Source organism: Apium graveolens, chromosome 8 (genome assembly GCF_009905375.1).
Source record: "Apium graveolens cultivar Ventura chromosome 8, ASM990537v1, whole genome shotgun sequence".
In the NCBI taxonomy this organism is placed as follows: Eukaryota; Viridiplantae; Streptophyta; class Magnoliopsida; order Apiales; family Apiaceae; genus Apium; species Apium graveolens.
Genome location: NC_133654.1, coordinates 221112168 through 221184256, shown reverse-complemented (window position 1 = coordinate 221184256; position 72089 = coordinate 221112168). Strand labels below are relative to the sequence as shown.

The 72089-nt window shown below is 34.7% G+C and overlaps 2 protein-coding genes and 1 non-coding gene across 4 annotated transcripts; all 3 read left to right on the top strand.

Moving 5' to 3' along the window:
• The first annotated feature begins 40908 nt into the window (after positions 1 to 40908).
• Positions 40909 to 42499, top strand: LOC141680360 (uncharacterized). The gene is made up of 4 exons (XM_074486610.1): positions 40909 to 41071; positions 41166 to 41283; positions 41482 to 41838; positions 41923 to 42499. The coding sequence occupies exons 1-4, from the start codon at positions 40909 to 40911 to the stop codon at positions 42497 to 42499; spliced, it is 1215 nt and encodes a 404-aa protein (XP_074342711.1).
• Positions 42500 to 64831: 22332 nt separating this feature from the next.
• Positions 64832 to 69227, top strand: LOC141677365 (linoleate 9S-lipoxygenase 5-like). 2 transcript variants are annotated; one of them, XM_074483261.1, is made up of 9 exons: positions 64832 to 65193; positions 65549 to 65838; positions 66231 to 66471; positions 66645 to 66995; positions 67079 to 67143; positions 67247 to 67354; positions 67457 to 67761; positions 67932 to 68195; positions 68281 to 69227. In XM_074483261.1, the coding sequence occupies exons 1-9, from the start codon at positions 64935 to 64937 to the stop codon at positions 69047 to 69049; spliced, it is 2652 nt and encodes an 883-aa protein (XP_074339362.1). In that variant the 5' UTR covers positions 64832 to 64934; the 3' UTR covers positions 69050 to 69227. The 2 variants fall into 2 exon arrangements, with proteins under 2 accessions (XP_074339362.1, XP_074339361.1); XM_074483260.1 differs by having other exon boundaries at positions 64833 to 65193; positions 67079 to 67164.
• Positions 69228 to 71057: 1830 nt separating this feature from the next.
• LOC141682305 (small nucleolar RNA R71) lies at positions 71058 to 71161 on the top strand. Its single transcript, XR_012559706.1, has one exon. It is a non-coding gene; the product is annotated as a small nucleolar RNA R71 (small nucleolar RNA).
• Positions 71162 to 72089: the final 928 nt, after the last annotated feature.

Below are 72089 nucleotides of genomic sequence, written 5' to 3'. Positions count from 1 at the left end.
TCGATTCTTTCATAAATCAAATATTATATATGATATACTAACCCCAGGACCCTCAAGACAAAGGGGTACCTATAAATTTAACTAATCATGTATATAGGTTTGTCTTGCCGCGAAACAAGACATATGGTACCTTGATAGTGGATGTTCAAGACATATGACCGGTAATAAGTCACTCTTGAACAACATTAAAAAGGTTACCGCGGGGAGCGTAACATTTGGTGATAGTAGTAAAGGAAACATTGTCGGCATCGGAGATATCGGAAATGGGAAAACTAAAATTTCCGACGTTCAATTGGTCACTGGGTTAAAGTGCAATCTTCTCTCCATTAGTAAATTATGCGACAATGATTAAAAGGTAATTTTCTACACTACTCATTGTTCTATATTAGATAAATCTGGATAGTTAGTTCTCACTTGCCCTAGAAATAAAAATGTTTATACATGTGACATGAGCAAGCAATTGAACGTGTACCTAATAACTATAAATGATGATCCATGGCTATGGCATTGAATATTAGGACATGCCAACATGAAGTTGATAAAGAATATATCAACTAAAGACCATGTCCGAGGTATACCAAAACTAAACTATCATAAAGATCATACTTGTGAAGCTTGCGAAGTTGGTAAACAAATTCGAGCTTCTCACAAAGCAAAGTTTATGGTATCTACCTCGAGACCTCTCGAGCTACTACATATGGATCTTATTGGTCTGGTTCCAATACAAAGTCTCGGAGGTTGCTCATATACGTTGGTAGTTGTGGATGATTATTCACGATTTACATGGACTGAATTTCTCAAAGCCAAAAGTGATGCTTTTGAATCCTTCTCATCTTTATGTAAAAGGATTCAAAATCAACAAAATAAAATCATAGTCTATATAAGAAATGATCATGGTAAAGAATTTGAGAATTCGAGTTTCACCAACTTTTGTGATGAACATGGCATCACACATAATTTTTCCGCTCCATACACTCATCAATCCAACGGAGTAGTTGAACGGAAAAATAGAATACTCCAAGAAATGGCTAGCACAATGCTAAATGAATATCGTCGACCTAAATATTTTTGGGCTGAGGCTATGTCAACCGCTTGCCATATTCTTAATCGGGTTTTGCTACGACCTATAAAATAAAAGACTATTTATGAGCTATATTTTGGCAAAACTCTGAAACTAAGCTACTTTCGAGTATTCAGAAGCAAGTGCTTCATATTAAATTCAAAAGAGTACCTTATGAAGTTTGATCCTAAATCAAACGAAGGTATATTTCTTGGATACTCGAACAATAGTAAAGCTTATCGAGTGTTTAACCTCAAATCGCTTGTGGTGGAAGAATCTATGAATGTCGCTTTTGATGAAAGTAAACCACCGGCGAAATATAAAGATCTTGTTGACCAAGAAAATATTGAACAAGATGATATTGAAAAGGTTATTCGACACATCTCGGGACTTCCGTACATAAAAATCCATTAGAATTGGACGAAATGGAAGATGAACTTCCTAAAGCAATTCCCACTATAAAAAGTCATCCACTGGATAATGTACTTAGAGACTTAAAGAAGGGAGTTCAAACGCGGTCACAAGTTCAAAACGTTGTGAATTATCTTAGCTTTCTATCTCAAATAGTACCTAAGACCGTGAAAGAGGCTTTATTAGACGAGGATTGGATTTCTGCTATGCAAGATGAATTGCTCCAATTTACTCATAGTTAGTGCGGGAACTTGTCCCTAAGCCTCATGATACTTCCACAATTGGTACAAAATGGGTATTTTGAAATAAATTAGACAAAAATAGAACGGTAGTTCGAAATAAAGTAAGATTAGTTGCACAAGGATATACCCAAATGGAAGGCATAGACTTTGATGAAACATATGCACCGATAGCAAGAATTGAATCAATTCGAATGCTATTGGCTTATGCTTGTCATAAAAATTTCAAAGTCTATCAAATGGATGTGAAATCTGCATTCTTAAACGAGATTTTCGAAGAGGAAGTATATGTGAAACAACCTCCCGGGTTTGAAGATGCAAAACATCCCGACTATGTCTATAAATTATATAAAGCTCTATATGGCTTAAAACAAGCCTCAAGAGCATGGTATGAAAGGTTGAGCAAGTTCCTACTAGACAATAAATTTAAGATGGGAACAGCCGATAAAACCTTATTTATGAGGCAAGAAAAAGAGGATATATTGCTCGTACAAATATATGTAGATGATATCATATTTGGCTCAATAAATGATTCACTATGTAAAGAATTCTCTGAAAATATGAGTAAATAATTCGAGATGAGTATGATGGGAGAATTAAACTTCTTTTTTGGGATTGCAAATAAGGCAATCTGATGAAGGCATCCATATCTCTTAATCCAAGTATTGTAAAGAGATGTTGAAAAAATTTGAAATGGATAATGTCAAACCCACCTCTACTCCCATGTCTATATCCGATAAATTAACGGAAGATCCAAAAGGAATTCCCATAGACACAAAGAAATATCGAGGAATGATCGGTAGCTTGCTCTATATAACTGCAAGTCATCTCGATATTCAATATAGTGTTTGTAAGTGTGCTAGGTTGCAAGTAGCACCGAAAGAATCTCATTTATCCGTGGTAAAAAGGATATTGAGATATCTTAAAGGACCCACTGATGTTGGTCTTAGGTATCCAAAAGGAATACCATTTGACTTAGTATATTTTTCTGATTCGAACTATGCTGGGCATTTAGTCGAAAGAAAAAGTACTAGTGGCACTTGTCAATTTCTCGGTAGATGTTTAGTTTCTTGGTTTTCAAAGAAACAAAATTCCGTATCCATCTCAACAACTGGGGATGAATATATAGCAGTTGTAAAGTGTTGTGCTCAAATACTGGGGGATGAAACAAACACTAGCTGACAATAATATAAAATTTGACGTGATCTCAATCTTATGTGATAATACGAGTGCTATTGATCTTAGCAAAAATCCCTTATTAAAATTCAAGATCTAAACATATAGATGTGAGACATCATTTTTTACATGATCATGTCAATAAAGGGGATATAAAAATGACTCATGTTGATACTGAGATCAATCTCGCTGACATATTCACAAAACCCTTAAATTCCGAAAGATTCACTAAACTCCGTTTGGATTTGGGAATGTTGGAATTTGTGAATAATGGTTTATATAAAGATCAGTTGAAGATTATAAAGAAATCTCAACGATAAGGATATTCTCCCGATCAAGTTATTAAGTTTATCCGAAACTCAGATTTGTCAATAAAGAAATTTATTGATCGGGTTAAGATAACTTAAATAGCCCAAATTAACCGATATATAAACTTAATCGAGTGAATATTTATTATTCCACAAGATTTATAAATATTTAGAAGTCTTTTTCATATAAACTGATTGTTATTTTCAGTTATTTATATATATATATATATATTGTTCTTAAATATACATATATTTAGTCTCTTATATTTTCCTACAGATATATATATATAAATATATGTTATTTTAGTATATATATATTTTGTGATATATATAAATAATTTTTTGAAAATAATTATATATATATATATTTCAGCAAAATTATATAAGGATAAATATATAATAATCCAGCTATATTAATAAATATAGTTTTTCAAATATATTTTCTGGATTATTTTTAACCGGCCCAATCAAAATTTATCCGGCCCAAAGTTTCTATCTAAGCCTATATATTTTAAATATAAATCTATTTATCAAAAATTAAACCCAGTCTATTTTTTTGTTTGGCCCAATTTGATTTCTCAAGCCCAAAATCTGTTTACAACTTCTAATCTCAACCGTCCGTTCCTAACCGTAATTAATCTTGATCGTTTATTCAACAAAATATATAAACCATACACTGTTTTGTACAGTGCACACACTCGATTCATTTGTAACCCTAATCTCTAAACTCTCCCGCATCTCTTCTTCTCTCCGCCTCTTTCGAAGAACCCTAGATCAATTTCTCTTGTTTTGAATCATTGATTCATCAAAAACCTAACTCTATTTCAAGTTGTGTGACAGGAGAAGACTGGTTATTGCGATATCTTCTCGGAGAAGAAGATACAACGACTGCATGCGACGGAAAAAGGGTGAATCGGAAGTTGACTCAGTTCACGAATGAGTCAACCAGGTAAGTCCTATTAGTCAGGCCAGACTATAGGCTCAGGTCAGGTTTTCTTGTTTATTTCAGTCTCATTTGATTGAATCTATGGTTAAGGGCATTCGACTGAAATTGAATCGAACATAATTTGATTAAATCGTATCTTATTCTTGATATGGATGTAATAAATGGTCTGTGATGTGTTTTTGATGCAGTTGTGATTTGATATTATTTTGTGTTTGATCGAATTAAAAGTATAAAGTTCGGGTTATTGCAAAAGCATATGGTTGATGTAGATTTTATGACTGTGATTTGTGATTATTTGCTGGATACAAAGTTCAGTAGATGCAATGTTTGTTGATTTATCTGGATTGTATCTCTGTGGTTACTTATAATAATAATTCGTGTATAATAATTACTTGGTTAATTTAGAACAAATACTCTCAGTACTTAAAGCTTAATTGGATTATGAATATGATCATTAATTATATGATATGAGCTTGATAAGTTAATCTGTTAAAAATCTAAATTACTAAAGTTTAAGTTGAAATTTGATAGTACTCTTGTAATCAACAGAACATGCTTGGTTGAATTTAAAATATGTGAGATTGTTTGTTTGAATTGAGATCTCTGTGAAATTGTCTATTTAAAATGAGGTCTCTGACAATTTGCTTGGTTAATTATGGAGTTTTGGTATAAGTTTTACTGATAACAGCTGATTGTTGATATACTAAATAACCTTAGTCCAAGGGAGTCAGTGTCCTGATTGATTTGATTTTAAGTCCCTTGATGATTCTGTGTACTTCATGAATCCCTAATTTTAAATGATGAAATTACCTAGGTGTGTTAAAGAATGCTGTTGGATTGATATTTTAACACAGCTATATGTATTTATGCTCTGATTACCTGATTAATCTTTGCAGAACAATAATTATATGTGTTTTTGATTTGTGTGTTATTAAAAGTATATTACTTGATTTATTGATACAGCTAATGTGCATCAATTTTCTATACTGTGACCTGTCTTGGTTGATTTATCACATGTCTGTCTTAACAGTCACTACTAGTACCTTCTTTTAAAAACAAATGGATCTTCTTATTCTCATTCTCTGTCAAGCACAATATGCATAATCAAGATTACATTTGAATCTGGTCTGTCAATTCTTAAGTGATAAAATTTGTGTGAACTGAACTCTGTATATGCTACCACTTGATTTTCTTGTTTGAACTGAACTATTTACATGTTAACTGTAATTGTCTTTGATAATATCTTGATTGTTTAGCATTAGTCTGTTCAAAATCTACCTAATTGATCTAAGATTACAGAGATATTAATAAAGTAATAAGTCTGTATAAGTGTGTGCCCTAATTTGTGTTAATAAAAACTCTTTTTATATTCAAAGTTTATTAACATATGTGCAAGTTGTCCTGATTATTGTCTTAAGACTGAATACATTGTATCTGGATAAGAAGTGTCTTGTTAATTCCAATCTCTACTTGTCTATTTGAAAGGCGTACCAAGTCTGTGCATCATGCCTATATAATCTGTGAACTTGAGTGCAACATTGTTTACTATTCTATGCATTTCTTTTGCTTATGCAGTCATAAGAACTTAGATAAGGTATAATCAAGACTGGTTTGTGTAATCTCAGATTAACAAAAATAAAATAATACACTCACACACCGGCCCTCACAGTAAGACATAGTAGGGGAGCCTTAAGCATCTCTGTATCTGGATCACTGTTGTGATCAATGGCCACCTAGATTTCTAGTAACTAATTGCTTAATGTGTGTTCTCCTTTATTCAGTTCATTAACTGCTATCTGATATAATTGTGATATGAATTAATTGGTGCTTATCATTGGGTATTATATGCTAAGTGTTTAATGCATCTTACATTCTCATTGTTGCATTCTGCACCTTATTGCATTAAACAGCCCTTGCCTTGAGAAATAAATGTAACAGATTTTATAAAATTTGCATTAAAAACTCAGTTTTTCTTTCAAACTCACTTCAAACAAAGCACATCCTTAAATGCACCTGCACTGAAAGTACAATCTCCGTGTAATAGAGTAAGCTATGATATCAACTTTATGTCACACAATTTTCAAAAATATGTACTTATGTACTATACTGTTTTCTAAAGTAGAAACGAAGACAAAGAATTTAAACATTCTTTATTCTCTGCTGTACTAATCCATGCATTTGTGTATATGTGCTGCATTACATCACTCATTCATATGCATCATCCTAGTATCTATTCATAAAGGACTTGGACTTTTATGTAACACAGCCATGCATGCATTAAATGATTTTACTGTTCATGAATAGTAAACAATTTCTAAAATCTTAATTTTTAAATTTTTTTTCTCTGAATCTGTGTTAAATGGTTATATATATGCATATCTCATATGCTGCATTCACACACACACACACTAAATAGTTGCATAAACTTCACTTCACTTGCAACATGAACCCAAATGCCAATCCTTTTTACCCTAAGCCCAGACCACTGATTGAGAACCCATATCTTCTTGAAGATATGAAGAAAAATCAGTTTCACCATCACAAAACATCATCCTTCAAAACTGTTCAAACCTCACAACCTAAACATTACCATAACAGACACTTCCCTCCAAGACAATTCAGAAAGGGATACAAGAAACATACCATCCCTTTCTATCAAAGCAGAAAATATCAAAACCCTAAATCCCTTAATCCTAGACCTCCTAAACGTTTGCAAGCCAAAGTGTACACCAGAAAGACCAACCTAAGATAAAATCAAAACAACTCAATGAACACCCCAAAGCCCCCTCCACCAAAACTGTCAAACCCTTCAAACTCCAAAAAGTTTCTTGAACTTGTCAAAAATGTCCAACCTGGCACTTGTGTTGATGTGAAGGGTGAAGTAGATATCATAATTAGAAGGGCTAGGTGGGATGGTCTCATATATAACTTAGGTAAGCACTACTGCACACACATCATGTGAGAGTTCTATTAGAACATGAATATCATAAAAGGGGTAAATGGCATACTGCATTTCACTACATTAGTCAACAAAAAGGTCATTTATGTTGATAACAAAAGCATTAATAGGGCACTGTATTTACCTTTGCATTTGTGTGAGTTACCTTGTGAGGATATCTCCTCTCTGTTTGTTTTTAACAAATCTGAATCTGAACTAATGCTTGGCACTTTTTGTAAATCTGACATTCCTGATGGTCTGTGTGATGTTAATTGTGGTATTCATTTCAAACATTTCACTGGCACATTTCAGTATCTTTCTATAATCATTAGGGCAAATTTTATGCCAAAACCAAATCAAAGTAAGTACTTTGATTTCTTTGATATGAAAATCATGTATCTTCTATGCACTAACAAGATCCACTTTAGTATATCTTATGTTATTCTTCTAAACATGATCAATGCACATCTTGTAGATTATATGCCTTATGGTATGCTAATCTCATCTTTCTTTGCACTTTGCAATATTAACATGCCTGAAGCATTTTATAATCTTGTTGATTCTCAAATCACTAATGAACACATAAGGTTACAAGTGCCCCTGATGCACTGTGAGCCTTAAGAGGCAACTTCCACAGTTATTCCTCAATTCATAAGAGAGGAAGATGTGTTTCTATCTAAGTTTGAGTCTGTCAAAATCATGTTTCATGAGTTAAAACTTGAACTTAAGAGGGTTAAGGAAGAAAATAATGAGATTAAAGAAAAAGTAGGAGAATTAGAGAGTCTCACTGCCTCGTGCAAATATAGGATTGCATATTTAGAGCGTTTGGCTGCATCTACTCTAGGAACTCCTTACATGAATGATCATGACATTGTCTCTTCCTTTTAAGTCCATATGCATGATAACACTGATATGATTCATGACTTAGAAGAAGTTAATGTGGGTGCTAGAGGTCAACTAATTGATAACTTGCCTGATTTGGTTCATATCTGTGATGCTGATGGAAATGTGATTGGTTAAGTTTGCTTGATTCTACTGTTTGATGAAGTCTGATATATTATGTTGTACTGGTACTTGCTGTTATGTACCTCTTTTGCTGTTTTCTGATGTATTTGTACTTTGTAAGGATTCTGTGTTATTTGTTGGTATGTAATATTTAAACTCTGTTGATCTTTGAATTTCAGAAGTGTATGCACTTCTTTGGTTTGTAATGACTTAAAACAAGTTCAGGATTTTGTTCTAAATAATCAGTGAACCACACTGATTATTGAGAACACTTTTGGTAATATATCATGGCTTGTTTTGTTGTAATTGGGTACATCTGTCTTTATCTATCTTATGCAGGAAAAATGTTTACACTATCCTGTTTCTCTATTCTAATTGTGATAATACTGCTAATATAAGAGTCAATAATGTTTTGTCTGATTCAGCCTTGTTGTACTCTGCTTCGTCCAGTATTTTGTGGTACTTAGTAACTTCTGATTTATACTTCATAGAAATATTTACAAAATCAGAAATCAAACTATATGTTTTATGCAGAATTTTCACAGTTAATGAACTTACATTAAATTGATATAAAAACAAAAATTTCTGCTGTATGTACTATGACCAGATATTTTACAAATGTATATATAATCTGTCCTTAACATTCTCTGTGTATTATAAAGACTGAAAGATTACCAAAGGAAAGAGATTTAATCTCTAAGTAATTAAATGTTATATGTACAAAATATTTTTCAAAAATTTATGCATACACCAAGGGGAAGCACACACTGTTAATTTTATATTTGTTTGGAAAATACCAAAAAGGGGAAGATTGAAAGGATATCTTCGATATATTATTTATTTTGGTATTTGTATGATTAAATATAAAATTAAGTACACGTAGATCCTCTCTATTAGGACATGAATTTAATTGATCCAAATTAAAGTGAAAAAGTCAAACTAGCAAAATCATGTCTTTTAAACAGATAAAAGAGATATTCCATTTTTGCAAAATATCAAAACTATATCTTTATGGAATATATCTCTAAGGAAATATGATCAAATAAGAAATATCCAGATATGATATTTCTTAGATCTATGCTGCAACAGGAATATGACAACAAGGTCGAAAAAGGAATATTGCAGAAATATTCTTTAGAGGTCTCGTGCTATATCAAAAATATTTAACTTTTCGCTCCAAAATATATCTCTACATATATCAAAAGAGTTTTTATTCAAAAAAATTTAATATTCATGATTGAAATATTAATATCCAATACTGCAACTCATTTATGTATACTTATAGTAATTTTTTCCCGATTCGTAAAATCAGCATTTCTCAGAGAAAATTATTCAAAAATACTAAAACACATTTCCTATCATCCAAATATATTTATATTAGGAAATATATTTTAAGTATTTATTCAAGTTAAAACTTTGGTCAAAAGATCCATCTCCTTTATTTTAAGACCAATGATATTTTCACTCGGAAGAAAGGCTGATAGGAACAGTTTTATTTTTAGATAAAATACTTCCACATGCTAGAATGACTTGAAATTTGGTATGGATCATTTAAATGATATTTTCTAAGTATGGTAAAAATTTCGTAGCATTTAGAGAATTTTTGTCCAGACACAAAAATCGAGACAGTTGGTCCCATAGTTGATCACGTTTGACCTATTTACCATTGACTAAAGTTGACCAAAACTTGCTGGACATCATTTTATATTCTTTAAGTAATTATCATATTTTTTTATGGTATTTATTTAGGAGTTTTTAAGGTGGTCATAATTAATGGTGTTTAATCCTTAATTAAAGTGATTAAACAATGATTAAAAGAAAATGAATATATATATACAAATATCTCAGCTGATATTTTGAACCCATAAAGTTTTTTGTCTCTTATGGCAAGTTGCAAAGAAACACACTTTGCTTTCCATGTCATCAATCCATGTGACATACACCATCCACTATCCATTTTCCTCAAATCTCCATCATTTAATACACCCAACTCCTCCTATAAATAAACCCCCACCCCAACCCATTTTCTTCAAGCTAAAGATCCACAAAGTTGCTGGGATTTTTTCAAGAAGTGCTTCTCTTCATCTCTTTCAAATTCTATACACACACTTCTTATCAAAAACCTTCTCTCTCTTCTATATACTTACATATATACAAGGTTTTTGAAACCCAAGCTTAGCTTCACCCAACCAAGCTTTATTACACCAAGTGAGCTCATCCACTACCACTTCCCGGCCTCCCGAAGGGCTGCCCATGTGGCACCCTCCAAACTCGGGTCAGAAGTTTGGGGTCCACACACATACCTTATTTATAACCTGCTTATAACAATAATAAAGATAATAATAATATGCAGTGACTCTACTAATCAACTACCACGGACCGCAATAGGTTAAAGTATGCACACAAGCCACACACACACTTATATTATAAACGTTCAAATCCCAACTATTCAAACTTACAACTGAATAATAAACATCATTACAAACTTTACAGACTTAAACTATCTCAAAAGCTGTCAGCTAGTGTTAGGTCCCAATAAGTTTGTAGAAGGGGGGGGGTTGAATACAAACTATACCGTTTAATCGAATTTAGTGCGGAATAAAAATTGAAACAAAATTCAAGTTAAATAAAAATATTATTAAACTTGAAAGGTGTTACAACAACGGTATCGATTACAAGAGATTAATCTCTAATTAATTATCACAAATTTAGAATAAATTCAACATGAACTTTTTCTATTTTTGAAATAAAAATAATCAAATGCTAGAAGCAATTTGAGATTAAGTTCTAGGGATTTTGATCCGCTAGATAGTTACACAAGAACAAGAGAATGATTTCTAGTGGTTTGGATTTAACTTTAATTACTAGAAATTGTTGATCTTGAATTTGTAGCAGTGAGAGATGAAATATTTAGTCGGCTGCTGTTGTTTTTTTTCTTGAGTTGTTGACTTGTAATATATGTATAATGTCTTCTGCTGCTTCTATCTTTTAAATAAATTAATCAACAGAATCCACTTGAACTAGCAAGACAATCGGTGAGACAATGTGTTGAACTAGCAAGACAATCGGTATGACAATCTGTTATACTAGCATGACAATCGATATGACTATCTGTTGAACTAGCAAGACTATCAAACAGAACTGGCAAGACTATCTCCTCCCTGCTAGAACTTTCGGTGAGACAATTGAAAAAGGCCTGACATGACAATCGGTATGATAATCCAGATTGTCATGCCAGTTCAATCTTAATTATCTTATTGAATCAAAATTGATTTAAATTCAATTATAATTCAGAAAATTCTTAATATTAATTCAGATTTAATTAATCAATTAATTCAATTAATCAATAAATTAATCTTTGCAGATTTAATTTATTTTCTTAATTAAATTATATGAATTAATTAATTAATAGAGAATTAATATTACTCTTGAACAACAACCATTCTTCTGAAAATCATCTAAAAATTATGAATCAATTCCGCCACTTCAATGTTGACACTCGATGTACTGTCTGGTTCATGAGTGACTAACTTCTGTGACGTTTCTTCATGTCTTGACTTTAATAACTTAATTTTCTTCAGATTAAATCCCTGTAACTATTTGATACCCTGACGAGATCTCTGTCACTTGATTAAATCCACAATCTTGATTTATATCACTGAGGCTTGATCAATTTCTTGAACTTCTTCCAGTGAAGTAATTCCTCAAGTCTATAGATGAACATTGTTTCTGAATCCTTTGATAGATGTTACTTTGAGAGATCTCTTTGACGATAGAACCACTATTTACTTGTTACATTCTTATTTGAGTTGAGTTAAATCCTCGAATAAATAAATAGGCTATGACATATGCCTTTCAGCTAGCTTAACTCGATCAACCTGGACCCCTAGCTCTCGTACTGGATTGGGGATCCTCGCTACCAACAGGTTCCTTCTTAACTGGAAAAGAACATAAACAACATCGCACAAATCAGCTAACTAGCTCAGCAAGTCACATTGACAATACTGAGAATACAATGATCAAGTAAAATGAGTTACGGTATCATGGGAACAATGAATAAGGATATAGAATTGGATATTATATTTTTATTTTAAAAACCAAGGTTAGGCTGTTGATCGGTCACGCACTAACCCCGAGTAAGGCACACAGCTCTGCTCTAATTACTGGATCCAAGGCACACATTGGCCTAAGTTGACCACGGATCAGGTCTGACCACGAATCTGGTCCACAATTTTATAAAACAATCCAATTCTATCACAATAACAGAATAAATAATGTAAATCAATAAATAGAATCATAATCAACATGGGCTATTTCAATCAAGAGATGGGTTTCAATCTTCACAAGGAAACAAAATAGCAATTCCAAAGAATGGCTATCAGCTGGTGAAAGAATCGGATAACAAAAGAATCAAAGTTTCAAAGATACAAGGATTTGGTTTTTCAATGCATAAGGTACAATGGTTTGAGTATGTAAGCAAATCTTGGTTCTGTGTATAGTATTTAGTTTGTATGTATTTGTGGAGTAGTATCATATATCGGTGGTTCGTATTCGGGTATTAAAAAATTAATGGTTCAGAAAGAATAAGGTTTACGGTTCAAAGATCAATAACTAGAATCAAGGTTTAGGGTTCAGTGCTTCAAAGCACTTGCAATGTAAAATAGAACTATCAACTATTCACAACATATCTCGAGAAAGTTCAGAACACTTGCCTGGTATTAGTCTGCTATACTTCACTAACTTTCAATCACAATCTCTTACTCCTCGACTACTTGCTTTCCTTTCCTACGCCTGGCCTCTTCTGTTCATATAACATAAGTATCTATCAATACTCAACTCATATGATTCTATTCGGTATACACTTCTATCTACCCATCGTATTACCCAAATCCGATTAACGGGTTGAAAGTTATGCTAAAAACAAATAAACACCGAACATTTAGACCAATATTCTAACAAACAAGTCACGTATAACACATAACACATCAAACAACTAATGAAATTCCATTTATGGAGAGGTCTCGGGTCATAAACACTTTTTCAGGTATTTAATATGATTTTCAAAATATTTTTCGGAGTCAAAACGGGTCATTAGATCAATTTCGGGTAATAAACAGAGTCTGATCACTCAAATCTGACTCTAAAATAATTTTATAATAATTATCGAGCCTTGAAAATAATTTAAAATAACATTTTAAAGCTCGAAACTATTTTCAGGATTTTTAAATCATTTTAAAATAATTAAATCAAATTAAATAATCAATTAAAGTTAATTAATAAATAATTAAACTAATTAATCAATTAATATTTAAACTAATTGATCAATTAATCAATTATTAATTAAAATTAATTAATTAAGTAATTTAGATTTATTTTTAAATTAAAAATAAATTTTGGAATTAAAATAAATAATTTTTGGAATTTTAAAAATAATTAAAACTATTTTTGAAATCATTTTATAAAAAGAAATTCTATTTTTGAAAGTATTTAAAACATAATTCCTAATTTCGAAAGTTTTGTAATTGGAAATCTTGTTTTTAAAAACTTTTTAAAGAACAGGGGTTAAAATGTAAGTTCTTGAAAACTAGGGGAACTAGGCAGCAATTTTGCCGTCTCCCCCCTTCATCCTCACCGGCGGACAGCCGGGAAGCCATTAACGGCGACCCTCCGCCGCGCAAGCTCGCCGGAAACATGCCTCAAAGCTCAGAACGATTCGAAAACTCGGGAAAATATGCGGGTGATTGCCAGGAACTCATTCATGTAAACAAATCAAGCAAACAAACTCTTATTTAGCCGGATTTGTAACGTCGAGTAACGTCGATTAGCAAACTATATATGAATCGATTGCAAATTTCGTAAGGAACACAACCCACCCTTCTAGAACGTCTATAAATCCCTAAATAAGAAACCCCCAAATTCAGTCAAGAACATTCAAACGAGTATAAACCCCAATTATACAGTTCGAGAATCAAACCCTAATTTGAACATGTTATTAAACTCCAAATCAAGCATATAATATACCAAAATGATCAGGAAGAAAAGATCTACAACATGCAATCATCAAATCATACAAACAATTGCTCGAACTCAAAACCCTAATTATAATTCTTAAAAATTCGAATATAAATCATTTATAGGAAATTAAAATTTGATTCTGGGTTAAAACTGATGGCTGAATCGGATAAGATATTTCTCAGGCTTCGATTCGAGTATATGCACGCCTCAATCCGATATCGATAACGCCTCCGGATTTATGTTTGATTACGAAGAACAGTTTATAAATATAGTATTTTCTCTGTTTTATATTGATTTTACTGATTGCAAATGATTTTCCGTACGAAATAAATTACGGTAAGGGCTATTTATATTTACGGAAAATTAATACCCCGTTGGATCATTCCGGATATAAAATAGTACATTTATTTATAAAAACAGATCCAAACGGTACCGGTTTTCGAGATAATTATCCAAATTTGTACAATTTATACTGCGGTCTTGGTCTCAGCACCTGGTTACACATATTACGAGGTGATAATTATAATAGTTTAATAAAAAGATCCCGTTTATCGAAAATACGAGTTTTATTGATTTACCGAAACGAATTTTGTATCGAAAATATTACGCCGGGACCCGCACAGGACAAACCGTAAGCCGGATCGAAAAAGTCAAAACATGAAAAATGCTCGGAATATTGTAATTAGGCTAGAAAGGAGTTCTCGAAAGAGTTTCGGGTTATAAAAACGTAAAAACGGGTGAATTCGGCTGGTTCCCGATTATATAAAATTGTTTATAAATACTCGGAAAAAGAATTTATTAAATCCATAAATTTCCTATAAAACCATAAATCATCATAAAAATAAATAGGAAGATATGAAAATTATCTATATTTTATTTTGGACATATAAAAATTAAAATACTCAATTTATATTATTTTTAAACATCCAAACACATATACCACTTAATAATTAATTCAGAGAATAAATACTGAATATGCATAATATTTATTTATTAGCAAAAATAATTATACGATATATCCCAGATATTACATCCTTCCCCCTTAAAAGGATTCTGCCCTCAGAATCTCCTAAGAAAACAAATGAGGGTACATTTCTTTCATATCACTTTCTAACTCCCAGGTTGATTCTTCTACCTTTGGGTTTCTCCACAGTACTCTTACCAACTTTACCACTTTATTTCTTAACACTTTCTCTCTTTCTTCTTGAATCTCTATCAGACTCTCTATACGACAAATCTGCTTGAAGTTCTATTGGATCGTATTCGATTACATGCCTGGAGTCTGGATTATACTTCTTAAGCATCGATACGTGAAAAATATTATGAATGTGCTCCATGTACGGGGGTAACGCCAACTCGTAAGCTACTTTGCCAACACGCTTTAGAATCTCAAAAGGTCCGACATATCTAGGGCTCAGTTTTCCTTTCTTCCCAAATCTTATCAATCCCTTCCACGGAGACACTTTCAGCAATACTAGATTTCCTTCTTCGAATTCCATATCTTTCCTTGATTGATCTGCATACTTCCTTTGACGGTCTTGTGCTACTATTAATCTCTTCTGGATAACTTCAACAATTTTTTCATCTGTTGCACCAATTTAGGTCCAAGTATTTTGCGTTCTCCTACTTCATCCCAATATACGAGAGATCGACATTTACGTCCATAAAGAGCTTCATAGGGTGGTATCCCAATACTGGCATGATAACTGTTGCACCAATCAAGGGTAAATGCTCATCCCAACTACCTTTGAAATCAATAGCATAAACACGTAACATGTCTTCGATTGTGTGGATTGTTCTTTTACTCTGGCCTTCCATCTGTGGATGGTAAGCCGTACACATATTCAGTCTCATTCCCAAACATTCTTGAAAACTCTTCCAAAATCTCGAATTAAATCTCGGATCTCGATCGGATACGATAGACACAGGAACTCCATGACGAACTATGATTTCTTTCAGGTACATATTGACGAACTTGTCTATGAAAATCTTTCATTTATAGGCAGGAAATGAGCTGACTTGGTAAGCCGGTCCACTATAACCCAAATGGCATCATGATTGGCTTTTGTCCTTGGTAATCCGACTATGAAATCCATGGCAATGTGCTCCCACTTCCATTATGGAATCTCTAATGGCTCCAATAATCCACTTGGTCTCTGATGCTCTGCTTTAACTCTTTGAGATGTATAACATCTGCTAACCCATTCTGCAATCTCCCTCTTCATATCTGGCCACCAATAATTTTCCTTTAAATCTCTGTACATCTTGGTACTCCCGGGATGGATTGAATACCTTGAATTATGAGCTTCCTGTAAAATTTCATTCTTCAACACCGTTACTGGTGGAATCCAAATTCTAGAAGAAAACCTAAGAATACCTTGATCGTCCTTTAGCGTGCACAATTCCTCACCTACCAAATGATTAATGTCCTGATCCATTATCTCCTCTTGACACTTCCTTATCTTCTCTAACAACTCCGGCTGGAAAGTCAAACTATACACTTTCGCTTCATCAGGCTTGCAAACTCTGATTTCCAATTCCAGTTTCTGAAATTCCTTGTATATTTCTTCGGGTACTGATAACACATTCAACTTTTCTTTTTGACTTAACGCGTTCGCCTCAACATTTGCTTTACCGGGATGATAGTTAATCGTGCAGCCGTAATCCTTAATCAACTCTAACCATCTTCTCTATCTCATATTAAGCTCCTTTTGTGTGAATATATACTTCAAGCTTTTGTGATCCGTATAAATCTCACATTTTTCTCCATATAGATAATGTCTCCAAATCTTCAAAGCGAATACTATGGCTGCTAGCTCCAAATCATGAGTAGGATACTTTTCTTCATGTGGTTTCAATTGCCTTGACGCATATGCAATAACCTTATCGTCCTGTATCAGAACACATCCTAGTCCTTTATGAGAAGTATCGCTATAGATTACAAAATTCCCTTGGTCATCTGGAAGTGACAAAACAGATGTTATACTTAATCTTCGCTTCAATTCCTGAAAACTTTCTTCACATTTATCATTCCATATAAACTTTTCATTCTTCCGTGTAAGCTTTGTCAATGGTGTTGCAATCCTTGAGAAATTTTGACCAAATCGGCGATAATATCCCGCTAATTTCGAATGAGACTTCATATCCGAAACGCAGGAACGATCTGGCCGACGAAGGGGGGAAAACGAAAGGCGTTTTCTGGTCCCCCCGCCCTTTTCTTTCCCCGGACCGATGACTCGCTTGTTCACCAAGAAACTTCTTACCTCTGTCGGTGTTCTCGGCCTTTCCCAATTTGTAATTGCTTCAATCTTCGTTGGGTCCACTTTGATCCCTTCATTACTAACTATGTGTCCTAAGAACTGAACTTTCTTTAGCCAAAACTCACACTTCGAGAATTTAGCATATAACTTTTTCTTCCTCAAAATCTCCAAAGTTGTCCTCAAATGTTCTGAATGATCCTCTTCTGTCTTTGAATAAATCAAAATATCATCTATAAACACAATAACAAACTTGTCCAAGTATTACTTGAAAATTATGTTCATCAGGTCCATGAATGTTATTGGCGCATTGGTTAATCCAAAAGACATCACTAAAAATTCATAATGTCCGTACCTTGTTCTGAAAGCTGTCTTTGGTATATCCTCTAGCTTAATTTTTAGTTGGTGATATCCCAATCTCAAATCAATCTTGGAGAAGTACTTGGCTCCTTTCAACTGGTCAAACAAATCGTCAATTGGAGGTAACAGATACTTGTTCTTGATTGTAAGCTTGTTGAGCTCCCGATAATTGATGCACGGTCTCATGCTTCCATCCTTCTTCTTGATAAATAGTACCAGTGCACCCCACGAGGATACACCGGGTCTAATTACTCCTTTCTCTAACAATTCTTGTAATTGTTTTGCTATTTCCTTCATCTCGACGGACGTCATTCTATACGGGGCCTTGGATATTGGTTCCGTTCCAGGTGCTAAGTCGATCGCAAACTCAATTTCTCTATCTGGAGGAAGTCCTTATAACTCATCGGGAAACACGTCTGGAAATTCATTGACTATCGGAATATCTTCAAGTTTTGCTGGCTCTTGACTTATATCAATTACATATGCAATGAAATGCTCGCATCCTTATCGTAGCAACCTTTTGGCTTGAATCATCGTTAAGAACTTCTTTGCTTGCTTCTGGCCCTTAAACGTTACTATCCTTTCATCTGGCATATTTACCATTATCTTTTTATTTCGACAATCTATCTGGGCATCGTGCTTAGATAACCAATCTATTCCTAAGATAACGTCAAACTCTCCTTGCTTAAATGGTATCAAATCCACACAAAACTTATTACCAGAAATCTCAATTTCACAATTCCCACAAACTTGATTAACAAATATACATTCTTGATTTGCTAATTCCACAGTCATTATTTCATTTAAATACTCAAATGGACAATTTAACTTACTAACAAAATTTTGAGAAATAAACGATCGAGTTGCTCCCGAATTTATTAACACTTTGGCACGTAAAGAATTCACATTAAGCGTACCTTCCACGACATCAGTATCCTGGATAGCGTCCTTCACAGACATATCAAAAACTCTAGCCCTTGGAGTCTCATTCACTGTTGGATTAGATCCCATAATTCTCAATGCATTACTGACTGGGGCTGGTGTCTTGCAATCCCTGGCTATGTCCTGGCTTTCCACATTTAAAGCATGTAAATACAATAGCTGGAACCTTAATTGCTGGATTTCGGGTAGGCTGATCCTTGCTCACTTGCTCTCTTGCTGGATGGTTGTGGCACTCTTTCGAATAGTGCCCTTTCTGATTACACTTGAAACAAACCACGTTTAACTTATTATAAATTCCTCCAAGCTTTTTCCCACATACCTGACAATCTGGAAAAGTTAGCCTCAACTGATTCGGCTGTTTCACATTGACTGGACGGTTGCCTTGACCTCCATCGCCTGCATTCTTTTTCTTGAAATTAAAATTTCTCCCTGGCTGAAACTTCCCCCTCTTGAAATTTGGAAACTTCCCTGGTTGTGACTGTCCTTCATTCCCTTCAAACTTCCTCTTCTTACTTTCCTTTTCTTTCTATTACATCTCGCTCTCAGTTTCTGCAATCATGGCCTTCTGTACAACTCCTGCATAGGTATCCAATTCAAATATGGCTACCTTCCCTCTAATCCATGGCTTCAAACCTTGCTAGAATCTCTTGCCCTTTTTCCTGTCAGTGTCCACATATGATGGCACAAATCTTGATAATTCCTCAAACTTACTCTCATAATCAGCTACCGACATACTTCCTTGCTTTAGCTCCAAAAACTTGAACTCCATCTGGTCCTGAACAAACTGAGGAAAATATTTTTTAGAAATAATTCTTTGAACCTTTCCCAAGTAATAACATTTGTACCTTCCAATGTCTTCACAGTTTCCCACCAATAGGTGGCCTCATTCTTCAAATAATAACTTACAAACTCAACCTTCTGTTCTTCCTTTACCTTAACTAAAGCAAATGAATTCTCTATTTCCTTTAACCAAACATTCGCTTCAATTAGATCTAAGGAAACCTTGAATTCTGGTGGGTTTACCGCCTGAAAAGTTTTAAAAGTTACCTGGGGATTGGTCTGTCTTTGTTGTTGTTGAGTTAGGTGAACTGTTTGTTGATCCAAGATCTGAAGAATCTGGGCTACTGCTGGGTCTATGGGTCCTGGGTTTGCATTCTGGTTGGTGTTATCTTGGTTGTTGTTGTTGGTTTCTTCATTCTGGGTGTTGGTGCGGGTATTTCTTCTGAGAGGCATTTTCCGTAAAGAATTAAACAACTCATTTAGCTTTTAAATCAAATTCTTTGTATAAAAGAAAAGTTTTATAAAACTGAAATATCTCTTTTTGAAAATAGTTGTGTTGGGTCCCAATGTGTTTGTAGAAGGGGGGGTTGAATACAAACGATATCAAATAATCGAATAAATGCGGAATAAAAAATGTGAAACAAAATTCAAGTTAAATAAAAATATTATTAAACTTGAAAGGTGTTACAACAACTGTATCGATTACAAGGTATTAATCTCAAATCAATTATCACAAATCTAGAATAAATTCGACATGAACTTTTTCTATTTTTGTAATAATTAGAATCAAATGCTAAACGCGATTTGAGATTAAGTTCTAGGGATTTTGATCCGCTAGATTGTTACACAAGAACAAGATAAATAATTCTAGTGGTTTGGATTTAACATTAACAAACTAGAATTTTGATTTTGATGTAAGCAGATGAAAAATGAAATATTTGCTGCGGCTGCTGTGTTCTTGACTTGTGTGTTGGATGGATAATTGATCTGCTGCTTGTCTGCTTCTTTTTAAACATCATAATAGAATTGAACTGGAAAGACAATCCTGAGCTCAGCAAGACAATCGGTAGGACTATCCTTAGAGCTAGCAAGACAATCAGAATGAACTAGCAAGACTTTCGGTATGACAATCAATTGTCATACCGATTGTCATAGTAGTTCAAGCAGATTGTTTTTGCTGAATTAATAAGTGATTTTAATCTAATAATAATTCTGGTAAGACAATCAACTGAATTAGCATGACTTTCGGTATGACTATTGATTGTCATACCGATTGTCATACTAATACAATCAGTTGTCTTTTTGGAATTAAAACAGATTTTAACCAATTAAAAATTCTGAAAATTCTAAATATTAATTCAGAATTAATTAATCAATTAATTTAATTAATCAATAAATTAATCTTTGCAGATATAATTTATTTTCTTAATTAAATTATATGACTTAATTAATTAATAGAGAATTAATACTAATCCTGAGCAGCAACCAATCTTCTGAATATCTTCCGAAAATCATTGAAATTATGAAACAATTCCACCACTTCAATGTTGACACTCGATGTACTGTCTGGTTCATGAGTGACTAACTTCCGTGACGTTTCTTCATGTCTTGACTTTGACACTTTGATTTTCTTCAGATTAAATCCTTGTAATTAATGATACTCTGACGAGATCTCTGTCACTTGATTAAATCCACGATCTTGATTTATATCACTGAGGCATGATCAACTTCTTGAACTTCTTCCAGTGAATTAACTCCTCAAGTCTGTAGATGAACCTTGTTTCTGAATCCTTTGACAGATATTACTTTGCGAGATCTCTCTGACGGTCGATCCACTATTTACTTATTACATTCTTATTTGAGTTGAGTTGAATCCTCGAATATACAAATAGGCTATGACATATGACTTACAATCTCCCCCTATTTGTTTGTTAGACAATAACACACAAATACCTAGAGGATAACTCAACTAACAAATAAGAAAAAGATATAAACATACATGCAAAGTAAATAGCATAAAAGTTCTGGATGAGATTTAACATTTTCCAGATTCCAAGTAGATGTTCCTCTAGACTGAACATATCTTCAAGTAGTTCCATCTTCATTTGTACAACCACATTTCCTGTTGAGAAGCCCATATCTCTTGCTTCTCCCCCTATGAGAATCAACTGATTAAAGAAGATCACCTTCGTTTTACCACCTCTCCCGTACAATAGGATCCGCAGATAAAACCAATGGTACTCCCCTAACAGCTTCTTCCCTTACTAGAAAATCACCTTGTGTTTACCACCTCTCCCGTACAATAGGATCCGTAGTTAAAAACAACAATGGTGTGGTGTAGTGTACATATAGGATCTTTTTCTTCCTCCCTGCTATTTCTCCCCCTTAGTTGAGGAATCCTCCAAACTATTACTTAAGCTTTTATCTCCCCCTTAAAGAAGGAATGTATGCCGTCATCTGAAGGAGTTCTCATATTTCACTTGGTTGGAAAAGAAATAACAAGTAGTTTCTTTTTTTTACCTCACTGTGAGTGTGTGATTCTGTTTAGTGTACCTCACATGTGTTTCACTCTTCTCTCCACTCGTGTTTACACTCATTCTCACAAGTGTATCACTCTTCTCTCATAGCTCCATAATCCAGCTGTACCTGCAAGGAAAATCACCTTAGCCATCCTTAAGGAGGTCACAGGTGGTGCAATGGGAGTTCACAAATCCCCATCCTTGTTAAACTCGTCAGATGAATCTGAGTCATAATCTACAAGTTGCTAGTTTCCCTTTTAGGGTTCCAGATTTGAATTCTGGGAAGGTAAACAATGATCCAACGACTTTAGCATAAAGATCAAAGTTCCCTTCTAATGTCTGTGAAGACATTTCCTTGTGACTTATCAGGTAATATCTGAATCATTGTCAACAAGTTGCCGATCTGCACCTATGTCAGATCCACTATCCGCAGATGCATCCAGGGGATTTAAGCCTGGGGAGGTAGACACTGACCACTGACATATGGCTTTTGGATCAGTATCCTCTCCTAACACCTGTAAAGGCAATTGGTCCACTAACGAACCTTGAACAATCGAATCTGACCTTAAAATGGTTGAAACTCTTGTTTCCGTCAACTCATCCTTTGTGTGTGTAACCTCTTCTTGTGCATCAAGAATTGTTTATATTTGAAGTGGTGACACTACATCGGATACCTTGGCCGACAGGCAAAATTCAATAGACGCACCCTGTTGAGAGAATGAATCTAGTAACTGTTTATGTGCCTTTTCAGCCATTACATCTTTTTGAGAAGATGTATGGGGGCTAGCAGTTGTCTCGGTTTAAATACTACTCATCTATGTAGGAGACAGAGCTACTGGGTTGACTACAGAACCTTCCTTATGTGGTGCACTAGGCACTATCTCCCTCACGCTCATTCATACTAAATTTAGTGGTAAGAGAGTGTTGGTTGGTTCTGTTTTTGTGTTTGTCTTTACAGTCTGGGATAGATGTTGTGGGTTTTCAACCTCATGACTGTCAATGAAAGAAAGCCATTGGAGACTGAACCTGTAACACAGAATATATGGTAATAGAGAGAAAATGATTTACAATAGTGATTTCAAAAGATTTGACATGACATAAGAAATCACTAATGTAGAAAGAAGTTTAATTTTTGTTTTTCAAAATGAATGAGTTTTTGATAAAACATTGATCACTTAGGGTAAAGTCTAAGTAATTCTCATTCATGTCAAAAGCTTACAAATATCTGCAACATAATGTTAACAACATATCATTGACCGATACTTGTCAAGTACTTTAGATACTAATTGTTATGTTGCATAACCAATATATCACTGCACATATAAAACAATATGATTGTGCCTAATGATAAGATAGTTATTAATATGACGACTCTACTTATTCATATAAAATTATAACTTCTGTTAGAGTGCCATACCATGTCCTTGACGATTGCTTGAGCAGTATACTAGTTCATACCAACCTGAAGTGAGATTGTGAAGAAGAAATTGCATAGTCCAATAGATCTGCAGCTGCAAAGTCCATGAACTGTGGTGCATTGACTTCCTCTTTTGACTTACCAACCAGGAGTACACTTGTACACATCTTACTAGAGTACAATTCCAAGTGTAATGTGCAGCAAGTGTCTGATATGTCGTAATATTCTCAAGTCTCGTCACTGGTGCTATATGTTGGATACTGCTTCCTGATAATAACCTAGCACAATATACAAAATTACAATGATAACATTCCCAGCTTGCAAACAGCCATATCCCTCAGATAAACCTTTGCTGTTATCTCCAAAGGTAACCAGGGGGCCAGCTTTCTCAACCACATTTGATAGCAGGGCTCTATCTCCGGTCATATGTCTTGATGATCCACTGTCAAGAATCCACACTTCCGGTTATACTTGTTTAATGCCCTGCACTACAAATGGATTAGACCTTCTTCGGAACCCAAACTTGGTTGGGCCCGGCATACTTGTAGAACTGTCCTTTGTCAGGCAAAACAACATTTTTAATTTTAATTGTCTCAACTTTCTCAATGACTGAACATTTGACCTTTTAAACAGCCTTAACAAATTTCTGTTTAAGCTTAGGCACAAATGTCTCCTTTCTAGCCTTAGAAGGACTGGCAGTCTTAGACCTATCATGCTTCTTGTTATTCACATGCTGACGAGGAGTAGTCTTATCATTAGACACATGCTTACCATTAAAATAAGCATACATCATATTAAAAGCACAAGACATACAATTAGCAACACCACATGCTTTATGAGAGTGATTAACAGCAGGTAATTTATGCATGGTAGACATGGCATTATTGTTATCCAACTCATGTGTGTCTGAGTTAGTCTCAGTTGCTTTCACAACTTTGACTGGAACTTTCGACTCACTTGACTTGGAAACAATCTTCTCATAAGCATGATCCTCAGCACGTATTTCTTCTTGAATAACAGAAGAGGTCGCATCAAATGGTTCAGCAATTGATGCTTTATAGAGGGGTTCATCAACACCCTTAAGCACATGTGGTACTTCTCTCCCTTTAGCACAGACATGAGGAGGGGAGTTTATGCCTAATTCTCCAATAGCAGCATTGTAATCATATCCTATTCCAGATGTTTGATTAACAGCTTGCTTACTGTAGAACTCTTTAGCCTTCGAACACGAATTGAAGTAGGCTCTAACCTTAGTCTCAAGACCGGTGATCTTGTCTTTGAGAATAGTTTCGAGTTTTCTATAACAGTCAACTCTATTCTCTAGAAAAGATACCTGTTCTTTTAATTTGTCTTGATTAATATGCACAAGTCTTAATTCATTGACCTCTTTCTCAAGGTCTGTGATCTTTAAACTTAACAGTTCATTATCACGACGTGCACAATCTAAGTTACCTCTTAGATGATAAACCATTTCAGCATCAGAAAGTTTTACCTCTATTCTTGACGATGAAGCTTTTCCATCAATAGCCATAAGAGCAAGATTTCCTTCATCTTCATCTTCACTGTCAGTATCATCCCAGCTTCTTCCCTTTGCCAGATAAGCCCTTTCAGAGTTCTTTCTTACTTGCTTTGGCTTCCTACATTCTGTGCCAAAGTGTCCCAACTCATTGTAGTTATAGCATCTAATGGTGCTTCGATCAACCATCCCTGTTTTGTACCCACCACTGCTGGTGTTAGAGGATGAAGATCCACCTTTCTGGAATTTGTTGTAGTTGGACTTGTACTTAAGCTTGGGATTCCTCCTGAATCTGACATGGGAGAATCTCTTGACAATTTGGGCCATTGATTCATCTTCCAATTGCTCCAGCTCTTCCAAGGAATAAAAATCATCACTTGATTGATTTGTAGTAGGAGGATCATATTCTGCTACTAACTCATATTCCTCACCCTTGGAAAACTGTACCATTCTTTCTAACTGTTGAGATTGTTGTTGTTGTTGACCTTCAGCTACAAGTGCAGTAGATGTGCTGACCATTCTATCCTTCCCGTAGACTTCCTTCTGTTGAATCTGCTCCAACTCATAGGTTTTTAACACTCCATAGAGCCTGTCCAAAGAAATCTCACTCAGATCTCTAGCTTCTCTAATGGCAGTGATTCTATATTCAAGATGAGCTGGCAGTGTTAAAAGGAACTTTTTGTTGACCTCCCTGATTGAATAATACTTTCCATTGATGTTCAGGTTGTTGATCAACGCATTGTACCTCTCAAACACTTCAGTAATTCCTTCTCCTGGATTTGATTTGAAATGTTCATATTCAGAGGTTAGGATTTCCAACTTGTTCTCCCTAACTTCCTCTGTGCCTTCATTAATCACCTCAATAGTTTCCCACATGTGTTTGGAATTTTTACAGTTCATCACATGTCTGTTCATCAAGGGATCAAGGGAATCAATTAATATTAATTGAAGGCTGGCATCCAAGGAGGCTTCTTCCTTCTCAGCAGGAGTAAAATCTTCAGGCTCTTTTGGATAGGTTCTAGCTTCAGTAGTCACCACACCATCTATTATTACCTCCGGTTCAATAACCATCGGAGTTTTTATACCCTTCTTTAACAAGTTTGAATATTTGGGATTTGCAACTTGTAAAAATAATAGCATCTTCTTCTTCCACATGATATAATTCTCTTTATCAAATTGTGGAATTTTAACGGTTCCAACTTTATGTGAAGTCATTATGAATTTTTGAATAAATAAAAATTCAAGGAGTTGAAAAATCACAAAAGTCTAGGATCTTGATTTGTTCGTTAATCAGAAGGCTCAGATACCAATTGTTGGGTCCCAATGTGTTTGTAGAAGGGGGGGTTGAATACAAACGGTACCAAATAATCGAATAAATGCGGAATAAAAAATGTGAAACAAAATTCAAGTTAAATAAAAATATTATTAAACTTGAAAGGTGTTACAACAACTGTATCGATTACAAGGTATTAATCTCAAATCAATTATCACAAATCTAGAATAAATTCGACATGAACTTTTTCTATTTTTGTAATAATTAGAATCAAATGCTAAACGCGATTTGAGATTAAGTTCTAGGGATTTTGATCCGCTAGATTGTTACACAAGAACAAGATAAATAATTCTAGTGGTTTGGATTTAACATTAACAAACTAGAATTTTGATCTTGATGTAAGCAGATGAAAAATGAAATATTTGCTGCGGCTGCTGTGTTCTTGACTTGTGTGTTGGATGGATAATTGATCTGCTGCTTGTCTGCTTCTTTTTAAACATCATAATAGAATTGAACTGGCAAGACAATCCTGAACTCAGCAAGACAATCGGTAGGACTATCCTTAGAGCTAGCAACACAATCAGAATGAACTAGCAAGACTTTCGGTATGACAATCAATTGTCATACCGATTGTCATAGTAGTTCAAGCAGATTGTTTTTGCTGAATTAATAAGTGATTTTAATCTAATAATAATTCTGGTAAGACAATCAACTGAATTAGCATAACTTTCGGTATGACTATTGATTGTCATACCGATTGTCATACTAATACAATCAGTTGTCTTTTTGGAATTAAAACAGATTTTAACCAATTAAAAATTCTGAAAATTCTAAATATTAATTCAGAATTAATTAATCAATTAATTTAATTAATCAATAAATTAATCTTTGCAGATATAATTTATTTTCTTAATTAAATTATATGACTTAATTAATTAATAGAGAATTAATACTAATCCTGAGCAGCAACCAATCTTCTGAATATCTTCCGAAAATCATTGAAATTATGAAACAATTCCACCACTTCAATGTTGACACTCGATGTACTGTCTGGTTCATGAGTGACTAACTTCCGTGACGTTTCTTCATGTCTTGACTTTGACACTTTGATTTTCTTCAGATTAAATCCTTGTAATTAATGATACTCTGACGAGATCTCTGTCACTTGATTAAATCCACGATCTTGATTTATATCACTGAGGCATGATCAACTTCTTGAACTTCTTCCAGTGAATTAACTCCTCAAGTCTGTAGATGAACCTTGTTTCTGAATCCTTTGACAGATATTACTTTGCGAGATCTCTCTGACGGTCGATCCACTATTTACTTATTACATTCTTATTTGAGTTGAGTTGAATCCTCGAATATACAAATAGGCTATGACATATGACTTACAAGTTGTAATAGTTGAACTAAGTAAATTGCATGCTTCTTTACAGAATGTAAACAGTTAAAGGGGTAGGGTACATGGTATCACAAGAGGTATAACTGGTGCAATAAGTAAAGTAAAATAAAATAGGTGCAGTAATGTAAATGACAATGCTGGAAAGGAAAAGGTACTGATATATATAGCTCAAAAGTTTTAGGTGGTACAAGCGTTGAAATGCTTCAAAAGTAAAAGCAAATGGGTACAACAAACCTACTCACTAGTCAGCAGATCTAGTCTATAAATACAACCCAAAAGTCTACTGATACATACTACACACTACTGTACATACTAAACAATCACAACAGCACTGCTCAACATCTCCATCTTTGTGCCTATGTCTCTCTGGCTCAAGGCAAGTCTGGACCTCCAATCTCCTTAAGCTCCTTTAGAACCCACTTAGCCCACTCCACAAGAAAATTATGGGTGATATCCTCATAAGTAGCCTCAACAATCCTCATAGCAGCTGCTCTCTGAAACACCTGAAGCCTCTCTCTGAGTCGCCTCTCACCACGTCCAATATCTCGTGTACGCAAAATATACAATAACTCCTGAATCTGACCCTGAAGGTGTTGCTGCTCCATAAGGCAAGCCTCAAACTGATGATGTGAAATAGGATATGAAGAGAACTGAAAAGGTACACCTATAACTGAGTGACCAGTAAAACCTGAATCAGCAGGTGGGGGTCCTCTAATAGCCGGCCTCATGCATGGGGGTGGAATGACATGCAATGGTACAGGCTGCAACACAGATGGAGGTAAAATAGCCAACAATGGTGGGACGATAAAACGTGGATCTGAAGATGGTCCTCCAACTGAGGGCTCTGAGTGATCAGCTGATACGGGGATGAAAGAGTCGGCCATCGCTGCTATCTGAAATCATATCGTAAAATAAGAATCTCGAACCACAATGTGAATTATACTAATACCTGTTATACCGTTGCACTCAACCTCTCGACATTCTATCTTTCTATTTCTTACTTATAATCCTAACCCTCTACCCATTCCCGTCAATCTAGGCTTGTGTCAGTGACTTATGACCTGTAGCTCTGATACCAAACCCGTGGCGCCCTCCAAACCCGGGTCAGAAGTTTGGGGTCCACACACATACCTTATTAATAACCTACTTATAACAATAACAAAGATAATAATTATATGCAGTGACTCTACTTATCTAATACTACAGACCGCAACAGGTTAAAGTATGCACACAAGCCACACACACGCACTTATATTACAAACGTCCAAATCCCAACTATTCAAAAATACAACTAAATAATAAACATCATTACAAACTTTACAAACTTAAACTATCTCAAAAGCTGTCAGCTAGCTTAACTCGATCAAGCTGGACCCCTAGCTCTCGCACTGGATTGGGGATCCTCGCTACCAACAGGTTCCTTCTTAACTGGAAAAGAACATAAACAACATCGCACAAATGAGCTAACTAGCTCAGCAAGTCACATTTACAATACTGAGAATAAAATGATCAAGTAAAATGAGTTACGGTATCAAGGGAACAATGAATAAGGATATAGAACTGGATATTATATTTTTATTTTAAAAACCAAGGTTAGGTTGTTGATCAGTCACACACTAATCCCGAGCAAGGTACACAACTCTGCTCTAATTACTGGATCCAAGGCACACATTGGCCTAAATTGACCACAAATCTGGTCTGACCACGAATCTGGTCCACAATTTTATAAAACAATCCAATTATATCATAATAACAGAATAAACAATGTAAAGCAATAAACAAAATCATAATCAACATGGGATATTTCAATCAAGAGATGGGTTTCAATCTTCACAAGGAAACAAAATAGCAATTCCAAAGGATGGCTATCAGCTGGTGAAAGAATCTGATAATAAAAGAATCAAAGTTTCAAAGATATAAGGATTTGGGTTTTCAATGTATAAGGTACAATGGTTTGAGTATGTAAGCAAATATTGGTTATGTATTCGGTATTTAGTTTGTATGTATTTGTGGAGTAGTATCATATATCAGTGGTTCGTATTCGGGTGTTCAAAAATCAATGGTTCAGAAAGAATAAGGTTTACGGTTCAAAGATCAATAACTGGAATCAAGGTTTAGGGTTCAGTGCTTCAAAGCACTTGCAATTTAAAATAGAACTATCAACTATTCACAACATATCTCGAGAAAGTTCAGAACACTTGCCTGGTATTAGTCTGCTATACTTCACTAACTTTCAATCACAATCTCTTACTCCTCAACTACTTGCTTTCCTTTCGTACGTCTGGCCTCTTCTGTTCATATAACATAAGTATCCATCAATACTCAACTCATATGATTCTATTCGGTATACACTTCTATCTAACCCTCGTTTTACCCAAATCCGATTAACGGATTGAAAGTTATGCTAAAAACAAATAAACACCGAACATATAGACCAATAGTCTAACAAACAAGTCACGTATAACACATAGCACGTCAACCAACTAATGAAATTCCATTTATGGAGAGGTCTCGGATCATAAACACTCTTTCAGGTATTTAATATGATTTTTAAAATATTTTTCGGAGTTAAAACGGGTCATTGGATCAATTTCGGGTAATAAACAGAGTCTGATTTCTCAAATCTGACTCTAAAATAATTTTATAATAGTTATCGAGCCTTGAAAATAGTTTAAAATAACATTTTAAAGCTCGAAACTATTTTTCAGGATTTTTAAATCATTTTAAAATAATAAAATCAAATTAAATAATCAATTAAAGTAAACTAATCAATAATTAAACTAATCAATCAATTAATATTTAAATTAATTGATCAATTAATCAATTAATTATCAATTAAAATTAATTAATTAGGTAATTTAGATTTATTTTTGAATTAAAAATGAATTTTAGAATTAAAATAAATGATTTTTGGAATTTTAAAAATAATTAAAATATTTTTGAAATAATTTTATAAAAAGAAATCCTATTTTTGAAAGTATTTAAAACAGAAATCCTAATTTCGAAAGTTTTGTAATTGGAAATCTTGTTTTTAAAAACTTTTTAAAGAACGAGGGCTAAAATGTAAGTTCTTGAAAACTAGGGGAACTAGACAGCAATTTTGCAGTCTCCCCCCTTCATCCTCACCGGCGGACGGCCGAGAAGCCATTAACAGCGACCTACCGCCGCGCAAGCTCACCGGAAACATGCCTCAAAGCTCAGAACGATTCGAAAACTCGGGGAAATGTTCAGGTGATTGCCAAGAACTCATTCATGTAAACAAATCAAGCAACCAAACTCCTATTTAGCCGGATTTGTGCCCGGAAATGAAGAACACCGGCGAACTTTCAAATCAACAACATGGTCACTACGAGTAACGTCGATTAGCAAACTATATATGAATCGATTGCAAATTTCGTAAGGAACACAACCCACCCTTCTAGAACGTCTATAAATCCCTAAATAAGAAACCCCCAAATTCAGTCAAGAACATTCAAACGAGTATAAACCCCAATTATACAATTCGAGAATCAAACCCTAATTTGAACATGTTATTAAACTCCAAATCAAGCATATAATATATCAAAATGATCATAAAGAAAAGATCTACAACATGCAATCATCAAATCATACAAACAATTGCTCGAACTCAAAACCCTAATTATAATTCTTAAAAAATCGAATATAAATCAGTTTATAGGTAATTAACCTTTGATTCTGGGTTGAAACTGATGGCTGAATTAGATAGGATATTTCTCAGGCTTCGATTCGAGTATATGCACGCCTCAATCCGATATCGATAACGCCTCCGGATTTAGGTTTGATTACGAAGAACGGTTTATAAATATAGTATTTTCTCTGTTTTATATAGATTTTACTGATTACAAATGATTTTCTGTACGAAATAAATTACGGTAAGGGCTATTTATATTTACGGAAAATTAATACCCTGTTGGATCATTCCGGATATAAAATAGTACGTTTATTTATAAAAACAGATCCAAACGGTATCGGTTTTCGAGATAATTATCCAAATCTGTACAATTTGTACAGCGGTCCTGGTCTCAGCGCCTGGTTACACGTATTATGAGGTGATAATTATAATAGTTTAATAAAAAGATCTCGTTTATCGAAAATACGAGTTTTATTGATTTACCGAAATGAATTTTGTATCGAAAATATTGCGCCGGGACCCGCACAGGACAAACCGTACGCCGGATCGAAAAAGTCAAAACATGGAAAATGCTCGGAACATTGCAATTGGGTTAGGAAGGAGTTCTCGGAAGAGTTTCGGGTTATAAAAATGTAAAAACGGGTGAAGTCGGCTGGTTCCCGATTATATAAAATAGTTTATAAATACTCGGAAAAAGAATTTATTAAATTCATAAATTTCCTATAAAACCATAAATCATCATAAAAATAAATAGGAAGATATGACAATTATCTATATTTTATTTTGGACATATAAAAATTAAAATACTCAATTTATATTATTTTTAAACATCCAAACACATATACCACTTAACAATTAATTCATAGAATAAATACTAAATATGCATAATATTTATTTATTAGAAAAAATAATTACACGATATATCCCAGATATTACAACCCAAGTTCGACCAAAGTGCCAAAATCCGGCCGAACCTCCGACGATTTTTTCCGACTGTTCTTCAAAAGTGGTAACTTTTAGCTTCTTATTTGAGTTCTTTTTATTTGAGCTTTGTACTTAATTTATCTACTTCATCTTAAGCTCTAATACAAGATCTCTTGTAAACAAAGTTCTCAGGAGAACTAAGATTCGAACTCGGAATTCGAATAAGTACTTGATCTTCACATAAATCATCTCAAGAAGAAGATCTATAAACAAAAGTACTTTATCTCCAAAGGGGAGATTATATTTGACCCAAGTTCACGAGTTAGCCAATTATTTTTATTATTGGACCTTGGCTAACAATTATTCGTGCACATAAAATATTATGAAGTAAAGTTTTAATCCCTTCTAACATCTCTAGTGTTCCGGGGGATTATAACTCGATCTATAAACACTTCGTAATTTATCAAATATCCAAACGGATTAATTTCACGAGTTAGCCAATTACTTGTACTTTATTTAATTGGATCTTGGCTAACATATTTTGTGCACATAAATTATTACGAAGCATAGTTTTAATTCCCTTCTAACATCTTTAGTGTTCTGGGGGATTATAACTCGATCTATAAACACTTCGTAATCATCCGTTAAAATTAAGGATGAATGAAATCCACGAGTTAGCCAATTAATTTCACGCTATTTAATTGGATCTTGGCTAACACATATCGTGTATATAAATAATTATGAGTCATATTGTATAAGCCCCTTCTAACATCTTTCAGTGTTCCGTGGGGTTATATTACGATATCTATAAAATACTCGTAAATATTCGTCAAAACTTCGAAAGCACAATTTTAAGCCAATTACTTGCACTTAACTTATTTGGATCTTGGCTAAGACTCATAAATCTTATAAACGTGCTTGAAGTTAAAAGAGTATACTTTGACCTTATAATTGTCAATATAAAAGTATACCTTAAAACCTTAAGTTGATATACTTAAAAATAAAATTACAACTCCGAGGTTGTAATTAAAGTATTCTTCGATCTATAAATATATAATCAAAAGAAGAAGAATACTAGAGAAGTCATAAGCAATAAGTGCTTAATATAAAAAGACTTCTCATATTACTCCACCTATCTATTTAATCTATAAAGGAGTAATCATAAAAATATTTGGACTACTATTTATTATCTTAAGTCAAATATTCTTATTTAGTTTTAATATTCTTATTTGAATATTATACTATTTGTGGGCTAGTACAGTAAAATACTAGTTCAAACCATCTTTTCTATACTTGGTTTGTTTCGTGGATTGTCTTATTAGTTTTGTAGTGAGGTGAAGTGACGTGATGTGATTCTCGTTCTAAGACCCAAGTCCTAGACGTACTAACGAGGAGTTAGTATTCTTCGCACCGTGAAGAAGAGGAAAGACCCAAGACCGACAAAAGCCAAGAAAGCCAAGTCCACACAAAGGCTCTACAATAACTTTGAAGAAATAGCGGGGAGTTATTGTCTAAGATAAGTTGTGTAGGTATTATATTTATTTTGAGGTGGTGACCCTTGTGTTACGCACCTAGACAAATACTTGTAAGGGTGTACAGGCTTCTCCACCTACTAAAGGAGCGAGTTTATTATAAGGGAAAATCCCGAGTCCGGGAGAGGAGCTCGGGGACTGGAGTAGGGGTGAGCGAATCTATTAGAGGTTGCGCCATCGCGAACCAGGATAAAATCACCGTGTCGTATTTTCTTTCCTTGCACTTTATTTTCCGCACATATAAACTACATAACCACTCGGTAAAGTTTTAAAAAGGGATAAATTATTTTAAAACACTATAACAATTTTTAAATTGTTAATTAAGCTATTCAACCCTCCTTCTAGCTTAAAATAGCCCTCTTACGGGACCTTATAGTATCTGATTGTGCGATAATATTTTTATCCTTGTTAGTCCTTCTTTCCTTTTGCTTTTTATGTTGGCGTGATGTTTTGATTTGCCAATCTCTATTACCTTTGAACTCTAAATTTACTCAAAAGTGTTGTTTTTCATAGATAAACTTAAAAGGGAAGATTTTTTGTTTTAACGGGGATCTCATATCAACCCCTTTTCGTTAAAATTGATTTTTATAGTTTAACTGACGACTTTCTTGCTTTCCCTTACACAATCCGAATAACAACTAACTTAATCTACTGATAAAATTTCTTCAAGTGAATAGCGTTCCAAGCATTCTTGATAGGAGTACCGTCGAGCGTCGAAAGTCGATAGGTGCCTGGTGCAACGACTCCTGTCACTTGATAAGGTCCTTCCCACGGGGCCTTAATCTTTCCTGTTATGGTGGGTTGAGATGTTGCCGACTCTCGAAGGACTAAATCCCCAACCAAAAACTGTTTAACCTTTACTTTCTTGTTAAAGTAAGCTGTTGTGCGCGCTTGTTGTTGGAGAACTCTCTTTGATGCCTCGTCTCTGACTTCTTCCATAAGAACATTGTGAAGCTGAATTCCTTCTCGCGATGCTTCAACATCAAAATACTCTTTCTTTGGCCCAACACTAGGCTTTCCTTGGCCCGCCATAACCCTGATCACACAAAACTAGATCCACACAAACTTTAAGTAGATGAGTGTGTGGTCATATCTTGCTTTAAATATTCGCGCAAGAAGCGAGCTTGGATTATTGATGAAACTCCACACATGATTGCCCAAAAGAGCTAAATTAAGCCATGGAGGTCTCGAAACCCTAGACCACCCTGTCAGCTATTGAGTATAATGCAGGGGGTGAATGTGTTTTCTTGATTTTTAGCCTTTTTGCAATTTGGATAATGGTGTGTGAAAAAAACAGTTTAATTTATAAAGATATTATGTTAGAAGAATTAAAACAAAAAGCACAACAAACACATATTTCAAAACTCACTTAATTTGTATTGATTAAGTTTGTCTTGCTACAAATTCCGAGTTCTTAAAAATATAAGAACTCGACTACTTTATTGAGAGAGTACAAGAAAATTTAGATATGTTTTGTTACATCTAAAAACAAAGTACCAGTATTTAATTTATAGATTAGTAAACACGGGTTTACACAGCATGCAACACTACAAAAATATAAGGCTAAATACAACTAAACAAATTCAACCGGTCTAAATTCGACCGAATTTGGTCGAATTTATGGTCAACCTAAATGTTTGACTAGGCACAGCTAATTACAACCGTTGGCGGTTGTATTTAGTAATAAATTTGACCGGTATGTTTGTGCGGTCGAATTTAGTCTTGCCAAAAAATGGAGGGAATTTTCCCGCCAACTAAATTATTTTACGCTGCTAAATTCAACCGTTAGCGGTCGAATTTAGCCTTACCAAATGTAGGGATATTTTCTCGCTTTTTTTGTTTGAATTTACTGAAATGGCAAAAAAAACAACCAAATGCAAAAAAAAAAATCGGTTGAAATAATTAAATTGATTGCAAGAGGTTATATTTAGTAAACCGAAAAAACATAAAAAAAAGTAAAAAAATATTTTTTTTAAATCGAAACACCAATTCATAATTAAACACTAGTTAGTTGTACTAGTCAAACTAAAACTTGATTTTTAAAATGGCAAACCAAATAAAATAATTTTGATATGAAACTTTGATTATAAAACTACTATATATATCTCTTGATATCCATACGGTTGAATCGTTGAAAAAAATATAAAAAAAATTGAAACACCAATTCAGGAATAAATACTAGTTAGCTCCCCTAGTCAAATTGAAGTTTGACTGTTAAAATGACAAATCAAATAAAATATTTTTTATATGAAGCTTTGGTTATAGCGCTAATATATATATATATATATATATATATATATATATATATATATTGATATCCATACATTTGATCATTGAAAAATATTTTAAAAAAAATGAAACACCAATTCAGGAATAAACACTAGTTAGTTGTACTAGTCAAATTGAAGTTTGACTGTTAAAATGGAATAACCAAATAAAATAATTTTGACATGAAACTTTGGTTATAGCGCTAATATATATATATATCTATTGACATCCATGCGGTTGGATCGTTGAAAAATATTTTTAAAAAAATCGAAACACCAATTCAGGAATAAACACTAGTTAACTGTACTAGTCAAATTGAAACTTGACTTTTAAAATGACAAAGCAAATAAATTTATTTTAATATGAAATTTTGGTTATATCACTAATATATATATCTATTGACATCCCTACACATACAGTTTGATCGTTGAAAAATATTTTTTAAAAAATCAAAACGCCAATTCAGGAATAAACACTAGTTAGCTATACTAGTCAAATTGAAGTTTGACTGTTAAAATGACAAACCAAATAAAATAATTTTGATATGAAACTTTGGTTATAGCGCTAATATATATATATATATATATATATTGACATCTATACGGTTTGATCTTAGAAAAATATTTTAAAAAACAAAGCGAAACACCAATTCAGGAATAAACATTAGTTAGTTGTACTAGCCAAATTGAAGTTTGACTGTTAAAATGGCAAACCAAATAAAATAATTTTGATATGAAACTTTGGTTATAGTGCTAATATATATATTTATTGACATCCATACAGTTTTATCATTAAAAAATATTTTAAAAAATCGAAACACCAATTCAGGAATAAACACTAGATAGTTGTACTAGTCAAATTAAAGTTTGACTGTTTAATTGGAAAACCAAATAAAATAATTTTGATATGAAACTTTGGTTATAGCTCTAATATATATATCTATTGACATCGATACGATTTGATCATTGAAAAATATTTTAAAAAACAAAGCGAAACACCAATTCAGGAATAAACACTAGTTAGTTGTAATAGTCAAATTGAAGTTTGACTGTTAAAATGGAAAATCAAATAAAATAATTTTTATATGAGACTTTGGTTATAGTGCTAATATATATTTATTGACATCTATATAGTTTGATCGTTGAAAAATATTTTTAAAAAAATCAGAAAACCAATTCAGGATAAAACACTAGTTAGCTGTATTAGTCAAACTGAAGCTTGACTGTTAAAATGTCAAACCAAATAAACTTTGGTTATAGCATTAATATATATATATATATATATATATATATATTGACATCCATACGGTTGGATCATTGAAACATATTTTTAAAAAATCAAACCACCAATTCAGGATTAAACATTAGTTAGTTGTACTAGTCAAATTGAAGTTTGACTGTTAAAATGGCAAAGCAAATAAAATTATTTTAATGTAAAAATTTGGTTATATCACTAATATATGTATCTATTGACATTCATAAGGTTGTATCATTGAAAAATATTTTTAAAAAATCAAAAGACCAATTCGGGATTAAACACCGGTTAGCTGTATTAGTGAAACTGAAGTTTCATTGTTAAAATGATAAACCAGATAAAATTATTTTGATAGGAAACTTTGATTATAGCACTAATATATATCTATTGACATCCATATGGTTGGATCATTGAAATGGCAAACCAAATAAAATTATCTAAATATTAACATATTTTTTTATTAATATTGTGTTTAATAAGAGGATGTCTCAAACTAATTCTTATGTAAATCATAATAATTTTTATTAGTATTATATTTTACAGGAGAAGGATAAAATTAATTTTTATCTAATATATAATATATTTTTATTAGTTTTATGTTTGACGTGAAAAACGGTTTAAACTAATTTTTATCTAAATTATAATATTAGTTCATATCAGAATTTTTAAAAAAAAACCATCTTGAAGCACGACTTTATTTACATGTTTATGACACAATTGAGCAAAATCACAATTTCAAAATTTTATTAAAATAATGAACTATTACAAATTTATTTTGTTAAAAGATTGTACAATGTAAATTTGATAGAATTTTGTTAAAAGTCGTATAAGATAAATTTGATATTTTTAATTTTTTTCACATGACTATGAGAAATAGAAATGAGTCATGTTTATGGCAGTTCAATTTAATTATTATTACAAAGTTCAATTTGTATATATTTTTAGAAAAAATTCAATATATATATATATTATTAGTATTTAATATTTATAATAATTAATTAATGTAAGCCCATTTGGGGCAACATGTCCATTTTTTATTTGATGAAGATGTAGCACACGGATTGTCAGCATGTCAATTTCAAGCCTTTGGATAGAAAAATGAGAGCTCTAACATGACACACACGGACACAACAGACATACAATGTCATCTCTCGTATTTTTACCTCCTGCCTCTTAAGTCTCATCATTGTACTCATTTACAATTTCTTGCACACAGGTAACCACACAAAGAAACACACAAACAGTGTATGTATTGGGTGAATGAATCGCCATTTCCGTCTCTGCTGTCAAATCGGTTGACATTTTTGGCACCGCAGCTGTTCCCAGTGTTTCCTATGACACTTTTAAAAGCTACGGCCTCTCCACCTCCTCCAGGCTCCCTCAGTGATCCCACTTATACAGTTACTTCCTTCTTGTTAATTTCCCTCGACTCGTCATTTTCAAGGAAATTGCTTGCGGTTTCAATCCATGAATTGGAGGATGCTAAGTAGGTTTTTGTGTTGGAGGGGCGGATCTGGTTTTTGTGCTGCTCTAGGAAATATATGTTGGTTTCATAGTTTTGCTTGAAAAGTCAAGTTCTTGGTTATTTGTTTACCGGATTTTGGTCAGAAATTGCTTTCCATGAATGAATGATTTATGTTGTCGTTGTTATTTCCAAGTTATGCTACTGATTCGCAGAACTTTTGTAAACAAAATGGGACTAAAATTTAGTTTTTTTGATTCCAATTGGGGCTGCCGGAATGTGTACGGAATCCCGCTGGATAATTTTTTTTTAAACTTGTGTTCGTTAATTTGACTGAAGGCGGTTGAATTTAGAATTATTTATTTCAATCAAATACGGTCGAATTTAATTATTGGGCAGACATTTTAAATTTTTTGAAATTTTTGGGCGGGATTTTAAAATTTAAAATGAAAATTTGAAATAAAAAAATTCTGGGTTCAAATTCAACCATCGTTGGTCGTATATAATCAGTCGCATCTAGTATAAATACAACTGACTACTAAATATCACTCATATATGTACGAAGGTCCCAAAACCGATCGCATTTAACTAAATTCGACCGTCAGCGGTTGAATTTAATTAAATGTGACCGGTTTTGGGCCGGTTGTATTTAGCTGTTTTTCTTGTAGTGCCATAAGATGTACTCTGGAAAGCAGGGATACTCAGGTAAGGTGAAGAATCGCGTAGGCGGTGCGCGACGTGTGCGGGGGTGTGTCGCGGTGTGCCGAGGTGCGTACGCGGTGCGCCATGTGACGTGTCGACGAATTGCAGAGACTCGATACGGGGGGGGTGCGGGAGGGGGAGTATTTGTAATTTCACATCAACTAAAACTCAAACAAAAAACTAACGGGTCTTTATATTTTAATTACTTACCAATTGAGTGTTACAAGCCCAGCCCTAATTGGAAAGGAGGGGATAAACACTGCTCCTCTTCTTGTTATTCTCCGGCACCGACGTTCTCCGGCACCGACATTCTCCGGCACCGACGTTCTCCGGCACCGACATTCTCCGGCACCGACGTTCTCAGGCCAACTTCTTCTCTTCTCGTAACTCGTAAGTCTTCTCTTCTTGTTCTCCGTTCGTTCAAGTCTTCCCTTTTTTTCCTTTCTTCTTTGCCCTTTCCAGTCTTTTCTTCTCTGCTAATCCGGTCGACGTCGATGTCGATGATGTGTCTTCTCTCTTTGTGTAACGTGTGTATATGTTAATTGGGTTGGGATTTTATTTTGTGGGCTAGTACAAGTCTCACAGTCTCACAGCCACTGTCCATTTTTAGTTTTGTTGTTTAATATTTATTTTTGTGATTTTGTTTATTAAATATTGTTATATATATGTTTGTAGGAATAAAATGCTTGAAGCCTTGAATTGATAGTGTTATTAATATATTGCAAAATTGGACCGAAAGATGCAGTAGCTTCTGTCTTTGTTTTTTTTTCTTTTTTGATTTGTAATTTGTTGCTTTTATTTTTGTAGTAATGGAACAACAATCATCAACAAGTTATGCAGCAACTATCGGGGCTTCTCTAAGCCAACCTACAGGAGGTGTTGATGTTTTATGGAAACACATGACTAAAATTGTAAAATCGGGTGGAAGGAGTGGAAATGCAAAAATCAAATGCAACTTTTGTAATTTTGAATTCACGGGCTCATATTTAAGAGTAAAAGCACATTTGATGAGAATAAAAGGTCAAGGAGTTCAAATTTGTGTCAAAATCACTCCACAAATCTTTTGTGAGTTGCAAAGGGAGTTGGCGGAGGAGGAAGAAAGGAGGAAACCAATTGACATTCCACTACCTCCTTCATCTCAAACTCAATCATGTAGTAGCGCTTGGGGAGGGGGAGCTATTAAGTTACAAATGGATGGATTAAAAAGGAAAGAAATTGAAACCAATAATCCAATTCAAAAGGCATATAATATGGACTTGAGAGCACAATTGGATAACGAGATTGCAAGAGCATTCTATTCTGGGGGCATGCCATTTCACTATGCTAGAAATCCTCATTACAATAAGTCATATACAATAGCTTCTGAGTTCAACCTTTCAAGCTATGTTCCTCCCACTTATAATGCTTTACGCACCATATTGTTGCAAAAAGAAAGAGCCAATATTGAGAGGTTGTTAGTTCCAATCAGGACTACTTGAAATGAGAAAAGGGTCAGTATAATTTCCGATGGATGGAGTGATACTCAAAGAAGGCCACTAATTAATTTTATGGTGGTTACGAAAAATGGTTTTATGTTCTTGAAAGCGGCTAATTATGAAGTCAAAGATAAATTTCATCTTGCTACCTTGATGCGAGAGGTGATCATGAAGGTGGGACCTCAAAATGTGGTCCAAGTTATTACTGACAATGCTCCTATTTGCAAGGCTGCAGGTATGAAAGTAAAATCATTCATTACTTTATGATTTGTCCATCATATGCATTTTGTATGTTTCTTTTTATATTCTAATAATAAGTTTGTTATTAGGTATGGTCATTGAGGCCTCATTTCCTCATATATTTTGGACTCCTTGTGTGGTGCATACTCTTAATTTGACACTAAAAAATATTTGTGATGCCAAGAATAGTGAGTCCAATAGAGAGGTGTATGATAAGTGCCATTGGATTACATAGGTAGCTAGTGCTGCAATGTTGATTAAGAATTTCATTCTTAATCATAATATGGTCAACACTATGTTCAACCTTTTTTCTCCCTTGAAGCTTCTTTGTGTTGCTGAGACTAGGTTTGCATATGTTATTATCATGCTTAGGAGGTTCAAACTTCTATAATGTGCTCTTGAAAGATTGGTTCTTTGTGAGGAGTGGAGTACTTACCGTGAATATGATCTCCCGAAAGCTCAAGTCATTAGGATGACGATACTTGATGAATATTGGTGGGATGGTGTTGATTATATTCTTGAGTTCACTGCTCCTATGTATGATATACTGCGTTTCTCTGATACGGATAAGCCTTCATTGTACTTAGTTTATGACATGTGGGATGATATGATTGAGAAAGTGAAGAATATCATATATAGGCATGAGAAGAAAGAGCTCTTTGAAGAATCTCCTTTCTATGATGTAGTTTATACGATTCTTATTGCTAGATGGACTAAGAGTTCTTCACCAATTCATTGCTTTGCACATTCACTCAATCCAAGGTAAATTTATAACCTCTAAATCTATCTAGATAGAGTCACATTTGCATGTTATAATTATTGATGGAATTTATTTGATTTGTGTAGGTATTATAGTTATAATTGGCTTAATGGAGCTCCTAATCGTCTTCCCCCTCATCAAGATATTGAGCTATCTCGAGAAAGAAATAAATACATTAAGAGATATTTTCCAGATGGGGAGGCAAGAAAAGCTGTAAGTATTGAGCATGCTCAATTTTCAGGACAAATGGATATCTTCGGTAATGCTGACTCCATTGAAGATAGAGGCACTATGGATCCGAAGATGTGGTGGCTTGTTCATGGAGCTTCAGCTCCAAATATTCTAAAAATAGCTTTGAAGCTATTGGGTCAGCCTTGTTCTTCATCTTGTTGTGAAATAAATTGGAGTACTTATTCCTTTATTCATTCGGTTAGAAGGAATAAGATATTACCAACTCGGGCGGAAGACTTGGTTTATGTGCACACCAACCTTCGACTCCTTTCTAGAAAAAGTGACCTTTATTTGAAGGGAGAGACAAAGTTGTGGGATGTTGGTGGTGATCACTTTGATCCACTTGACGGTGCCGAGAAGCTTGAGATAGCTAGTCTTTCTCTTGATGAGCCCGAGATGGAACGGATGATTTATCAAGATGATGATGTTTAATTTAAATTTAGTAATATTAATTTGACTTTCATTTGTTAAGACTTAAGGATGATGAACTTGTGGATTTGATGACTTTCATTAGGTTTAATTAGAATGCTACTTCTAATTATTAAATATTTGATGTCTTTTATTTATATTTTCTAAGTAATTGTTAAATATATATATATAATAATATATTTAAAATATTTTAATATTTGTCGTATCCCCCCGCACCCGTATCCCCATTTTTTGAAATTTACTGAATTCTCGTATCCCCGCACCGCGCACCCCGCACCTGCACTCGCACTCGTGCTTCACAGGATGTACTAAACCATTTTCTAAGTTATCACTAATTCTTTCTATTTTTGGCTCAGTAAATCTTTGCAAATTTTGTAGGTCTGTGCCCATCCTTCGTCAGTTAATCTTGGCTCTTGATCTTGCACTCTTTAAGTTGCTTTTGTAGACTTTCCAATCTAAGTGAATAGATCATTTGTTGATTGATAATCTTGAATCTTTAACTTGTCTGCATTACTGTATTTGAGGTTCATATCGAGATCTCCAGTCTGTTCTATAGAGAAGTGACATCTCGATAAGTATAATGACTTATCGAGATCTCTGAGTTCTCTATAAGTGTAGTTGACTTGTCGAGGTCTCTGATTTCTCTTTACATGTACTTGACTTGTCGAGGTCTATAGATCTCTACATGTAAAAATGACTTGTCGATATCTCTGAGATCTCTATATGCATTATGACTTGTCGATATCTCTGAGATCTATAATAAGAAATTGACTTGTCGATATCTCCAATCTTCACATCTTCATTTGACTTGTTGATATCTCTGAGTTCTCTACATGTAAAAATGACTTGTCGATATCTCCAATCTTCACATCTTCATTTGACTTGTCAAAATCTCTGAGACTTCTCTATAAGCCATTTTGGACTTGTCGATAAATCATTCCAGAGTTCTAGAATGACTTCTCTATATAACTTATCTGTGACTTGTCGATATCTTGACTTAGAATAATTTTCATGAAACAGATTTATTCAACTCCAAGCTTTTACATCTTTTCTCCGAGTCATGATCTTTGCTTAATCTTCTTCCAGAGTTTATTCTTAGGCTTGAAACTGTTCACAGAATTATACACCAGTCTAATCTTCTAACCTTTTTACAGACTCAAAAAATATAAAATATAATACAGATTTAGGTCATTATACAACTAAATCTCAGGGTGGTCAATGTGACTTGTCTTGTTATTATAAATGCATGTCTTGCACAACAATCTCTCCAATTTGTGAGAAGATTTCTTATCATAAATTCATGCCTGATAACAAGATTAACCTCAAGTTAAAAAATAATTACATAAAATTTGACAGATTTGACAAATTTCAACATTTATATATTGAGAAATTACATTAGTTCAATAGTACAAAACTAGGTAAAATCTTCATAGCCTGGTTCTTTCCTAATGAGGTCCTTGAGATTTATAAGCACATTGAGTTCTTCAATAATTTCTGTCCCTCTCAAGGCTTCTACCAGTTTGTGCTACTCATCCAATTTATAACTATTGAGGCAATTAACTCTAAATCTTGTGTAACTTGCCAATCTTTATGTTTAGAAAGTGTTCATCTTTTGAAATTCTACTCGTCCCCTTTGCCTTGAGCTCATTTGATCTTTGTTCAAATCTAGCAATTTCTTCTGCATACTTCCTATCCTTTATTCCTTTTCAGCCCTTGCTTTTACATTTCTTCCTTCCCTTTCTCTCAGCCTTACACACATCACTACCTTCCATGCCCTTGTACTTGTGTCCTTGTCCTTCATCTGTGATGCGCCAGTTTAAAGGTAGAAAATCAGTCTGATTAAAGCAATTTTGGATAATCCCCTTACTAACTTGCAGTTTCTTTGGTTTTCTCCCAACAGTCTTGAAATGAGTCTTGATTGGTGCCTTAAATGAAGGTAGATTTGAGATTTTCTTTAAGGAGGTTTGGTTAGAATTGATTGGTATTTTAAGTATGGTATTTTCAGTTTGTTTGTACAAAAGTTTAGGCTTGGAGGTTAAAGGTGGTTGAGTGTTTGAGCTTGCAGGCTTAAAGGTTTGAGTAGGTTGAATCTTGACTTGTAGTTCTTGAACATTTTTCTTGACACCTTCTTCTTCACTCTTTCTCCTCATTCTACTATATTCTCCCCTTTTCTTCTCATCTCTCTTCTTTTCTAATACTTTGTTTCCAGTTGCTTTAAAAGATTGACTTGAATTTGAGCCAGAAGGTTTTGCTCATTATTCTTTTACTCATCATCATCCTTGTCATCTGTTGTGTTGAATTGAGTATTGGCAACATGGTCTCAGTATTCCGTAGGTATCTTCCCAGCATCGTGATCATCTCCTTATCTCCAGCTGTTTTGTTCTTCTTCCTCTTCAAGTCAGTTTCCAATGTCATAATCAATTTTATATTCTCCCTTACACAATTTTTAGGAATTGTGAAGTATCTGCACTGTTTGGTTTGTGGACAGATGTAGGCCACCCCCTTTCTTGGATATAGATAGGCTTCAGGAAAAGCAACTATCTGAGCTTTCTTGAGTTCATTGAGCAATTGGGTGTCCTCTGGAATTACTATATTAACTCTATCAATTATTACATCTAGCTCAGATGCTCTCATGGTTTAAAAATTTGAGAGAGACACATGTCCAAACCATAGTCATTGACATTGGCAACTATCCTTTTCTCCAAAAAGTTGTCAACATTTATTATCACCACTTTGAGGAAATTGATGTTGTTGGCCAAGGCTCCCTTGTAAGTGATGTAGTTATTGTGAAGAGAAACTCTTAGCACAACCAGTAGCTCTTTGAATTCCTTACCTTGACAAGGTCCTACTGCAGCTTTCTGGAGTCTATCTTTACTAACATCTTGAGAAATTTTGATTTGAGTAGAGCTTTGCCCAGAGTGAGATGTAGATTTTCCAGATTTCTTTGAATGTATAGATTTTCCATCTTCCTTGGATTTTTGAATTTTAGCTTCTATACCCCCTTAGTCTTGGCAGCAAGTAGGATTAGTGGAGTTGGAATTTTTGGCCTCACAGCTTCAAGTAGAGCAGGTAATGGAACATTCAAGGCACCCATAATAGCTCTCAGTGAGATAGAATTCCGCCTTTGGAGATGTTTGTGAGAGTCTACTATGGTCCTGATGTCATTTTGTTGACTCTGCACCAAAATAGTGAGAGTTGTGACCTGAGCTGTGAGTGAGTCATTGAAGGCTTGCATATTGGAGACTTGCTGTTGAAGAGATTGAATTTGGAGGTTTGTGAATGTGGAGATTGGTTGTTGGGAGCTTGATGAAGAAGGAGCACCAAATGTGGCTTGAATAGATTCCCTGATTCCTTTTATTAAAAGAGCTGAGGGTTCATATCTAGCCTGATGTAGTTGATCCAATTTGACCCTTTGTGTCATTATTATTTGTGATTTGATTTTGGACAACTTCATGCAGAGCCAGAAAAGATTATTTTAGGTTCTTGATGCTTTGCTCCATACTGGACATATCAAACTTGGCCATTTGATCAGCAAATTTGGTGAGTTTATTCTTGATCTCTACTTGAGTTGGCACAAGGTTTTCCAGCTTGTCTTTCACCAATCTTCTAATTCTGTCTTGATGACTATTCATAGTTTGTTGTAGTTCTTTACCAATGAGGTGAAAAGTTTTGAGATGGGCTTTATAGACTTTTGTAATAACATCAAACTTTCTGTGGACAGAGAGTTTTGGCATTGCTTCCTAGGATAGTTATGTACTCTTCTCTAAACCCCAGCCAAAACCTCATCCATCTCCAAACTAAAGTATTTTTCTAGCCAAACATCAACATTTCCATCTTGTTCAACTTCATTGACAATCTTTTATTGCTGCTCTTCAACATCTGTTTTGTAAGATAGCAAGATAGCCTGATAATCCTGATTGGACATATCAGTAGTGAGAAACTGTTGTGTAATGTTAGCAAGGCCAGAGAGTTGGTCCACTAGAAGATCATTCATGGTTATTGACTGAGTTTGAGCATCCTGCAGCCACTGTGTGATGAGGTGTGAGGGTTATTGAGTAGAGTTGGAGGTAATGGTATATCTGTTTGAGTTGAGGTAGAGGGTCGAGAAGTGGTTGGTGACCCTGTGATTGGAATCACAGTTGAACTCACAGTAGAAACTGTGGTTATGACAGTGTGTTCACCAAGAGTGGGAACCTCCATTTGAATTGAAGGGGATTTGATCGAGTTACTGTCATGTACCATGGCCTCAAACCCTTGTTCTTCTTGCAAATAACTGGCACTTGGATGTGCTTGACTTGTCTCCCCAATAATTGGATCATTGATAATTGGACTCCTAGATTCAATTGCTAAAGCAATTTAAACCAGGGTTTTGAGGAGAGTTGTCCTTATATGAGGAACCTCCAATTGGAACCTCCAATTGAATTGGAGAGGGTTTAGATAGCCCCCCAAGAGTACTACCCTCAAACCTTTCAATTTATGAAGATTCATTTGCACATGAATGTGCATTTGTTACAACCACAGGATCTTCGGTAAAATCTGATGAAACACCTATGTTTTTGTTGGTGTCATCAAGGTCTACCCCAAAGTGTAGCCTCTCCCCAACTGATTGTGGTTCCTGGGTGGTGAGCACAGTTTCATAAACCGTGTCACTTGATGTTAGCAACACTTGTGAGATGGATACAAGTATTTCATTATATGTAGATGAAATTTGAGAGATTAGATTAGTGATTTGAGAATTGAGTTTTGGAAGCTCCCCCTGAATGGATGAGGGAGCTTCAAGAGATGTGCCCTAAGTATTTGTGCCATCCTAATTCCTTCTTTCATAAACTTGAATGTGTTCAAGTTGTGGTGCAAACTTTTTATAGGATGCACTAGGGGAGTGCTTTGTTCAATAGAGACACCCAGTTGAGAGGATGCCTCTAGAGTCTGTTTTAAACCCTCTTTTTCAACTATATCCTTTTGGGAGGATGCAAAGGTAGCTTGAGTGATCATCTCAAATTTCTTTACCTTCTTTGGTTTCTTGACCAGGTTAGACTCTATTTGTATTTGGTCCTCACCACTCTCATTTATAACTGTCAAGAGTTCCTGCTTTCTCTTCTTTTTACTCACTTCAGCCTTTTGAGAGGATGAAGTGGTTGGTTTCCTAGCTTCTAATGGTAAATAAGGAAGGGTCTCAGTTTTGGAAGGCCCCTGTTGGTGTTCCTGTGTTTGTTCTTCCACAGGTACATGAGCCATTACTGTAATAGTTACGATTATTCACCTCATGTCAGGAATAGGGTAAGGGTAAGTCCTGAATCTCTCCAATATAAATAGAGTGATTCTAAGACTTACAAGTACCTTATTCTTTGTAATGAGTGAGCCAAATAAAATTTTGGACACTTGTTTATAATTGCTTATTTTTGTTCTATCTATACCATTAAGTAAATGAATTTCTTGAACTTTATGATTTAAAGTTGACATTATAAACCTAGGAAAAAAAATTCCTTACCTATTGTGACCAAAGGCATTATGAGCCTTGTGCTAAGTTCCTTCAGAATCAGAATCCCCACATTGATGTGTCGTGAGCCACGGAGAATACCAGCTTCTGGACCACACTTGAGATGTTATCATAGCCTGTCTTCCTGCAGGTGAAAGCCCTCATAATTGAGTCAAACAGGAATGACCATTCCCTCCTCAGTTGCTTCTTGTTTAGACTAGCCAGATTGATCTTCTCAGTATAGTTGATAAAGTCCATGAACTCAGCTAGCTCTTCTTGAGTTGGGACCTCCACCAAGTTGTCAGTAGGAATACCCAAAGCCAGGTTGACATCATTCTCATTGAACTCCGCATATTGCCCTTGAATTGTATAGTTCACCACCAAAGATGCAGCTTGATTCTAATGCACAACTGTTCTAATCACAGCTGAGTTCCAGAAATCATTGAGAATATCCAAATACATAATTGGATTTGCAGTTAAAGCACCTGCAAAGAATGTCTCGGAAAGGAACTTGACAAAGCTCTTGAAGCTATTAGGAGCTTGGTTAGCATCTGTGAATGCAAGGTAGTTTGTGCCCTCCTTTAGAATAAAAGTTCTAACATTGTTTGATATTATTTAAGTGTTTGAATTTGAGTGGGTAAGAGATTTGAAGAAGAAAGAGTTCGAAATTTGAGAGAGCGGTTAAGATGTGGAAAAATTAGCTCACTTGAGATCTCAAAAGCGTAAAGAGGGGTTATGTCGAGATGTTTGGGTATTTATACAAAAAGGTAAGTGACTTATCGAGAAGTAGAGATAAACGGTTGGGATTTATTTATCGGGAAGTCACATGTAAGAATAGATACATATACATATCGATATGTCACTTTCCTGGCTCTTATCGAGCACTAAAAGGTGACTTATCGAGATGTCAAATAAATACCTAGTTTGTCCTGAATGGACTGAATTTCCCCCCATTTTATTTGAATAAATCAAAATAAAATTAGAATGATTTTATATCAAAATTATTTTACTAAAATAATTTATTGAACTAAATTATTTCAGTTATGAGTTATCGAGAAGTCTAAGAATGATACTTGTTAAGAACTCAATCGAGAAGTCTCAAAGTGACTTATCGAGATCTCTACAATGAACTATCGAGAAGTCATAATGATACTTGTCGAGAATTCATTCGAGAAGTCAAGAAAATGACTTATCGAGAACTTTATCGAGAAGTCTCAAAATGACTTGTCGAGAAGTCAATTAGACTTATCTAGAAATCAGTTCTCTATATACTTTTGTTGCTTTAGATTATGCCTTATGCTAATTTTATATATTAAAAATGTAAATTAACAGTTAAACAGTTTTCTTAGAATTTGAAAAATTCCAAGCTAAATATTGAATTTTTGAAAAATAAATATGCAGAGATTTATGAAAATATTTATAACTCAGATTCCAGTTAATTTCCAATTAAATCAAATTAATTTTGATTCACTAGAAATTAATTTGCTACAACATATTAGCTGAGTTCTTACCTTTAGGATGAAGAATTTAATATTCCAATTTCACCAAGTCTAATGAAAGTTGCTTCATCCAAAGATTTAGTAAAAATGTCAGCTAATTTTTTTTATGTTGGAACAAAAATAAGCTCAATAGTACCATTTGCAGCATGTTCTCTAATAAAATGGTACCTTACATCAATGTGTTTTGTTCTAGAATGATTAACTGGATTAGCAACAATAGAAATAGCACTAGTATTGTCACACATAATTGGAATTTTATGCAACACTAAGCCATAATCCATTAGCTTAATTCTAATCCAAAGCACTTGAGCACAACAACTTTCAACATCTATGTATTCAGCCTCAGTTGTAGAAGTTAACACAGATTTTTATTTCTTGTTATACCAGTATGCAAGTCTTTGTCCAAAAATCTGACAGCTTTCACTAGTACTTTTTCTATCAACCCTGCATCCAGCAAAATCTGCATCTGTGTATCCAACAGCTTCAAATCCACCTCCCTTAGGATACCATAATCTCAAGTTTGGTGTTCCCTTTAAGTATTTGAAAATTCTCTTCACAACCATCAAATGTGATTCCTTTGATTCGGCTTGAAATCTTGTACAAAGACATGTTGCAAACAAAATATCTGATCTACTTGCAGTCAAATACAACAAAGATCCAATTATTCATCTATAACTTGAAATGTTTACACTTTTTCCTTTCTTATCTTCATCCAACTTTGTAACTGTAGACATAGGTGTTGATGCAGGTGAACAATCAACCATTCCAAATTTCTTCAAAAAATCTTTACCATACTTGGTCTGGATGATGAAGATTCCATCACTTCTTTGACTGACTTGAAGTCCAAGAAAGTAACTTAATTCTCCCATCATGCTCATTTCATATTTACTCTGCATGAGTCTTGAGAATCTTTGACATAGTTTCTTATTTACTGAACCAAAAATGATATCAACCACATAGATCTAAACTAGGATCATATCACCAACATGATGCTTGTAGAATAGAGTCTTGTCAATTGTTCTTCTAGTGAATCCATGTTTAAGTATAAATTCTGACAGTGTGTCATACCAAGCTCTAGGTGCTTGCTTTAATCCATAGAGATCCTTGAGAAGTTGGTAGACAAAATCTGGAAATTCTGGATCTTCAAAGCTAGGTGATTGTTGCACAGAAACCTCTTCTTCCAACTCACCATTTGGGAATGCACTCTTTACATCTATTTGATACACTTTAAAGTTTGAGTGTGCAACAAATGCAAGAAAGATCCTTATTTCTTCAAGTCTTGCAACTGGAGCAAAAGTTTCATCATAATCAATTTCTTCTTCCTGTGAGTAGCCTTTTGCAACAACTTTGCTTTGTTTCTTGTTACAATTCCATTTTCATCCATTTTATTCCTGTACACCCACTTTGTTCCAATTATACTTTTGTTCTTTGGTGCATGAACCAACTTCCAAACTTTATTTCTTTCAAACTGATTTAGCTCTTCTTGCATAAAAGATATCCGGTCAGGATCGAGTAAAGCTTCCTCAATTTTCTTAGGCTCAATTTATGAAAGAAAGCATGCATGTAGATATTCATTAGCAGTTGAACTTCTAATCCTCAATCCAGCATTTGGATCACCAATAATTACTTCTCTTGTGTGACTCCTATCCCATTTTCTGGTGTGAGTTTGTTGACTTGAATTTTCTGCATTTTCTTCACCATCGGCATGACTTGCAGAACTTTCTCTTCTTTCTCCCCCTGAGTTTTTGCTTTCAAATTAAGGTGTTTGAGATGAGCTTTCATTCTCATGATTCACTTGTTCAGTTGACTCTTCATTCATTTTGTTGCTTGTGTTGACTTCAGCTTCATCTTCAGAATCACTATCAATGTTGAGATTTTCAAACTTTAGGGCTTCGGCTTCATTTTCATGAAGGCATTCCAAGTCTAGACACTTTTCATCATCAAACGTCACATCTTTGATTTCCATAATTTTCTTTTGTTAAATCACATAGACTTTGTAGGCAGTTCTCTCCAATAAATATCCCAGAAAAATTGCTTCAAAGACTTTAGAGTCAAATTTTTCCACATATTCAGAGTTGTCTTTTAGAATATAACACTTGCTTCCAATCACATGCAGATGCTTCACAATAAGCTTCCTTTTTGATAAGATTGAGTAGGGGGATTTTCCAAGATTTTGTTGATTAATATATATTTTGAGTGTAGCATGCAACGTTGACAGCTTCTTCCCAATAACTTGTTGGAAAATTGGCATCTTGCAACATTTTTCTAGCAGCCTCAACCAAAGTTCTTTCTTTCAACTACCCCATTTTGCTGAGGTGTTCTAGCTGTTGAGAATTCTTGAACAATGCCCTTGTCCTTGTAGAATTCAGTTAAGGTTGCATTTCTGAATTATGTGCCATTGTCACTCCTCAATCTTTTTACACAATTCAAATCTTCAGCTTGCTTCTCAATCTTCTTGATGTGTTCAATAATGATGTGTGGAGTTCCATCCTTAGAATGCATAAACTCTATGCATGTATACCTTGAGTAGTCATCCACAATCACAAGTGCATATTTCTTTTTTAAAATTGATAAAACATTAACTGGTCCAAACAGGTCCATGTGAATGAGTTGCAAATGTGCACTTATAGAATTCACAGCTTTGCTTTTGTGACTAGACCTTTTCATTTTGCCTTTTTGACAAGCCTCACAAACTTCATTTTGAGCAAACTCCAGATTTGACATGTCTCTCACTAACTCCTTTTTCACCAGGGTATTGATAGCTTTGTAATTCAGGCGAGAGAGCTTTTTGTGCCACATCTTGCTTTGCTTAAAAGATGCCTTGGTGTAGAAGCAACAGATTTCATCCTTATTTGCTGAGAATAAGTCGGCAACAAACCAGATTCCCTTTCTTTCTCCTTTCAAAGCAACTTCACCAGTCTTCTTGCTGATAATTGAGCATTCGCCTTTATCAAATGAAACTTTGAATCCTCTATCTGTGAATTGACTGACACTCAGGAGATTCACCTCAAGACCAGCTACCAGTGTTGCATCTTCAATGATAATATTTCCAGAAACTAAATTACCATATTCCATTGTGAATCCTTTGTTGTTGTCTTCAAAAGTCACCAATGGGCCAGCTATCTCCTCAAATTGTGATAGCAGGGCTTTATCACTTGTCATATGCCTGGAGCATCCACTGTTTATGATCTATATGACCGTCTTCTCTTTTCCCTGCACACAATGAGAATTAAGTGTGTTTAGCTACCCAAGTAGTGTTAGGTATTTTCTTCTTGTTAACAAGGTGTGTAAAAGTAGAATTTGATGATTCAGAAAGAATAGTGTTTAAATTTTGCTTTGCAGTTTTCTTCTTGGCTCTAGACTCAGTTTTTGCCTCTTTGAGATTCATTCTCAGTCTATAACAGCTTGTCATTACTTTCATGTTGCAAGAAATGCAATCAAATTTATCACAGAAGAATAGGGGTCTTCAGCCTTTGCTTTATTGTATTTGCAGGCTCCCATTTTTGGCTCACTAACAGCCTTTTTGCAAAGGTGAGTTAGATGACTTGTAGAGCCACATTTTTGACATTGCTTTTTGGCAGCATCTGCAACAAATACAAATTTATTGCTCTTGTTCACTCCAATTTTCCCATTCCTATTTTTTTTTTCTTTCCTGAATTTTCAATCTTGATTTCCGTGATTGACTTCTCAGAAACTTGATTCACCATGGGCTTCTTTTCAGTGTTAGGAGTTGGAGTTGTTTCAGTGCATTTCTTTTCATTGTCTTTATCTGCAAGCTCTTGCTTGATGACCAACTCAACTTCACTGAAATTGACTTCAAATGCTTTGAACAAAGGTGCATCAACTTTTCTCAGCATAGCCGAAACATCTTGATTTACAATAGCCTTTCTGTAATAACCCCAATTTTTGGAATTTTTGAAACCATTATGAATAGTGTTTTGCTGATTATGCTGAATAAGAAAACTTTGCATGCCACACTATGTAGGGGATTTTTTATTGATCTTCTGGGATATTATTAGTACTCTGTGTGGTATATAAGTGTATGTAAAGATCATCAGAATCCAAATCCGAACACTTTGATTTTTCCCGAAAATCCACCAGATATCGAAAGAATTGAGTATAAGGTAACAGGATAAAAAGGATTTAAATTCAAGGATTATAAGAGAGGATCATAAAAGGAATATAATGTATTGAGAAAGGTTAAGAAAACCCAAGTAATAAGATCCCGGGTATGATCCCTCAAACGATAAACGAAAACGAAAGTTAAGCGAACCGCATAACAGATCAGCGGTCATTAGCCAAGTAATTAGAAGTTAATCAAGGGGTTAGTGGATGATGATGTCATCACACCAACAAGAGAAAGACAAGTGTAATAAGGTGACATCACATGATGACCTAAGCATGACATAAGGGAAGGAGGTGTGGTTGATTAATAACCACACCATTTTTCATGGGTAAATAGGTAATTAATCAAAAACAAAAGCTAGCAACCAAGCAAACAAATCAAAAAAACCCCAAAACACTCCCATTTTCAAGAAGAGCTCTCGGCTTTTCTTCTTTTTCAAAGAAGAAAATTCCAAAATTCAAGATCCAAGCCTTGTTAATTAGTGAGGTAATTATCTAAGGTTCCTTGTACATAGATATGGATATCCTATAAGTTTAAGCTTCAAATTCCTTCACAATCTCTTCCAATAAATCAAGGAAGAAGATGGTGAATAGTAACCTTCAAGAAATAACTTTGGTTTTCTTGATTTTTTATGAAAGTTCAAGGTAGCTTAAGCATAGATCAAGGCTTCCATGGGCATTCCAAGGATCTTTCATTGATTAAAAGCTTCAAGGAAGGTATATCATCTCTAAACCCTAGCTTTACTTTGTATATTAGGATGATTTTAGTTGTTATGGTAAAAGATTATCTTAATGCTTGTAGGTTTAGAGTTTGGGTTGGAGTTGTAGTGAATTGAATGTTGAAACTTGTTGATTAGTAAAGGACTTAAGTATAGTTTTAAATTCATGATTGAGAATAACATAAATTGGAGAACTTGAGGTTTTGGGGGCTGTTGTAGTGTGATATGGATGGATGTTGGTTGTATGAATGAATTGGGATTGATTGGTGGTTGAATTGGTTAGGTAAAATTTTGGGAAATCGCGTAAACATAGCCGTCGTAATGCCCGATTTGCTGTAGACTGTTTTTGTTCTTAACATCAGAACCCTTAAACTCACTGTTAGGTTTTTACCATTGCCATTTTTAGATAGTTCATGTTACGAGCTTCGTTTTGATATGTGGTTCGTTTGATTCCGATGTACGGTTTAGGAGAAACGGTCGTTTTAAGTAACGACGTTTCACGAACGAATCATTACCCCTCGCCTTACTTTGAAACATAGGTTAAAGACCTTAAAGGACTAATTGAAGTATGAAACATTTGTGTAAGGTGTAATAGGCAGTTGGTAAGACACTTGCGAAAGAATCGCCTTAAAACTCGTAATGGTTAATTTATTAAAAATGGTGGAGCCGAGGGTACTCGAGCGACTTAAGTAAGTCGTTAAGCGCGAAAGCGAACGTTAGGACTCTAAATGGTTAAAGTCTAGTTTCTTAAGCGGCCGGGGTTTAATTCCGACTTATGTTGTGGTTCATAGGTTATCGGACCCCCTCTAAGTTTAAGCCTATCCGGGAGCACTCAGGCAAGTTTTCTACCCGTATAACTGTTGTTGTGATGTATATGTGTGTATGCATGATCTTGCGATAAATGCATATTGGTTATTAGCAAATTCTTGCGATATATTGTAGCATGTGATATGGTATATATGCATGCCTGTTTCATATTCTTGAATTATATATCTGTTGGTTAAAATGCTTATTAGTTGCATAAAACCTATGCTTGAGATAAGCGGTATTTGAGTTACCCTTAGTATAGGGGATCAAAAGGTGAACTTTTTCTAAAATCGGGAGTCGAGGCTCCCGAGTATAATATATATATATATATATATATATTTATATATATATATATATGAATAGTTTTTTTTAAACTATGAATCAAATAAGGTTTATTCGATAACTTTATTTTATTAATGAATATTATTTTGAATATTCATTCGAGGACTTATGACTCCGATTATTTACTAATTAATATTCTTTATTTTATTAAAGAATAATGTGTCGATAATCAAACTTACTTTTGATTATTCAAATAAAGATAGTACTTTCGTATAAGTATATCTTTGGTCATTTAATATTCATTGCAAGTATAAGTTTTAAAACTCTACTTCAATTATTGTTATAAAGATTATTCTTTATGAGAATATTATTTAAATAATAATATTCGGATATTTTCTAATAAATTGGGACTGATTTATTTCATTAAATCAGCATTACTCCAAACATTCTTAAAAATGTTTGCAAGTCTTCAAAATGATTTTAAAAGTTAGAGCGGACCCCAAAACTCATTTTTTTTATATATTTAAGATCTTCCTTTCAAAGGGGATTTAAATATTCGCTCAAAACCTGAGGGATCCGGCTCTGTGGTGTGTTTTATATTCGCAACAAGGTTGCTGTTTTGATAAAAGAGTTTTTGATTACTTACCCAACACTCGGGAAGTAAAATTCTTGAAACAAGTTAATCCATTAACAGGCATCGTGTGGGAAATATTGGTGAGTTTTCCTTTCCAACTAGATACGACTTCTTGGTGGAGCCGTATCAACAAGTTTCTACTTGGGGAAAGGGGGGACGAGCTTTACGTTTCAGAGTCATGGATTTCATCTGAACTAGGAGTGGCGTAAGTGGTCGAGTGGCGTCGTCCCAGCCTTATTATATTGGCCCAAATGGCCTGGAAGTTCCGCTAAGACGGTACATTCCTTAGGAGTCCAGTGTTCGGTTGACAAGTAAATCCGACAGGTTCTCCTCTACATGTAGAAAATGGTGGGGTTGCACTACTATGACTGATCATCGTAAGTGGTCTTCCTAGCGCGGCAAACTCCCGTAATGAGTTCATCATCCAATTGGATATTTCTGCAACACTACCCAGAGCACTTCGATAGAAAGGCTATGGCTGGGCGATTGTTGAGTGTTGGCAGGGTCGAATTTTCAAAATGATGTTTGCATCAAATGAAGTATCTAGTAACTTCATTTTATTTTGATGATATTTTAAAGATTGATTATATACAAGTTTTTTCTTGTAGCTTAATCTATGGAATGACTATTTATACATTGAACGGTGGTAGTTCAAGTAGTATTCGGAAAAGATATAAGTATATTGGAGTATCTTGTAACTTCATCTTTTAAACTTATATCTAGTTAATGATTATCTTACGCATGACAAAGGTTTCAGAAAAATGTTGAGACAAGGTTAGATATATGAGATCACCTTGCAACGATATTTTTATACAGTTATACACTGGAACTCTGTGTGTATTATGCATCGAAGAGGACTTCCAAGATTTTGAAAAGTATATATGTATATATACTGAATATTTTGCGACTTCATCGCGTTAAGATATCAGCTTGGTTCATTTCTTCTTGACCAAGACTTTCATGAGTACTATGAGAATGCTCATATATTGTTAATTATTATACATATGATTTTGGTGGGCTTGTTGTTCACCCTTGCTTTCTTCTTTCATCACACAACATCAGATAGAAAAGATGAACAGGACCAAGCTCCCGATTCGCAAGCGATTAGGAAACGTTCTGCAGTTTCCTATAGGCGTTGATGTCGCTGTAGCTGAGGTAGGAACTACCAATAGGCTAGGCTTTCAACTTTTGATGTACCAGACTTATGTATCTTTATCAATTGTAATAATGGCAAAGAAAATGTAAATTTATTTAGAAACCCTTTTAAGGTGTATTGGCATATAATTATGGAATAAAACGACTTGTGATTATTTTTGGATATTCATCTCTGAGACTATAACTTATGGTGTGTGTGTTTATGGTGGGGTCACAGTACAGAATAGTTGATTATTTATTAAGATTGGGTGTTATTAAGGGAAATGGAACTCGTGACAACCCGGATCCCCGGCCCCGAATTTGGGGGTGTTACACTTTCCTTTGTCACCTTCATTTTTCTTGTACCCTGCGGCGGATGCGTATCGACCCGTGCAGTGATGTTGCTGTTCAAGGCATCATAGTCCAAACCAATAGCTATGTTAGCACATGGTTTGTTCCTCTCATGGTATTGTCCAACCAACTTAGATGCATTCCTGAATGACTTCAATTTCACTTCATTCTTTCCTAATTTTTCCCTCAACACAGCTTCAATTTCACTAGCATACTTCAACTTGTTCTTCAAATATTCATTTTCTTGCTTGACAGTTTCAAGCTCAACAAGCTGCAGTTCTAAATCTTGTTTCTCAATCTCAAGCTTCTGATTTATCTTTGACAGCCTACTCACTTCCTCAGTAGCTTTCACCATGCTTGTGTGGATATGAAATATCTCTACACTCATCTTTTCAACAGTTTCTTTATATTGACTTGCATCTAAATCAATAGTGGTTAGAGTTGGTACCTCTGATTTTGAAGTGGATGATTATCCATGCTCAAGAGCCATGAGAGCATAGTTTTCAAATTCTTCTTTGTCTTCATCCTCATCAGAGTCATCCCAACTTTTTCCTTCAACAATATAAGCTTTGCCATGTTGCTTCTTTAAGAGAGATTTATATTTGGCTTCCAATTCTAGATAAGCTTTGTCCTTTTTCACCTTCTTTGGTTTCCTGCACTTAGTAGTAAAGTGGCCCATTCATCACAATTGAAACACCTTATCTTTGATCTGTCAACAGATCCAATTTTGTAACCTCCTATGCTAGCTGAGTTAAATTATGTTCTTGACTTCCAGTTGTTGCTGTTGGAGGACTTTCCCTTGTTCTTGAAACCCTTTGGCTTTTTGACCCTGATATTAGAGAATTTTCTAGCCAGGTAAGCCATAGATTAATCCATTTCATCCGGCTTATCAAGGTTATAATACTCATCTTTCTCCAGCTCCAAAACAACTTGCTTTTGAGGTCCTTTGCTCTTTGCTCCATATGATGAATGGCTAGAGTTTGTGCATCTTGCTCACCTTCACTTGCTTCACTGTCATTTACAACCAAAGCACTGGATCCATCAACTACATGTCCTTGGTTTGACCTTAATGACTTTCTTTGTAACATTTCAAGTTCATATGTCTTCAAGATTCCATACAACACCTCCAATATCATTCTGCTCAAGTCCCTTCCTTCTCTTATGGCTGATATCTTCTGTTCAATGTGGTCAGGAAGAGACAACAAGAACTTTGAGTTCACCTCCTTAGCTTCATAATACTTGTCATAAAGTTGCCAGTCATTTATCAATTTGTTAAACCTTTCAAAAACTTCAGTAATTCCTTCTTTAGGCTTTACCGTAAAACCCTCATACTGAGACACCAGTATCCTCCTTTGATTTGACCTAACTTTCTCTGTTCCCTCACACAGAATCTCTATTTTCTCCCAGATTTGTTTGGCTATGTCACAGTTGACAATATTGTTGTACGTCACATTGTCAAGTGACTCTATCAAAATTAATCGCAAGCCACTATCCAGAGAGACTTTCTCTTTTTCAGTTTCAGTGTATTTTGAGGGGTCTTTAGGATCATAATGAGCTGGGATGATCATGTATCCATCTGTAGATTCCTCAACTCTTTCCATGGGAATGAAAGGGCATTCTGGAGAATCTGGACATACAGTGGGTTGGCCATCCTTATGAACAACATCATCTTCTTTTTCCATAATGTATAGTTGGCTTTATCAAAGGCTGGTATCTTGATGCTACTTAACTTTTGTGCACTCATACTTCCAAGATATTTATCTGTTTCCTTTCATATTTTTCTCTGATATCACTTGTTAGCTATTGAGTACAACACAGGGGGGTGAATGTGTTTTCTTGATTTTTAGCCTTTTTGAAGTTTGGATAATGGTGTGTGAACAAAGCAGTTTAATTTGTAAAGATATTATGTTAGCATAATTAAAATAACAAGCACATTAAACACAATATTTCAAAACTCACTTAATTTGTATTAATTAAGTTTGTCTTGCTAAAATTCCGAGTTCTTAAAAATATAAGAACTCAGCTTCTTTCTTGAGAGAGTACAAGAAAATTTAGATCTGTTTTGTTACATCTAAAAACAAAGGACCATAATTTAATTTATAGATTAGTAAACACGGGTTTACACAACATGTAATAAGATGTACTAAACCCTTTTTTTAAGTTATTTCTAATTCTTTCTATTTTTGGCTCAGTAAATCTTTGCAAATCTTGTAGGTCTGTGACCATCTGTTGTCAGTTAATATTGGCCTTTGATCGTACACTCTTCAAGTTGCTTTTGTAGACTTTTAAATCTAAGTGAATAGATCGTTTGTTAATTGATAATCTTGAATCTTTAACTTGTCTGCATTACTGTATTTGAGGTTCATATCGAGATCTCCAGTTTGTTCTATAAAGAAGTGAAATCTCGATAAGTATAATGACTTATCGAGATCTTTGAGTTCTCTATAAGTCTAGTTGACTTGTCGAGGTCTCTGAGTTCTCTATACATGTACTTGACTTGTCGAGGTCTCTAGATCTCCACATGTAGAAATGACTTATCAATATCTCTGAGATCTCTATATGCATTCTGACATGTCGATATCTCTGAGATCTCTAATAAGAAATTGACTTGTCGATATCTCCAATTCTCACATCTTATTTGACTTGTCGATATCTCCGAGTCCTCTACATGTAAAAATGACTTGTCGATATCTCTGAGACTTCTCTATAAGACATTTTGGACATCTCGATAAGTCATTCTGGAGTTCTCGAATGACTTCTCTATATAACTTGATATGTGACTTGCCGATATCTTGACTTAGAATATTTTTCATAAAACAGATTTATTCAACTCCAAGCTTCTATATCTTTTCTCTGAGGCATGATCTTTGCCTGATCTTCTAACCTTTTTACAGACTCAAGAAATACAATACATAATACAAATTTAGATCATCATATAACTAAATCTCAGGGTTGTCAATGTGAATTAGTCTTGTTATTATACAGGCATGTATTACATAACACGCCCTTACTTTTCTCCATGCTTACAATCCCCCCAATACAGCAACCAAATACCTCTATTATCACTCGGATTCGACTTTCATCAGTACCCGTTCATAATATTCTCTATCTTCCTGCATATATGAAGTCTTGAGAATTAGGAAGCATGTCATACTATAAGACATAATAGTATGTACCACATTAAGAATAAGTATAGCTTTCATGCTCTAGAAATAAGCTTTGAACTTCATCCTTGAATCTTCTTCCAGACACGCTCTTTCAAGAAGTTAAAGACATATTTATTAGATCTTCATATCAACGAAGATAGGCCCTGATAATTGCTATCTTTAAGATTATTAGAGACACCCTTGTGCTCAACTTGTTTATCTCTCCGCACGTTCGTATCAAAAAAGATAAATACCTTTTGAATGTTGTTTGTTTAGCTTGGAAATTGTTCATACGAAAAACAGAAAGCCGTCATCAACAAATAACAAATGCGTCACTGCTAGAGCTCCTGTGCTAACTTTGCATCCAGTAATACGACCCTCCCCCGTTTCTTTTCTCAATGAACTTGACAACCCCTGACACACAATAAGAACAGATAGATTGACAAAGAGTTAACCTGTCTAAGACCACAACCAGGAGATATAGGCTCCACAGAAAGCTTTTCCTTGTTGTTTCTTCAGAAGTGCTTCATACTTAGCTTCAAACTCCGAATGTGACTTATCTTTCTTCACCTTCTTTGACTTTCTGCATTCTGTGACAAAATGACCAAGTCGTCACAGTTGTATCATCTAATATTTGATCATTCCATAGATCCTGACTTATAGCTACCTTTGTCAGTTATATTTGTCTGAGTTTTTCCTTTCCAGTTGTTGTTGTCGGATGTTTGACCTTTACCCTTGAAGTACCCAGGGTTCTTGGCTCTTATATTTGAGCTTCTTTGTCAGGTAGGCCATAGACTGGTCCATTTCATCTAACTCACAAAGAGTGTAATACTCATCCTCTTTCAACTCCAGAATGACTTTTTTTAGGTTTCTTGTTTTTCTACTCAACAGGTTGCATAACTTGAGTTTGGGATTCAGTTTCATCTTCAGTTATTTTCTGGTCATTGGCTACAAGGTACTTGACACATCTACAACATGTCCTCGACTCACCTTTAATGATTTTCTCTGCATCATCTCCAGCCCATAGGTTTTAAGGATGCCATATAAAACCTCCAAAGTTATTCTCTTTAGATCTCTCCCTTCTCTTATTGCATAAATCTTTTGCTCTAGATGGTCAGAAAGAGTGAACAACAATTTTAGGTTGACCTCCTCAGCTTCATAGTACTTGTCATGAAGATATAAGTCATTTATCAATTTGTTGAACCCTTCAAAAACCTCAATAATGCCTTCTTTAGGTTTACCATGAAACCCTCATATTGTGAGACCAGAATCCTTCATTGGTTTGACCTTACTTCTTCAGTATTCTCACACAGAATCTCTATCTTTTCCCAGATCTTCTTTGTTGACTCACATTTGATAATGTTGTTGTACATGACATTATCAAGAGACTTAATAAGAATGGGTTGCAAGCTACTTTCAAGTGAAACTTTCTCCTTTTCTGGTTCAGTATTTGTAGATGGATCCTTAGGAGCAAAGTGGCCAGGAATGACCATATCACCATCAGTTGCTTCAAGTACCCTCACCATAAGAATGAAGGATCCATGCTTGAACATTTCAAGATATAGTGGATTCGCCATCCTGATGAACAATATCATCTTCTTTCTTCATAGGGTGTAGTTCACTTTGTCAAATATAGGGATCTTGATACCGCTAAGTTTCTGTGCACTCATACTTCCAAGATCTAATATGTTTACTTTCATATATTTCCCTGATACTACTTGTTAGGTATGAAATGCAACAAGGGGTGAGTTGAATGTGTTTTATTGATTTTATTGATTATACTTTCTTGAAAATCAAATATTGTTTAGGCTTTGGAACCCAATAGCTAGATATTAATTTTGTAGTGATAAATAACTAAATGTAAAGAACACAAATAATTTATCAAAACTCACTTGATTTATATTTAAATCAAATTTGTTGTGCTACAAATCTGTGTTCTTGAATAACAAGAACTCAACTACTTCCCTTGAGAGAATACAAGATTTCTAGATTTGTTTTCTTACTTCTAAAACAAATGACCAGTGACATATTTTATAGATCAACATGCACATCTTACAAAGATTACACTAAAATGGACTAAAACAAATTCTAAAGTCTGTTTGTCTGTTTCCATTTTGAGTGCAGCATATCTGCATGTAATCTTCCAAGTACGTGACCCTCATTTGTCCAGTTTATCTTGGTCATTGATCTTGCACTCTTCAAAATGCATTTGTAGACTTTCCAATTCAATGATAGAATTGTTTATTGACTGATAATCTTAGATCTTCAAGTTGTTTGTATTCTGAATTGAAGCTATTGTCGAGATCTATTTTACTGTAAAGAAAAGTCACATATCGATATGTAGAATGACTTATCGATATCTTTACTTCTCTATAAAGTATTATGACTTGTCGGGATCTCCAGTTCTCTACAAGTATATTGACTTGTCGATATCTCAGTTCTTTATATGCAGTTTGACATTCGATATCTTCAATTCTCTACAAGCAGATTGACTTGTCGATATCTCTTTGGACTTCTCTACAAGTCATTTTTGACTTCTCGACAAACATCTATATACATCTTGATCTATGACTTGTCGATATGTGACTTAGACTATTTTTTCAGAAACAATATTATTCAATTCCAAGTTTCTACATTTCTCTCTGAGGCATGATCAAGATTGATCTTGCACCGAAGTTTATTCTTTAGTTTAATGGTTGTTCATAGAAAAATCCTCCAGATTAATCTCATAAACACTTTTACAGATTCAAGACGTACAAATAAAAAATATAAAAAATTATCATACAACTAAATTTTAGGGTTGTCATAATGATTTAGTCTTGTTATGTAAAAATATGTCTTGCACCACAAGCTCCTTGCCTCGCGTACATTTCCTCGTGGGTATTAAGATGTCATCAAGTTTTGTTTTTTCATCAAAATACCTTCGAACACTCTCATTATCCTCACTCACACAGCACTTGACTGTCTGCTACCTCTTTTTGCTTCTACACTTTATCGCGAAGTATATGGAATTCCTGCCTCACTTTAATATAATAGATGAAGCTGAAATCAGTCTGAGAAGTAAGTGAGATGGAGATAAAAAATTCAAATACTTAAAAGTTTCTTCCTTAAAACTAACTTTTGACTATGTATTTTCGAATTTAAAACGAAACTGCTTCATTGATAACGACATGTTCATAAGATACAAAGTGATAAGATCATGGTCTAAAACGATCGCATGGGACACAGACAATTTACAAAAATGAAATCTGCTCCAAGTAGTATTACCAAAAACACGATCTAATTTTTCACGCACTTGATTTGATTTTTCTTTACACATTTCCCACTTGTACTTGCCCCTTGGTAAATCAATCTCCAGCGATGCACTATGTTCAATTGCCATCCGAAAACCATCTAATAAAGCTTGAGATGGAGGTGGATGCTAAAATCCGACTGACTGATTTTTTTTAATAAAATTAAGATGTAATATATATGTCCTTAAGGCCCAGGTCCAAACATCAAAACTTCTAACAGACCCCAGTTTTGATAAAAGGAGAAGGCCCATCTAGAATTCAAACCAACCGCCACACAAGTAACACTAACAAATAATTATCATTTTATTACCCAATAGACTTTAATCAAGTCATTGTATATTATAACCCCAACATTTAAAATAAACAAGTTATGAACAAATAAATGTATATGTGATGTGAGTTAGCTGTAACGAAAGACACTCATTACCTAAAACACTTAACAAATCACAATTATATATCTAAAAAAAGGATTAAGTAGACTAATCAAGGGAGCCAGGCATTTACATACAGTATTATATACCCACACATGTTTGTTGTACTCTTGCAAGAAGAGAATATAATCTGTACAAGGAGGCACTCATTAATTTTGTAGATCATCAAGAAAAGAATATTAATATTTAATTTATTAAACCTTTCTAATGGAATCATTCAAGCACATGGCAGATCTAAATCTAATACATAAGTTAAACAATAGTGGACCAATTTTTTATTTTCAATTTTTTTAATAAAAAAAGACCAATTAAACCAATAGAATTGTGGCCCTTTGAAGTTTCCTTGTCTTGAAGATAGAAATTATGACAGAAACTTCGCACTGTCCCCACAATCATGTACAAGTAGTCCTATAAATAATCAGGTATTAACATTCTGCCTTGTCAGTATGAACAACCAAATTCTTGTATAGTAAAGAGCATAAAAATCCCAAGTCTTTATAGTCAATCTTACTTAGATTCAATCTGTTTTGATAATAGTGCAATGGGTTTTTGTTTACCAAGTAATTCAGAGATGATGAAAAAGATGGCGGACATGTTATGTTGTGGTGGTGGAAGTGACCAGAAGAGTGTGCAGCAGCAACTACTTGACAACAACAAGAAGATCAGAGGAAAGGTTGTGTTAATGAAGAAGAATGTTTTGGATTCCAGTGATTTGGTTTCTTCGTTTCTTGATCGTGTGCATGAGCTTTTCGGTAGAGGTGTTTCACTGCAGCTCATCACCTCGGTTCCCGGTGATTCAGGTTAGGCCTCATTTTTATTAATCTCTCAATCTATACTTTTGTGTTAAAAGCTCTTCCTAAACTCTGTTAAGCATACATTAAGCTACGTAAGTATGGTTTAGCATTATGTATGGCATATTCCTTCTTCGTCGTATGGTACGATTTTGGGAGAGTCGGTGACTTAACATTTAAAATGTATCAACACTTATTAACGATGATAGACTTCTGGTGATCCTACAATCTGGGACAGGTTGTAACTTAAAAATGTCAAAACGTCACAAAGAGAATTGATATTGTTGAAACAACAATGTCACATAAAAGATTGTCATTATATATTATATAAAGCTAAGTTAAAAAAGTATCCGTGCCTCTTCAGCTAATGTATTAAGAGGGAAGCTTGGAAAGGCAGCATTCCTGGAAGACTGGGTAACGAAGATCACAGCAGTGACTGCAGGAGATGCTGAATTCAATGTGACATTAGACTGGGATGAGTCCATGGGTGATCCTGGAGCATTCATTATCGAAAACCAACATCACTCTCAGTTTTACCTCAAAACAATCACCTTGGAGGACTTCCCTGGCCATGGCAGGGTCCATTTTGTTTGTAATTCATGGGTCTATCCTACAAAACGCTACAAAAACAAACGCGTGTTCTTTGCAAACAAGGTACTTTTCCAGCCTAATATAAAATTATGTAAATTACACGCCGTATTGAATCAGCATTTCATCCATGATCTTGGGTTAGCTACTCTGGCTTTCAGCAATTCTCTTTTATTAAAAATAATCATAGTGCAGATATTGTTTTTATGAAATTTGAAGTGTTTAACGTACAAATCAATAGTGGTCATAGTTGGTTCAAGCTCTAAAGAGCCAAATTTTTGTAATCTCTGTATGATCAAATCGAAGTCCAAACGGATATCTTATGCAAGATATTTTATAGCCTACCGGCTTAAGGTTAAAACAGAGTATAATCTGTTCTTATTAAGTGGAGTGGTGTGACATTATTTTACAGAAAGATGTAATAAAAATCCTAATTTTTTTTCGTATGCCAATACCAGTGTTACCTGCCACATGAAACACCAGAATTTCTAAGACAACACAGAGAAGAAGAACTTAAAAATCTTCGCGGAAATGGATCAGGCATGCTCAAGGAGTGGGATAGAGTTTATGATTATGCATACTATAACGATCTGGGAAGTCCAGAGAAGGGCACAGAAAATGCTCGCCAAGTGCTTGGTGGATCCAAGGAATTCCCATACCCTCGTAGAGGAAGAACAGGACGCAAGCAAGCAAAAAAAGGTAAGAACCATAACTCATCAACCTACTTGTTCACAGTAGAACGACTCATACTAGATATCATCGAACATAAAGAACTATAGGAAATTTGAAATACAAACCGACCCAGAAAAAGATTGATATACTTCTATTTGGCACTTCATACTTTACTGAAACAGTTTCCATTTTACTTGCAGAAAATGTTACAGATCCTGACATTGAAAGTAGATTGCCACTACTAAGTTTGGACATCTATGTTCCTCGGGATGAGCGATTTAGTCATATTAAGTTTTCGGATTTCATTGCCTATGCTGTAAAGTCACTCGGCCAGATAATAGCACCAGAGATCAAAGCTATATTTGATAGGACTCCAAATGAGTTTGATAGTTTTAAAGACGTGTTTGACCTCTATGAAGGTGGTATTGAGTTACCAGATGGACAGAAACTCAGCAAAATAAGGGAATGTATCCCCTGGGAGATGCTTAAAGAACTTGTTCGTTCAGATGGCGAGCAACTCCTCAAATTCCCCATGCCTGATGTCATTAAAGGTAATTTTAACAAACCTCTTTGCAGATGAACACTAAAATCTTATTTACAAACAAACTAATTGACTGTCTCCTGGAATTTACAGCGGACAAAAGTGCCTGGAGGACAGATGAAGAGTTTGCGCGTGAAATGCTTGCTGGAGTGAATCCTGTCTGCATCCGTTGCCTTCATGTATAACAACTTTCAGAGCACAGTGTCTTAGGAATAATTTCAAGTATCTTAATATTTCTTTTCCTTCTTATTCTACCTACAGGAGTTCCCACCTGCTAGCAGGCTAGATCCAAATATATATGGAAATCAAACCAGCTCAATCAAAAGTGAACACATCGAACAAAACATGAATGGGTTAACCATAGATGCGGTAACTTCCCTTAACAATTTGTCCCCTTATCAGATCAATTTTACCTTTTGAATATGTGATTATATTAATGTTTTCTACAATTCTACTTTTGTAAAAATACAGGCAATCAAGAATAACAAACTGTTCATATTAGATTATCATGACGCACTGATGCCATATCTAACACGAATCAATAGTACCAACACGAAAACCTATGCTAGTCGCACACTCCTCTTACTTTGTGATGATGGAAAACTGAAGCCACTGGCAATTGAATTGAGCCTACCTCATGCACAGGGAGACAAACATGGTGCCACCAGCCAAGTGTTCACTCCAGCAGAAAACAGCATTGAAGGTTCAGTTTGGCAGCTAGCAAAAGCTTATGCCGCTGTTAATGATTCTGGCTACCATCAGCTCATTAGCCACTGGTTTGTATTATGATTACATATATTTCAGAAGCATGAAAACATATTATACCATGGAATAATTTGAAAGAATTTTAAACCTATCACAAATGAAATAAAAACAAAACAACGCTTACTAGCCAGAAAGGGGTTAAGATTGATATGCACACCTGAATTTTGAATTCTGATTGCAGGCTGAACACTCACGCAGTGATTGAGCCATTTGTCATTGCATCAAATAGACAATTAAGTGTGCTTCACCCAATATATAAGCTTCTGCATCCCCATTTTCGTGACACAATGCATATAAATGCCTTAGCTAGACAGATCCTCATCAATGCTGGTGGAGTTCTTGAGAGGACAGTGTTTCCAGCTAGATTTTCGATGGAAATGTCTTCTTTTGTGTACAAGAACTGGGTTTTTACAGAGCAGTCACTTCCGGCAGATTTGCTAAAGAGGTAATTCAGATCCCTGATATTATTTTATGCACCAACTAAATTTTTGAGTGTCAAAGTAAAACGTTTCTGCAATGATGTGTTTCAGAGGAATGGCAGTTCCAGATACAAGCCAGCCCCATGGCCTTAGACTTTTAATAGAGGACTACCCTTACGCTGTTGACGGCCTTGAAATTTGGTCAGCAATTGAAACTTGGGTGAAGGATTATTGCTCTTTCTATTACTTGACAGACGAATCTGTCCAAGCTGACACCGAAATTCAATCATGGTGGTCAGAGCTCCGCAATGTAGGCCACGGTGACAAGAAAGATGAGACATGGTGGCCAGAAATGAAGACACGGGAAGAACTTGTTCTGAGTTGCACCATCATTATATGGATCGCGTCTGCTTTACATGCTGCAGTAAATTTTGGACAGTATCCTTATGCTGGCTTCCTTCCAAACCGGCCCACTGTCAGTCGCCATTTAATGCCCGAGCCAGGCACTCCAGAGTACAGAGAGCTCGAGGAACACCCTGAATCCGCATTCTTAAAAACTATCACAAGTCAGCTGCCAACACTCCTTGGAGTTTCTCTGATCGAGATCTTGTCTAGGCATTCAACGGATGAGATCTATCTTGGGCAAACAGACAATCCAGAGTGGACTTCGGACGTTGAACCACTGGAGGCATTCAAGAAGTTTGGAAAAAAGCTAGCGGAGATAGAAAACAGGATAAATTGCAGGAACAATGACGAGAGACTGGCCAATCGACGGGGTCCTGTCAAGGTGCCTTATACTTTGCTTTATCCTAACACCTCAGACTCCAGTAAAACAAGTGGGCTTACCGGGAAGGGAATTCCCAACAGCGTCTCCATATAAAAGTTAAGGAGTAATTATCTAGTTTAAGTTCGTGGAAGGATGCAACTATTTACAAACACAGGCAAAATCAACCAAGGTGTTTCCAAGCAACAATTTAGTTTAAAGTTCTTTACTGAAATAGGTAAATATCCAAACTCTAAATCATGTTTTCAAATAATATTGTAGTTGGCATCAATAATTTGATTTTATTTTTTCGTTCATTAGTTGGTTGGGGACATGATTAACCCTTCCCTTTCAAATTTTTTAATTCACTTGTTTCAAAAAATTTCTTTGCTAGGTAGTTGTTTCAAAGTTTTATCATGTTTTCTTTTAAAGACGAAAACTATTATTATAATGAATAAAAAATAGACTTAGTTGCCCCAACTATATTATTTTAACATGAAAATAACTCAATTATAGAAAGTTCTACAGAGACCTCATTTTTATCGGAGACCTCAAGTCTGCAATTAAAACACTATCAAATATATTATTTTGTGAAGTATGTTTCACGATTATCACTAATACATTAAAATTGTTGAAGATCACTTAAATTTAATAAGTATAATGTGTTTGTTCTGCAATTTGAACAATTGTTCGGCAAACTAAACATATTTCATAGAATAAAACATTTTGTAATGTTTTACATGCAGTACATGTACGAAGTTCAAGATTTTGAATAAAATAATGATATTTGTAGAACATAATTCGCAAAATAATATGTTTTGCAATATTTTTTATGCAAGATTTTAGTTGCAGAACATAACTAGTCTTCGTGGTCTCCAACAAAAACGTGGTCTCCATAGAATTTGACTCTCAATAAAATGGCTGGACAAAAAATTATTTAACACCCGATAGCATTCCGTCAACTGCTACAAACAGACGTTACTTTTAGAAGGGTAAAAATGTAAAGTTATATACTTACAACCCCCATGTGTATATTCTATCGCTAAGTTAAAGACAGTTGAAGATCATGGTGTCTTAACACTATCATCTAATAATGTATGCTGATCTGACCAAGACCCGGAATACCAGTAACTTATACCTTCCTTGCACATGTTAATTTTGTGTGTGTGTATAAATTGTATATTATATAGGTTATTAGTGTGTAGATTAGTTCTCTACGGAGAGTAGTAAAAAGAGCTCAATTTACTGTATAATTATGTATAATTAAATACCAATTTGCTAGACAATTTTATCACCAATATATCTAGAATCATGAATCCTTCTTCGGTCCTGGGGACAACAACGTTGGGTTTACCTTCACTTCTATCCATTGGACGTATTGTGATTTGTGGGGATGTTTGGTAGTGCTAAGGTTATCAACTACTTATTAAATCTAATTTGAATTTATATAAATATATAGTATCATGTAGACATGTTTACATGTTAAAGTTTTAGCTTTGCTTTTAGGCTATGAAGCAGGGGTGCGCCACTCCCGGCGAACTGCGTACGAAGTGCGTAAGGGGTGCGGGTGCTGTTGAGTGACATTTATGACACTTTATAATGCTCCATTAAACTTTGAATTGGTGTATTTGTACTCAAGTTATTGGTGTTTTAATGTGTTTTCTAGTGTTTTTACATTTCAGACATTAATCTGGAATTCAGGTGAATTACATTGATTTGATGCTAATATGATGTTAGGATGGTGTCCAAGGAATAAAACTCGTGAATACCAACTCATTGCAGCAAGAAAAGAAGAAAATAAAATTTTCTCGAGAAGCCCGGCGCGCCCGCTCTGTAATAGCGCGCGGCCGCGCCCAAAGTATAGAGACACAGCGCGCCCGCGCTGATCAAGCGCGCGGCTGCGCCGGGTCGGGAAATTTAAATCCTGATTATATTGGACTTTTGATTGGAGGACTTCTACTACGCATGGGATGCTATATATACCTAAATAAAGGTCGTTTTTCATAGCTCGTAAGCTTCCTCATAGCTCTTTGCCCATAATGTTCCACCTGATGCTGCATCGAGCATGGGTCTTGACTGTGCTCCCAAACTATTATAAAAATAATTGATGATCATCCAATCAGACATTCCATGATGAGGACACTTCCTAAGCATCTCCTTGTAGCGCTCTCAAGCTTCACACAGAGTTTCTCCCGATTGCTGCGCAAATTAAGTAGCATTCATGAGTGCAGCTGTCTTCACCATAGGGAAGAATTTAGTGAGAAACTTTTGAGTAAGATCTTTCTAAGTAGCAATCGAACCAGCTGATAGAGAGTGTAACCATCCCTTAGCCTTGTCCCTCAGAGAGAATGGGAACATTGTCAGTTTCACCGCATCCTCAAACACACCATTGAACCTGAAGGTATCGCAGATCTCTATAAAATCCCTGATGTGCATATTTGGATCTTCCGTTGTAGAACCCCCAAACTGAACTGAGTTCTGGACCATCTGGATCGTTCCAGGCTTGATCTCGAATATATTAGCCGCGATGGCTGGCCTGACAATGCTCAATTGAATGTTCATGATCTTTGGTTGAGAATAATCCATCAAAGCTTTTGTATTTGCTGCTGGTTCTCCCATTGCAATAAAAACAAGAGAACCTGAAACACAAACAAGTAAACCGTGAAAGTAAAAGAATCCGAGTCAGTGAACTTTAAAGACCACTGATGTCAACCACATAAACTAAATATTAACACCGAGTCCCCGGCAGCGGCGCCAAAAACTTGTTAGGGCGAAATCACGCGCTAAAATTACACGCAAGTATACGCGTTCGCAAGTAGTATAAGATATAAATCAGATTTGTACCCACAGAGACTCGTTTTAGTTAACTTAAGATGATGCACATGTGTAACAATGTATGGCCATCGCTCAATGCTAAGACAATAACAAGTTGAGATTTTTATAACTAAGATTAAACTAACATTCAATTAACTAAGAAGAAAAGGTTGATTTTAACTTCATTAAATACTTCATTCAAAGTCATTGTTCTTAGCCTTAGCATGCAATAGTGATGACAACTAATCAGATAACATGAAACTAGTAAACACCAATTGTCGTTGTAAGAATACCCTACTTCCAGACATCCACAAAAGAGATAGAAGCTGAATAGACACCAATT

Bases quoted from the DNA above. Each gene is read 5' to 3' on its own strand.
- LOC141677365 (XM_074483260.1), top strand. From the start codon at position 64,935: ATGGGTTTTTGTTTACCAAGTAATTCAGAGATGATGAAAAAGATGGCG. The intron at 67,165-67,246 runs GTATAACAACTT...TTCTACCTACAG, and splicing joins TCTGCATCCGTTGCCTTCAT to GAGTTCCCACCTGCTAGCAG. The intron at 67,762-67,931 runs GTTTGTATTATG...TTCTGATTGCAG, and splicing joins CATCAGCTCATTAGCCACTG to GCTGAACACTCACGCAGTGA.
- LOC141680360 (XM_074486610.1), top strand. From the start codon at position 40,909: ATGGTGGTTACGAAAAATGGTTTTATGTTCTTGAAAGCGGCTAATTAT. The intron at 41,284-41,481 runs GTATGATAAGTG...TGCTCTTGAAAG, and splicing joins AGTGAGTCCAATAGAGAGGT to ATTGGTTCTTTGTGAGGAGT. The intron at 41,839-41,922 runs GTAAATTTATAA...TGATTTGTGTAG, and splicing joins GCACATTCACTCAATCCAAG to GTATTATAGTTATAATTGGC.